Here is a 72089-nt window from a genome sequence, read left to right as displayed (position 1 = left end):
TCCATTTGCTTTAATCTTGTTTATCAACACGCTTACTGTCAGGCACATTTTAGTGGCCAGTCAGGTTCGAAAAAGTCTGACGTGCCAACGAAAGGGAGAAAATCACACCGATCCTGAGATGGAGAGCAGACGGAGATTTACAGTTTTGCTCTTCAGCATATCCGGCAGCTTTATCACTCTGTGGATAACGTATGTCATATATTTTTTGTATTACTGCATTACAGGAAGAAATCCCACAGATTACAATAGTCCACTGGACATCTCTGCTAGAGTCGGAGCCATGTTGCTGGATCTAAGTTGTTGCACAAACACATTTATTTATGGGGTGACTCAGTCGAAATTCAGAGAACAGTTCATGAATGCAGTTAAATATCTGTGCACATTAATTAGAAAAATAAGTAATGAACAAGTCAAGTTGCCTTAGCACAGGGACAAGATTTCCGTTGGAGAAACAGCTGAATCATTTTTAAGCCAACAGTTGCATCAGTGAATATGATCTGAAATCACTGGTCATTTTTGAATACAATCATTAGCGGTTAATGGCTATTCCATGCTGCTGTTTATTCCTTCCTCGTACTGTGCCTCTTATTTCTAAGTAGTTGATGCACCGATTAAACACCAGGGCACATTTTCTTCACCAAAAGGCAAGTAGATAATGTGGGGCTGTAGAATAGACAACTACACAATATTCTCCCTGCAACATCATGTTTTTTTCTTAAGTGCACAACAGCTATCAGGCCTACTATTTTCAGCGACGTCGGCCTTTCTTGATTTCCCCCTCTTTCTCCCTCTTGCATATACACACATCCAGTCAAACACACACACACTCTCTCACATACACAAACACACACACGCACATACACAGACACACGTCTCTTTCTCTCTCTCAGACGCACACACACACACACGTCTCTTTCTCTCTCATACACACGCACACACAAAAACACACAGACAATAATGAGCATATTGCCAAAGTCTCGGGCAGGCAAGAGACATATCTAATTATCTAAAAAAATCACATTATCTAAAAAATGTTTTCAAACTCTCTCAAATACAGGCCGAATAAATTCAGGACACATTGATTAAAGCAGAGCCTTCAGTAATCCAGCCACACGAAAGAATTCCACTGCATTTTAACGCAATGAGTATGCAATGAACGGGTGATTGTACATTTTGTGCTTCCGGGAATCTCTGAGCAGCTGGCGTTACAAAATGATTCTTTTACCGTGTACTATCAAACACTCACCGGGAAGATAGAGTGATGAAGTAAAACTCGCTTTACAGTGCAGTATTAAAAATTGCGAGGTCAAGTAAAGTCCAGAGAAAATACAACTCATTCTGCACTGACCCGTAATCGTAAACACACAGTTACAGCATGGATTTGGTGGAGAGTGCAGCTTCGGTCACAAAGCCCCTTTAGACAGTTGGGTTAAAGGAACAGTAACGTTCTTAATATCGATTTTTCCAAAAATTTTGTGAAGTTCTTACGGAATTCATTCGCAAAACTGTGTTAACCATGTTTCCAATACTCCAATAACAGACGAGGGCGAGAGAGCCCTAGTCAATCATGTTTGACGCCGAATAGCTTCCCCTAGGCAATAAGCTCCCACTCAGGCTGTACACAATGTCCCCAGGAAATGGTTAGCCATGGAAACAGGTGAACCTCTGCCTTGTGCAAAATGTTATCCACTTTCTTGAATGTTATTTAAACTGTACTTATTCAGGGCCGTGGCCAGAGTTAATCGATTTCTCTTGGTAGATAGTGAAAAGCTTTTGTGAGACAGGAGATGAGGTATGTTGCATTTTTTTCACTTTTTTTTTGTTTCCCGATTCATTCAGAGTTTAATTCCTCTTGGAAACCGTGAGTTTTGTCGCTTTGGATTAAGCTTAATCCATAGAGTTGGTTTATAACTCATGATTTTTAAAGAATCTTAAATTCTGAGGCATGATGCGTTTTTTCAGATAATGTGACTTAATGTGATGCCAAAAGGTATTTTCTGTGTAGGACAGTGGAAAGTTCTCAGCTCCGAGAGCGCATCAGAATGTTCAGTGTGAACCATGCAAACTCTGGTCAGCAGTGAGGCAAACGCGTGGATTTTTGAAGTCGATTTATTCTGCAATGATTTTGTGTGAATTTTTTCTTGCTGTCTCAGATGATATTTGCTGTAGAGATTTCTGCCGTCAGTTAAAGCCAGTTGTGTCATTTCCCTGTTGTCGAATTAATTGCGTTTTTGCAACGAGATAGATGTTACTCTAGTTGAACGCCCACTTATCAAATTTTAAGTGATATTTACCACGCTTATTTTAAGTGATATATATATACTGTCCTGTTAAGAGATATCTGCACACAAAATGTTAATTATATTTCCCATTGTCATTATGAGTTGTCTTTCCTGTCACTGGTTCTACCGATATTTTTTGCCCTGACCTCGTGAGATATTCGCTGCTTCCAGTTTAATTGAAAAATAAATACATTGCAGTCATGAATTTCCGTTCATGATGTTTGTTATGCCCATGAAAATGTGACATTATTTTTTTATTTCTCATTTTACGGGATGTGAGCGTCGCTGGCTGAGTCTGCATTTATTGCTGGCCTCTAACTCAGAAGAGATCTCAGAGGCAACCACATTGTTGTGGGTCTGGAGTAACATTAAGGGCCAGGACAGTAGATTTCCTCTCTTAAAGCGCTTGGTGAACTAGTGGTTCAGTGATAGTGTCACTGGACCGAATACCTAGAGCCAGATCTGACAGCCTCTTTCAAACCTGGCCGAGACAGCTGCTCAAGTGTAAATTTAATAAAAATCTGGAATTAAAAGTCTAATGATGACGATGCAATCATTTGCCATAAAAATATGCTTTTGTTGTCTATATCAAGTTACAATGTTATGTTAATTTTACATGTTGCCAGTTTATGTGGCAATTCATGTAAACAAGTAATATGCACCTGCAAATTGTCATTGCTGTTCCATTGAATCATAGGATCAGACAGTGCAGAAGAGGCCCTTCGGCCATCGAGTCCGCACTGACACGTTACAAACAAGTGATCACCCACTAACCCCATCCGCCAGCACTTGACGGATAGCCCTGAATGTTCTGTGTGCCAAGTGCTCATCCCGATACTCTTTAAACGTTATGGGATAACCCGCTTCAATCACCCTCCCAGGCAACCCATTCCAGACCGTCTGAGTGAAAATCTTTTGCCTCACATCCCCCCAAATGTCCTCTCCTCACCTTGGACCTATGCCCACTGGTGACTGACCATTTAACCAAGGAGAACAACTGTTCCTTATCCACTCTGTTTATATCCCCGGTAACCTTGTACACCTTGATCAGATCACTCCTAAGTCTTCCCTTCTCCAAGGAAAACAAACCAAACCTACCTAATCTCTCTTCATAACTTCAGTATTCCATCCCAGGCAGCATCCTGGTTAATCTCCTCTGCACCTCCTTCAGTGCAATCACACCCTTCCAACTAAAACATTACTTGCGCTGCGGCCTCACCAAAGTTCAATTCAAATCCAACATAACTGACCTGCTTTTGTAATCGAAGTCTCCATTGATAAAGAGACAATTGATCAAGATCCCGTTGCAATTGGAGATAACTTTCTTCACTGTACCCTATGCTACCAATCTTAGTGTCATCCACAAACTTACTAACCATGCCTCGTATATTCTCATCCAAATCATTAATATAAATGACAAATGACAGTGGACCCAGCACTGATCCCTAAGGCACATCGCTGGTCACAGGCCTCCAGTTTGAAAAACAACCCTCTACAATCACCCTCTGGCTTCTGTCAAGATGCCAAATAAGTAATGCTAATGGCGCAACCCTCGAGTCTTCCCGATAACGTTCGCAATCGCCAATCCTGAAGCTGGAAATGATGATAATTTTTCTGAGGATTTGCGCTGGTTAATGGAAGCATGAATCAAATGGTGAAAGTTTTGGCTGACGATTTCTTCAGCTGGACGGCGTTGCACACTCAGGGCAACTTTTGTGTCCCCTGCACAAATATTTAGCAGAATCGTGGGACTGTTACAGTGCAGAAAGAGGCCATTTGGCTGTAAGAGTTCGCTGAGTTAGCATTGCATGTAATGAAATTCCCCAGATTCCTCCTCATTGCCCGACATGTCGCTTCTTTACAGATGCCCATCAAATTCCCGCTTGACCCTTTCCATTCAAACTCCAGCACTCTCAGTCAATGCAATCCAGTCCGAATCGCTTGGTTTGAGAACCCTTTTTTTTATTACCGCTGTTTCTTTTTTAACAATTACCTTTAATTCCACCGCTCCTCCCACCCCTGTTCGTTTCTGGACCCTACCACCAAACTGTATTTCCACTCTGCGTAGGCCCAGCGTGATCTTGAATATTTCTATTCAATCTGCCCTCAGCCTCCTGTCTCTAAAGAATAGGTTCCCAACATTTCCAAACTATCTTCATTACTGAAATTTATCATCCATTGGGTCATTTTTGTAACCTCTACTGCACTCTCCCCAGCGTCTCCTAACCTTCTAAGAGGTGGGTTCCCAGAGCTTCGCCGGTACTGCAGATGAGGTCCAACAAATGTTGTCTACAAGCTCAACATAACCTTCACATTTCAACGTTATCCCCCCATATAGATACGATGTGCTTTATATTGATTGTAATTATAACCTGACCACCTTTAATGACGTAGAATAATGTACACGCCGTCGATCTGCTGTTTGACTACGATAAGATTTGTACTATTTACCTGAAACTACGCTGTTGCTACCGAAGCAGGCACATTTCACAATTGTCCGTTTTTAACTCATTTGGCATGTATATGCTCATCCCAAGAACATGGGCATGCCAGTTTGAAGCTTGCCCAACCCTTGACCAAACATCCAAAAACTGCTGCAATCTACCCACACCTTTCTGCAGGGGCAAATACCACTCTATGGCAGTGACAGCGATTAAAAAGTCATATTTATCGTTTTATCAAACCTTATGGGGTCAGAATTTGCTCATCGGCCTCTTGAGTGGGAAGAAAATGAAATATGCTCCCACCCTCCTCCAGTCCCCAAACACGAAGTTTGGACAAGCCTGCTCTGTTCAGTATTTCCATCTCACCAAAAGCTGCCAAGTCACATTTCGCCGCATTGACACGGATCTGCCGCCTGCCTGCCCGTTCTTGACACTTGTCTATGTTATTTTGATGTTCTAATCCGCCATCTTCAGTTGTCACTGCTTCCAATTATGTTACTGTGCTCCAATTTAGGGCGGCACAGTGGTTAGCACTGCTGCTTCACAGCTCGAGAGACCTGGGTTCTATTCCCGGCTCGGGTCACTGTCCGTGTGGAGTTTGCACATTCTCCACTGCGTGGGTTTTCTCCGGGTGCTCCGGTTTCCTCCCACAGTCCAAAGATGTGCGGGTTAGGTTGATGGGCCATGCTAAAAATGCCCTTTAGTGTCCTGAGATCTGTAGGTTAGAGGGATTAGTGGGTAATATGTGTAGGGATATGGCGGTAGGGCCTGGGTAGGATTGTGGTCGGTGCAGACTCGATGGGCCGAATGGCCTCTTTCTGTACTGTAGGGAATCTATGAACTTTGAAATGTTTCCAAATGCACACAAATCTCCATCATAACATATATCAGGAAAGATACGGGTTGTTACGATCTCAGTTAATGTTATAACAAAACGGGAATAATCTAGAATGCAACCGTGACTCAAAATACCGCAACTTCTCATGTGTTAATGCAGATAAAGCATGGAGAAATTTAGTCGCAGGACAGTGTATTTATTTTAACGCCAAAATAATAACATTTATTAATTAATACAATAGACCTAATCTCCCCTCATGCTAACAGTTACACGAAGCTTTTACAATAAACACAGATTATAAAGTGCACTTCATCCATAGCGATCTTATAAATACAAATTCCTTTTAAGCACACGCAATAACTGTGGGCAAATACACCCTTCACTCTGAATCCTAAGTAAATGTTTGTGGATGTATTTTCGGAATTCCAGCAGATCATTTCCAAACAGGCTTTCACATTTTCTCATGGTTATGCTCTCCCTCAGCAGTTTCCGTTCAGAAAATCAGATCAAGACTTTTTCAAATGACACCAAAAAACAACATTTCCACCCCACTCCTGGCAGCAAATCCAGTCCAGCCTCCTACATCGGCCCCTTTAGAATTTCTTTTTCTTGACTGCTATACAAACTGCTTATAATTGCATTAATTTTGGCGATCCGGACTGTATTAAAATGTCATTAAACATTTGTTTTACCTTTGAAGATTGCTGTTCCACTGTAAGTCTAGTTACTGCAGTTGTCTCTTAATTTTGAACAATGCTTGCCCTTCCCGGAATTCTTCTGAACAATGTCTTGGTCTCTGTTCATTTAACTCCAGGTTTACTGGACAATTCTGTTCATCTTCATAGTTTCCTTAATTATCTGAACTCCAAATTTCCAGGTTTTTTTTAACCATTATCCCATATGATGCCTATTTTCTATTACAATTAAACTAGGTAAATTAAAACTTAAACACTTCTCTAACTTAAAATACCACAATTGCTAATCAACCTCCAAATGCTTATGCCTTTTATTAATTATTCATGTTGTAGCCCTCTCTAAGCACAATAGAAACAAAGTTTGAACTTAACCAACCGCCACACATGCACATGTATTTCAATCCTGAAGCTAGCTATGGATTCTACCCATCCAGACACAGAAGCATTAAATTAAATCCACATAAAACAACACATTTCTTATCTAATGTTTACCAATGCAAGTATAATTCTCTTTAAACCACCGTTATTTTCCTGTTAAGGTGTATATAAAAGATGAGAGAGGAAGAGGCTGAGAATAAAGTTGAATGGAATTGAATGACTTTTCATTCAGGGAGCTGAGGCAAAGACCTTCAATGGTAGGGCTATTGAAATGGTAAAATGCTGGGATGAAAATGTTGAGATATCTTGTATGATTGTGAAGACTGAAGTAGATTCCAGATAGAGGGAGTGTTGCGGGTGCCAGCGTAGGTTGCAAAGACAGGAAATGTAGTCATGACTGGAGGAGGTTACACAAAAAAGGGAGAGCTGAAGGGGGAATTACAGATCCTGGGAAAGTTGCTGGCTTCGAATAAGGTGACAGAGAAATCGCATCAAAAAGATTGAAAAGTTAAGGAGGCCGCAATTTGCAGCAATGAGGGAGTTCCAGAGAATTCAGTAGTATGGAGATGTAGGGACTATTATTGATAATGGAGAATATTACAGATGTAGGTCGCATTATAGCTGTTTGAGGATGTGCAGAAATAGGGGTACTGGGTGAGCTGTACGACCTGAAGGTGCTTACATAGGTCGTTGGGGATGTATGGGCCAGAAGACCTTAAAAAAAATCAGTATTAAGAGAGCTCAAGAAGTAAAAATGATGGGAAGAATTTCGGATATTAAAAGCTTTGAGAAAAGGATAAGTGTATTGCTGGACTGAAGCAATCAGAGAACACACAAGATTATCATTTGAGTTAAGTTGCATATCTTGCTGACGTCCAGCTGCTGGACAGTACGGTACAAAGTGAGAATATGAACAGAATGGAATGAAGTGCTTAGGAATAACCGTTTCTGGAGGAAACAATGAAATAGATGAAAGTTTGAGCAGCTCCTGAGCTGACACGGGGAAGGGGGGGGGGGGGGTGCAGTCAGGCGACATTCTGGAGATGAATAAATGTCATGAGGTGAACAAGTGTTGAGATGTTGGGTCAAATATGAAAGTTCAGCACAGCATGGTAGTACAGTGGTTAGCACTGCTGCTTCACAGCTCCAGGGACCTGGGTTCGATTCCCGGCTCGGGTCACTCTCTGTGTGGAGTTTGCACCTTCTCCTCGTGTCTGCATGGGTTTCCTCCAGGTGCTCCAGTTTCCTCCCACAGTCCAAAGATGTGCGGGTTAAGTTGATTGGCCATACTAAAATTACCCCTTAGTGCCCTGAGATGCGGAGGTTAGAGGCATTAATAAGTAAATACATAAGGATAAGGGGGTAGGGCCTGGGTTGGATTGTGGTCAGTGCAGACTCGATGGGCCAACTGGCCTCTTTCTGCACTGTAGGGTTTCTATGATTCTGTCAGAATGCAATTGGAAAAAAAAAGGCTTGCAGGTGGCGCACAACCATAAACCAAGGGACCCCACTCCCTCTCAGAACTCGCCACGGTCAGCCCCCAACTCTCATGTCTAATATGAGCTTTGGCTCCAGACCAGATCACACAGATACCCAGCCACATTATTCATGGGAGAGGACTGACGTCGAGTGCAGGAGAGCTGGCTCTATTGCCAAACAGCTAAATGGTTTATATGAGTAGAAATGTGTTTAATTAGGAATAGATAGATAGACAGACATAGCGATAGACAGATTGAGAATCAAATAAATAATACATCGCCCAAAGAAGATCCGTATACATTAAGACTCGCTTTATTGTTCCGTTAAAACAATTTTCTGAAAGAATGTGAGGAACTAAGAATCGAATGAAACTCTGTGTAGGAGAGACTGTGCCTTCATGTTTGCCCTTTGTCTTTAATAACATGTTTTGACCCCTGACTCCTAAATGTCTGCCTCTCTGAATGTCTCAGAAGGTCTTTGTTCTTTGCTGTCTTTCTCGCTCAATATTTTAATTTACTTTCTGGAATCTGCATAACGCCTTTCAACATTGTTCCACTGACATTTGAAGTGTGACTCTATCTAAGTAGTTACTGAAGGCAAAATATTATCAAATATGTAAGAAGAGTAATCATCAAAATAATCATCAACGTCGAAAAAATACAACACATACACCAACCACAGCAGTATAAAACTGCTGGATATGGTAAAAAGTAAAATTACAGACTTCTTTCTACTCTCCATCTCTGGGTCACTATGTTTTTCCACCCTGTTCTGACCCTTCAGTGCCTCCTGCACTCAACTGGTCACTAAAATATGTTTGACTGTCAGTACATTAAGTAAAATAATTGAGCCAAATGGTATCAATGGTGTCAAGACCTTTTCAAAAATTCTAAACCCAATCCATCTAGGGTCACTGAAGTAGCTTCGCTTATTTTCACAGCTCCATGGTACATTGTTGATGATCCTTTCAGGTTCAAATCTGAAGTAGATGGGAATATTCTTTGCAAAGAGCAAAATGCCTATTGTTCCTAGGACCACAGATGCAGTTTTCTTTGTGCAATATTTTGTTTTCAGCTTCTGACAACAAATGGCGACAAATCGATCAAAAGTGAAAGTAACCGTGAACCAGACAGAACAGTCCAGCAATGCGCGAAGCAGGACAGCTTGAACACTACACACAGGGGTGATCGAAAGGAAATTCCTCTGAAAATAATAGGCATTGATATGCCTGAGAATGATCTCAAAAACAATAAACAGTAGATCCGCCATTGCCATTGCCAGCAGGTAGCAAGTTGTGCAGGTGGATAGGCCACAACGTCCACGGGACAGGATCACGATTGCAGCTACATTAACTGTAAGACAAAGGGGAGAGAATGTGGATGGTTGACAGTAACTTAGGCATGGCAATACATGGTCACTGGCGTCAGATGTTCTGCTCCAATTTGTCACCACATGGCAGATATTTCACTAACAATGTTCTTCTGATGAGTTCCCTAGTTTGAGACTTGATTCAATAGGGCACAACTTTAAGTCGCTTGCAGCAACTTTGCTACTAAGATTACCTCTGAGCTAGAAATAAACGATGCACCATAATATAACCAGAGAAATAAACCAATAAATTTAATGCATTTATAGTATTCTAATAATGATTATATAAACATGACAAGTCGATCCAATTTAACATTGTTATTTACATACTAACATCAAAAACAAGCTTACACACAAATTTGCTCAACCCAGTTGTTCTTATGTACTCACCAGGAACGCCAATGATGGCAAGGATCATATAGAATATATTCCTGACTCATTGAATTGGTCTATGCATTTGCTGTCTGAAGTGAAGCAGTTCCTTTCTGCTGCAGTCAACGTCTCTGGATCAGATTCTGAGGTGATACATTCCTTGTGCACCATCTTTATACATTCCAGGATCTCAATTGAGATACTGATGTTGTGAAAAAAAGTGTTCAAATTGTTTTTGTGTCTTAAATTTGAAAAAAAAAGGTGACGACACCTATGCCAATGCCCAGTGGAGGGAATATACAAGGAGCGGAAGCCTAATTGGAAATGTCTCTACCTTGTAGGTTGGACAATTACATACTGTGTTAAATAGCGATAGAAATGTTCCTATGCACATCATGATTCCTGTTTCTTGACCTCATGTTGGTTCAGAGATGAAATTCAGTCTCACTGACCATTCAGTCATTAAACCCTAATGTCAGAGTGTCCTTCCAGGTACTCTCTGTACCCTGGAATGTGACTTCAATTTAGTCAAGCGAATTCGTTTCAATAATTCATTTAATGAAAACAAATCACATAATGTTTACAGACCTGCAGTTTGTCATTTAATCTGTCTCCTCACTATCACCTCTCTTCTAGATCAGCTAAATTAATTTCACTTCCACATCTCCTCATTGATGTGCTGCAAATTTTATTTTCATTTATTCATTCAACTTGCTTCTCACTTAATCTGTCTTTGCCACATTTTCAGGTTGTAAATTTCATGACGTAACCAAAAGTCTTATAAAACTTCGTCTCTTACTTTTCATCATTGGTTCAATTGCAAATCAACGTAACCATGTGTGTTTTGGCTTTAGACATGCCTGCTTTGGTGTCCATACTGCTAACACCTGTCATTGTATTGAACACCTCAATCATATTTATCCCAACTTCTGTTCTCTCAGACGAGCAATCCCAGGGACTGTGATTCCTGCATGTTATAGGAGATCAGCTTCTCGGAAAATTTCTTTTAATCAATTTCTGCACTCTTTCTAAAACGTAAACATTGATCCTCAAGTGGCAGGATTTCCAATCTCTCGCTATCTCTCACTGGTTCAGAAAAAAACCCCAAAGAATCCATGTCGTACCTCATCATTCGATTGCAATTTTTTCAATTCCTTTCTTGATACTTAACACGGTAATTATTGTTGTATTGGAAATATATCGTCCCCTACATGCTCAATGGCAACCTGTGACCCTTCTGCTAATTGTCTACAATGCAGTGGACAAACTCTGCATCAATATTATATATTAGTCACCGATTCCCAAAGCTCCATTGACCTGACTTTCCCCTACTCAGCTTCCAACACTGAGTTTTCCGATCACCTTTGCGTTTGTTTCAACAATCTCAACTTCCACGCCAAACTTCGTCCAACACCTCCTGCACGATCGTCCTGAACACTGATGCTCTGCATGCCTGTGCGCTCAGCCCCTTCCTATCCTCCATATACACCTCGGACTGGTCAAATTTCCCTCCAACCCAATTTTCAAGTTTGATGATACAGCACCATTGTGGATCGGATCTCAAGCAATGACAAGACACAGTGCAGGAAAGAGATGGAGAACCTGGTGAGCTGATGCAACGACAATAATCTCTCCCTCAATGTCAACAAAACCAAGGGGATAATCATCGACTTCAGGCAGCCTAGTGAAGGGCATGCCCGTGTCTACGTTAATGGAGGCAAAGTAGAAAGGATGGCCCAATTTGATTGGTTATCGTCATTCACTGGGAACATCAATGATCACAATAACAAAACAGTATATTTTATTAATACTGGGACAGGAATGCTCGCCGATTTCCGCCTGTTTGAACTAATTACGGTACAGATCTGCCACCATCTCAGTGCAAACTGCTAAAAGCTCAAGAGTAACATTATTGTTACTAGAGAGGCAGTGCTCGAAAGACTGGAGGGACTGATTGTGGACAAGTCCCCAGGACCGGATGGAATGCATCCAAGGGATCTGAAAGAAATGGCGGAGGTGATAGTGGATGCCTTGATGATCATTTTCCAAACATCGCTGGATTCCAGGGAAGTGCCGGAAGATTGGAAAACGGCTAATGTTATGCCGTTGTTTAAGAAGGGTGGCAGGCAAAAGGCAGGGAATTATAGGCCGGTTAGTTTAACGTCTGTTGTAGGTAAAGTGTTAGAATCCCTGATGAAGGACAAAATAGCGAGGCATCTTGAGGAGAATTGTTTGATAGAGCAGACGCAGCACGGTTTCGTTAAGGGGAAGTCATGTCTGACGAATTTATTGGAATTCTATGAGGATGTGTCTAGGGCGGTGGATAGAGGAGAGCCGGTGGATGTGGTGTTTCTTGATTTTCAGAAGGCGTTTGATAAGGTGCCGCACAAGAGGTTATTGCAGAAGGTCAGGGGGCATGGAGTCAGGGGTAGGGTGTTAGCGTGGATAGGGATTGGCTGTCAAATAGGAGGCAGAGAGTGGGGGTCAATGGGTGCTATTCAGATTGGCTGTTGGTGACTAGTGGAGTGCCCCAGGGGTCGGTGCTGGGGCCTCAGCTATTTACCATTTATATAGATGATCTGGAGGAGGGAACCAAGTGTATGGTGTCGAAATTTGCTGATGACACCAAGATTGGTGGAATGGCAAATTCTGCGGAGTGTGTGGAAAGTCTGCAGAAGGATCTAGATAGGCTGGGTGAATGGGCCAGGAACTGGCAAATGGAATTTAATGTTGGCAAGTGTGAAGTTGTCCACTTTGGTAGGAATAATGGTAGGAAGGATTATTACTTACATGGCGAAAAACTGCAGCATGCAACGGTGCAGAGGGACCTCGGGGTCCTTGTGCATGAGTCACAAAAACCCAGCCTGCAGGTGCAGCAGGTGGTCAGGAAGGCAAAGGGGGTGCTGGCCTTCATAGCGAGGGGGATTGAATATAAAAGTAGGGAGGTCTTGCTGCAACTGTACAGGGCACTGGTGAGGCCGCAGCTGGAGTACTGTGTGCAGTTTTGGTCGCCACACTTACGCAAGGATATTTTGGTCTTGGAGGGAGTGCAGGGGAGGTTTACTAGGCTGATACCAGAGTTGAGGGGGTTGAACTATGAGGAGAGGCTGAATAAACTAGGCTTGTACTCGTTAGAGTTTAGAAGAATGAGGGGAGATCTCATTGAGACGTATAAGATGATGAATGGGATGGATAGGATAGTGGTGGAGAGGCTCTTCCCGCTCAGAAAGGACTAGAGGGCACAGCCTCAAGATAAAGGGGGGTGGGGGTGGTTTAGAACGGAGTTGAGGAGGAACTTCTTCACTCAAAGGGTGGTGAATCTCTGGAATTCTCTGCCCGTTGAAGTAGTGGAGGCTGCCTCGCTAAATATATTTAAGACACGAGTTGATAGGTTTTTAATAGGCAAGGGGATTAAGGGTTATGGGGAGAGGGCGGGAAGGTGGAACTGAGCCACGACAGATCAGCCATGATCTTATTGAATGGTGGGGCAGGCTCGAGGGGCTAAATGGCCTACTCCTGCTCCTATTTCTTATGTTCTTATGTTCTTATGGGGCTGGGTGTCCTCCTCTGATTTCTGAGTACAGGTTGGAGGGATTGTGCCAATTTGCTCCTTAGTTGGTCTGTAGCTCTGTCTAACGTTCTGATACTTTGTCCAACGGCCTTCAAGATACAAGACAGCACAGATTATCTGAGCAGAAATCGGAAGCTAAGTTCCGCACGCATGAGGGTGCACTCAACCAAGATCTTGGGTTCGTCTCACACTGCTTGCAACCCCCACCATACTGCCTGGGTTTTCAATATCCTGCTAACTGACCTGGCTTAAGACGATTCACATCTCCTTTGGGGATACAAGTGCTCCGTTCCTGAGCAGATCAAGTGACCTCTGATTTTGCAGCCTAAGTTTTATAATCTTTGGTTGTCCCAGTAAATAGGTCACATCTGAGAGAATGCTTCGTGAGACCCTTGTTACTTGTTGAAAAGAGGGGAGAGATTTTGTGATTAAATATTGAATAAACTCCGCTAAGTTATCCGCATCAGAATTCCCAGGGAAGGTTCTCCATATATATTTACATGCCGCTTCGCTGGCAAGTCTAGAATTTATTTTCGAGAACCAGTGGCACTCGAGAAGATGTTTGTGAGTTGCATTCTTCAGATGCTCTGTCCATGTGGTGTGATTGGAGCGACAGTCCTCCAGGTAAGGGGAAAGCACTCCATCCACCTCTGGCTTTTGCCTTGTAGATTTTGAGCAGGTTTTGGGCAGTCAGGATGTAATTTGTTGTCTAGCTCATTTCAGTATGTGGTCAGTGGTAACCCCCAGGATAGTTTTGGTGGGGATTCGGTGTTGGAATTTACATTGTATTTCAGGGGAGAATGTTTAGTTTTTCCCTTGTTGGAGATGGTCATTGTCTGGCACTCGTGTGGCGCCCATGCTACTTGCCTGCAGCTGCATCATCTGATCATACTAAACTGAGGATGGAAAATCACAAAATAGAAACACAGGCCTTTCTCTCTTACGTCTGGCTATAGTTCACTGAATCATAGAGGAGAAGGACGCCATTCAATCCATTGAGGCAGCACCGACCACAATCCCACCCAGGCTCCATCCCCACAACTGCATGCATTTACCCTAGTTAGCCCCCCTGACTCTACGGGGCAATTTAGCATGACAAATGCACCTAACCTGCACATACTTCGACATGGTATAATAATGATGGACGTGCGTGTACTCGAAGACTGGGGTAAGGGAGAAGAAGGTGTGCCTAAGAAAAATGTCAGATAGAGAGGGAGGAATGGAGCGAAGAGTTCCGGATATAAAGGGGAGGGGATAAGAAAGACAAGCAGGAAGAGATGCTGGTAGAGGAGAGATGTAGAGAAGAGGGATTGAGAGTGATGGGGGGAGAGATGGAGGAGGTAAAAGATAGGGGCTAGGAAGGTGTGGAGTGAAAATGTGGAATTGCGAGGGACGTGGAAGGAAAGTGAGAGTTACGCACCAGATGCAAAGTGAGAGAGAGCGGGAGTGGGAGTGATAGAGCGAGTTGGGGCGGCTTGGAGGACAGGAACAACGAGGGGTAGTTTCCAAGGATAGGAGAGAGAGATAACCGTGTACTTACTGTGACAAACATAGAAAGATGGATGAAAGAGAGAAAGAGAGTGATAGAATCAGGCAGGGAGAGAGAGAGAGAGGGATTCTCTGTGAGCTATTAGAAGAGATATAGAAACAACGTGAGAGTGCGTGAGAAGCGCCGACTGGGAGGGGAATAAATGAGAGAGTGCCGCAGAATGAGATAAATGATAAATGTTATATTTATTTAACTTATTCCATATTGTCGCAGAATGCAATTCATGCAAACTTTAGGAAGAAAATATTTTACACCAAGTGAAATAGCGTGTGCTATCTGAAAGGAAGGGGGGAATTGAACGTCTGGGCTACTTCAGGAGATAGATAGATTTCATCTTGCAATGGGGGAGTGATTAAAATTCCAGGAGATTACATTGAACTGGATATTTTAGGGGCTGGAGAAGTTTACAGAGAAAGGTGGGTGTGTAGGCGCTGAAGGTGAATACAGGAAAAGTTAGGGTTGTAGTGTCTGGGGAAGATAGAACAGAAAGGGAAGGTTATAGGAGCTGGAGAAGAAAACGGGATGGTTGTGAAAGGGATAATTGTGGGGAGGTGAATGATGTTTCGAGGTAGGGAGATTATAGAGAAAGTGAGGGTTGTCGGGGTTTTAGAGATTTTAATGATGGGGAGTGTTGTAGAGGCCTGAGAAGGTAACAGAGAGCGTGATGTGTAGGCCTGGAGGTGAACACAGAGAACATACGCGTTATAGTGCTGGAGAAGTAAACAGAGATAGGAAAGATTGTAGGACTGGAACAGCTAACAGAGAAGGGTAAGTTGTAGAGGCTATTGGAAATTATAGAGGGTGGAAGGGGAGCTGTTAGAGCAGATTACAAAAGTTGCTTGAGCAGATCAAAGTGATGGAGATGGTTGTTCATGCTGGCACATGTAAAAGAGAAAGTGAATGTCTTAAGGTTAAATGGGGAGAGATTTTGTAGGAGTTGGAGAATGGGGAGGATTGAAGCGGACGTAGTTTATTACAGAGATAGAGAAATTTGTAAGGTCTGGGAGATTTTAAATAGATAGGGAAAATTGCAGGGACTGGAGGTGATTACAGAGGCTGAGATTGTTCGAGGGCCAATATAAAGTTACCAGGTTTGCGACTGCTTAGTCTTCACCACCGTCCAGTTGTTTGTCATTTCAAATTTGCATCTCACTCTCAACTCCACATGTCTGCCATTGGCCTGCTCCTGTGCCCTAGTGAAGCTTAACGAAAACGGGAGGAACACCATCACATCTTCCGATTTGGCACTTCACAGCCTTGAAAACGCAACACTGACTGAGCCCAACAAATTCAGACTCTGAACTTTCTCCTCCATCTTTAACCACTTTTTGTTTTGTTGGTTTATCGCAGCGGGAACGCAGCCCAGCTTTCACAGCAGGAGGATGTGGAATGGGCAGACACGATTTGCAGCTCCGGGAACAATGTTTGACATTGGTTAATGTCAGAGTGGGAAGATGGCAGCAGCTGTCTGAAACATGTTAATGTAAATGCAGAAGTGGATATTCAGCTAAATTTGTAGAGACAGGAGAAGAAAATTAGGATTCTGACTTGTTTCAGTCTACTAAAAATACTTGGTTGACCAGAAGCGACCATATCGTCCATAGGTTTATTACTGTAGCACCCAATACATCTCGTACTGCAGATCACGACCAACAGTATCAACGTAATCATTGCTGAAAAAGTTCTACAGAAGTTCACTTAATTTTTAAGGGCTGTTCTGTTGCAATCCGGTTTGAGTGGCGACTGCTTTCGGTGTGTAAGTCGTAGAATCAATCATATAATTGATATATTGCAGTAGGAGGAAATGTGGCCTATCGCCCTGCACCAGCTCTACTATTGAGCATTCAGGGTTTAGTGCCATTCCCATGTCTGTTGTCCGCACACCCGCACATTTTATATATTCAAATAACTATCTAATGCCTTCGTCAATGATTCTATTGAACCTGCCTCCACCAGACTTGCAGGCAGTGCATCCCAAAGACGAACTCCCTTTAAGTGAAAATACTTTTTTCTCCTCACTTCACATTTGCTTCTTTTACAAGCCACATTCCAGACTTTCTAATTTAACAGACAACAGAAAGACTCCCAGCAGATTACCAATCTGACAAAGGTGCCAGGCACCATCTCCAATCTCCTTTAATAGTGCATGACATGAAAAATCATGGGGATCAGGCACGGATTGGCACTGGGTGGAAGGTTATTTCAGAGACTGCAGATTCGATTGGCCGAATGGCCCCAGACTGTACAAGATTAGAAAATAATGCACTAGAATCGAATAAAATCCTTACATTGCAGAAAGAGGCAATGTGGCCCCTCGAGTCTGCACTGACTCTACAACAGCTCCTCCCGTTGCCTTATACCCGGAACCCCACACATTCATCCCATGAGCCTACATATTCTTGAATACTTAGAGGCAATATAGAATGGCCAGTTCACCTAACACACACACAACTTCGGCCTGCAGGAGGAAACCGGAACACTTGGAGGAAATCCATGCAGCAACAATGAGAAGTGCAAAGTCTACACATTCACCCAAGACTGGAATTAAACCCATGTCTCTGGAATATGAGGCAGCAACGCTTACCACTGTTAGTCTTCCAATTTTCGTATCATCTGTGAACTTACTCATATAAATCCTCACATTCACATTTTGATGATAAATGTGCACACATTTCATTCATGTCCATATTACCAAACAGACTCTTGGTTCTGTTAGCTAATGTCCCTTTCCATTCATTTTTCACTGACCATCCTGTTCATTCTTTAAATGCCAAATGTTCCAAAAAAATCAAGATTTACAGTAGCACATTGGAAAATCACAATAATCCACAATCAACCAGGTGCAATTTTCCTTAATCTGAGGCATAATATCATTGTTTGATTTCTTCCCTCACAGTTAATCTCCTCAGTATTTTAATCCTGTTTCGGAACAAACATCGCCTTTCTGAAGGTGTCACTCATTTTCTGGTGGTGGTGGCAATGGCAGATCTAATGGTTATTATCCCTTGACTTGATATTTAGGCAAATTCCAATTGTTTATTCAGAAGTGTTCCTTTTTCTGAAGTCCATCCTGTGCACTCTATACACGCTGTCCTGCTATTTACTGTCACTGACTGCTCTGTCTGGTTCACCGTCACTTTCACCTTCGATTGATTTGTGGCCATATCCTGCCAGAAGCTGAAAAGTAAATATTTCAGAGAGAAAACAGCAGCTGCAGTTCTAGGGACAGTCACTGTGTTGAGCTGTTTAAAGAATATTTTCTGGTATTTTATGTTAACAGAGCGGCATGTATTGATGAATGACCCCTGGTTTTGTTGTTACACACAGGATGTTCAAGAGTCTCTGGCTTTGACAACAATTGAGTTCCTCCATCATATTTAAACACCCTGTGTTCCATTTGTCCTGATTTTGCTGCTCAATGTTTTCACTTCAACTATCTTTTAGTGAGCAGCAAATTCTGCAGGAGACTCTGGAATCAGAACAGTGGTGAGAGCCGCAGAGACACAGAGATGGAGAGTTAGCAGAAATCCATCATTTTACTGTTTTTTTAATCTTGGCCAATTTTATGCTGTTACGGTCAACGTTAATGATTTGTTCTAGTTGGAATCACATTATTATATGGGGTATAAATCTATATATCTAGATAATTTTGTGATGGATGTGAGCTTCATGCTGGAACTGGTGAGTTGCTGCACAAACACTGGCATTTATGTTGTGACACAAACTAAGTTCAGAGAACAGTTGAAGATTCTGTTGAAATGTCCCTTCGCCAAAATACTAAATATTGTTCAATGATGCAGAATCATAGAGCAATTACAAAATTTTCCAATATTAGTGAGAACTTTGCATTGTATCAAAGTGACGGGGTTTTCTTCAAAGGGAATAGAGTTCAACCTATTATTCTAATATGAGAGTGACACATCTATAATTGGAGCAGAACATTGAGTTTGGGAAATATAATATAATTGGAAAATGGGCTATTCCCCTCCCTCACCCATCCCCCTACCCTCCCACATCAACCCAATACTATTAGGTGATACTACTGTCCAAAATCTCGCTGTCTCGCCTGATTTCTACAACCAGTTTGAATCCTGAGCCCCGACTACAATTGAGCAACTGCAAGCCCGGGCAATATTTCATGGAGAAAATAATGCTCCTGTCAGGAATGGAGGTCAAAGAGTTTTGATGAGATCATAGAGTTCGAATGAGTCTAGAGAGACCTCACATGCTGGTGCAGTCATCAAGTTCCCACCAGCCTGCTTGAAGGCAAGGAGTAAAATAGTGGATGACATGTCCACATTATGTTTACAGGAGTAATTTGATTGTCAATTGCTTCTGAATACCTGTGGCTAAGAGCAATAGGGTCTGAACTGAAAATAAAGTGTGAAATGAAGGGAATGGTTGCACAACAATTGACATTTTTCCATACAAATAATTTCCATATGTTACTCAATCCCAGTTTCATTAAGTTACAGTGGCCTGCTGCATTCTGTGATTTGTACTGAAGCTCACAAATCATACGTTGTGAGTTGAACAATCTGAAACCTGTTTCCACCTCGTTTCTGAGCTTCATAAAGTAGTTGATTGGACACTCATGATCAGCTCCTCATAGATCTGTGTTTTGTAATAGCTCCTTTCCCCTTCATTCCATCACAAAATTCATTTTGTGTGTTGTGGCAATGAATAGTTGTAGAGCTGTAAATTTAAAAGGGCACATTGATGACTTCAGTTTGTTTTCAGTTCACTGCACAATGTTTATCTAAATCTGTTATTAACGTATTTTAAAAATCATCCGCAGGTTTTTCGATTGTGAGAGACATTGAAGAATGAAATTAAAATTTGAGATAATGGGCAAATATGCAATATCAGATTTTGTAAAGCAAAAGTAATCGAACTCGATTTGATCAAATATAACAACACATTTTATGAATTCACTTTGTTTTCCAATCCAAAACTAGCCATCCTGACAAAATCGACCTGTTGTTTTCCACGAGACATAATACTCACGCTGACAAATCCTTTCCCACCTATTGACTTACCTTGTACTCACACTGACAGGACCTTTATCAATCCATTTATACAGCTATTACTCACACTTGTGATGCTTATTCTGCATCTACCCATTTCAAGCTGTGACTTACACTGAAAATGATTTCCTCACCTGCCTGTGTGGCTGGTAGTCATATTGATAATATAATTTCCATTTTCCCGTTTGGCTGTTATTCAAATTGACAGAACCTTTCTCAAACTCTCTGTATTGCTATTACTCACGCTGAGATGCCCTTTCCGCATTTCCCATCGAGCTGGCACTCACACTGACGTGACCTTTCCTCAATATGTCAGTCTAGCTAATACCCATCCTGACAAGTCACCTCCGAAATTACCCATCTAGCTGGTACACACGTTGACAAGACAATTCCATCTGCCCTTTGAGCTGGTTCTCACACTGATAGGATATTTCCCCAATCTGTCAGTCACCCTGTCACCCACACTAACAAGACATTTCAGCATCTGCTTGTGTGTAAGTGTGTGTGTGTGTGTGTGTGAGAGAGAGAGAGAGAGGTTTTGTGAGTGAGTGAATATAGGTGTGGTTGTTTGTGTGGGCTTTTGAATGTGCAAGTCTGTTTGCGAGAGAGTGTTTTCCTGTGTGTGAGCGTGTATGTGCGTGCCATAAAGTGTATGCGGTGACTGTATGAGTGTGTTTGTGTGTGTGTTTGTGTACAGCACAGACAGGGACAGGCAGTGTCTGGAGTGTCCCGTACCATTACTCTGTCTTTATTTTGATTGGCGAAAATAAAAGATGCAATTGGTGTTTCTCGTCAATTCATTGGCTAGTTACCAAGGATATTTTGGAGCTGGTAACTATGCTAACGCAAAACGCTTGTTCAGAAGGCAATGTGAAGAATCCAGGGACCGAGATCCCAAGGAACGTCAACATCTGGAAGAAGAAGAAAACAGAAAACTAGTTCCACGTGACAAAATCCTGACCAGGTTTTAATTGCAAACGAATATCAAACTGAAGTTAAGTAAGTAACAGATAATGTCGATTTGGTTTACGCATTGCAAGTATTTCGGGTTGTTTAAGTAGCTGCCGAATGAAGGAAATTGTGTTGAAGTATTTAACATCGACTTTGTGTCTTTATTCGCTTCAGAAGTTAAAAGCTTGTACAACAGTTTGTTAATCATTAATCCAGTCCGACTCAAACTATATCAATTCTTCGGACATTTGCGATTAAGTTTAATATTTCCCGTTTGTAGATGACGCAAAATTCGTGAATTTTGAGTTCTGAAGAGAATGTAAAGATGCTTCAAGAGAATTTGGAGATGCTGAGTGAGTGGGGGAAATGTTGGAAGGTGGAACGCAACATATAGAAATGTGAACTCTTTGGTAGGTGAAACAGGAAGACAGAGAATGTTGAAAAGCTGGGAGCATTGAATGTCCAAAGGACCTAGGTGGCTTTGATGATGGCTCACTGAAAGCGAACATAGAGATTTAGCAGTAAAAAAAAGGCAAATGGCATGTTGGGCTTTATTATAAAAGATTTTAAAACGGGATGGAGATGTCGGAATATCGTTAGAATGGTGAAGCCACACCTGGAGTGTTGTGTGCGGTTTTGTTCGAATTGCCAAAGGAAAGATGGATTTGCCGTAGAGGTTCAACATATTAATTCCTAGTATGGAGGGATTTTTAAAATTACTATCAAGTAAATAAGACAAACGAGTTTGCGTGAACCTACCGGAAGCAAATGAGGACAATGGAGGGTTAGCTTTATGGACGAATACAAGGAAAGAGCAATAAGTATATAAAAAAAGGCTGGATGGGTTGACTGGCCCGTCCTACGTTTTTGGGATTCTATGATCTTTGACTGAACGCTGTCTTCTGTAATGTCGGGGCCTGCACATGAGGCCGAGATTGATTATCTGCTCAGTGCTTCTGACTGATGGTTGTAGCTGATTTTTTGGACATATTTGCAGGACGCTCTAATCATTGAGAGTAGGGATTTGTGAGCACATTGCTTCTCCTTTGAAATCTGCGGGTTGTTTATTTGTTTGGAATCGCATATCTTCGTCCATTACTTAATGCTTCAGGTGCGTGTATAATCTTGTGTTGTTGCTCCATCATTGTGTCTTCTTTTAATCTTAGGCTAGCCTTGCTCCTGATATGGCACCCTATATCCTTCGTTGAACCAGGGTTGCTTAATGTCTTGATGGTTATAATGCAGGGGAAAGTGTTACTATTGAATATAGCTGAGTACAATTCTGCTACTTCTGAAGGACGCCAGCGCCCAGTGACCGCCCGGAATCAACGTAAATTAACTGTCAAAAGGTATCCCAGTTAGCACTTCTGTCGCAGAACTTAACACGATGAAATATCCACATGGGGCAGTGTAATGTTCACTCTCATTGATACTGGCATGAATAGATAAATTTGCGGTAGGCGGATTGGAAAGCATGAGAATAAATATGCTTTTTTGTCCCTTTCTTTGTATTCCCTCAATACTTGTCAACCAGACAATCGATGAGATATACCATTTAGGGCTTGAGCAATTGTGCGAGTGGGGATGTGACAAAGCCACCTGTGGTGATGGACACTATAGTCCCACAAATAGCTGGGGTATATTAGGTGCACTTCCCACAGTCTTGTTGGTGTTCACATGGAATATTGATGCATTGCGTGGAAGGTGGGGTGTAGTGGTGGGCAGGACATGGCAATCGGGAAGTTTCCTTGTCCAGGAAATGGTCTGATTCCACGTGACATTATAGTCTGGTGTCGAAGTTGGGTACGCTAAAATCCATCCCTTCCCAACAACTTGGCATGGTGCTGACATCTCTGCTGGATCTATCTTTCCACTCATAAGAAGCATAGCTAACTCTGGTGGGTCATTGAAATGTATGAGCTCCTAATTTGACAATGTCAGGTTGTTGCTTTACTCGTCTGTGAGAAGGCATGCCAATTATTGCAAGCCCTCCGCCCTAGATGTGTGTCTGGGGCTCCTTGCTGTGTATGTCAGAACCCTTTCAGATTTTGCTGACGGTAAGTAGGAACGAGGCCTCCAAAGGATAATACAAACCGACCTACAACAGTTACCTGTGCAGCGCCATTCGAGAAGTGCTGGTAAAGGGGCGTAGATAAACAAGTTGCGGCTATGACCTCTTTACAGCCTAAAAATTTTACCAATCCACGATTTCCCCACTTGCTTGCTATTAAAATATATCTTGTATGATTAGTACATATGATCTACATGTAATAAAACAATGGAAATGTTATTTGTTGTAATGCTTGCATGACGAGGGTTGGGATGTGTTACTCAATCATAAGGCATGACTAATATTCTCAAGCTGATTACTGAAACTCACATCAATTGTGAAATAGATCTCTCGAGATTTCCCTCCAGTGTATAAGAAGACGTGTTCTGTAGACAACTCTGGCTGCGATCTTCACCCACCACTTGCAAAGTTCTTCCAAGAAAATGGCACGTCCACTACTTACACAGATAGAGTCAATCTACTACCCAATTCTTGCAATAGTTGGTGTTCCTGGTAAGTGCATTCTATTCGTTTTATTTACTTATTTCAATATTTGAATTTCGCAGTTAACCTTCTTAGTATGTAATAATTATATTTTACCATTATAATGCATTTGACCTGTCAGTTGATGAAAATAACTCAAAGATTCAACATGTAATGTTAAGTGAATGGTATCATTGATGGCAGTCTTCTCTCAACTTTGGGAAAATAAGCAAGATTGGCATTTTTCCTGTAACATTGGTGTATTTGGCATGATACACCGAGCAGGAAGCAGTCTAAGTTCTCTCCAGGATTGATATTATTGATGCAATACTTGTAGACGACATTAACGCTCATTATTGGGTTAAAAATGTGGACGTGAAAACATGGAAGCTCAGTGTGAGGGGACATATCTACGTTCGCTGCATAAGAAACGATATTCTGTGAAGGAGGTCCTTTCTGCATAAAGAATGGATTGTGTCCAGAAAGGCAACAGTATACTTGAGGCAGCTGCTCACGGATGGCTATATGACACGATTTTTGGATAGATCTAATTTAGCTACTGCTGGCTATGTGCTAATGTGAAAGGTGCGACTAGGTCACTTATCCTCATTTACAATAGCAGAAATTGAATGTCACATTGTGGATTGTTGATTGCAGACTTTTTTTTGGATATTCTTTGCGTTACTTCAAGAGTTTTATTATTATTTTTGGATGTGGAAGAAATATGTGTTTATTCCTTTGCCTCCCAATAATCATGAATGGGAATCAATTAATATTCCGTCTGTATTTTGATGCGCAGTAGATAGATACAGAACCCTTATCCTTCCCATCATAAGTTAATTACCATTAGCCAGAGTTTATTTTCAAAATTTGGATGGAGTGTTGGGACGGATGAAGCTGACCAGCGATGTGGAAAATTCACTGCACCTGTGAATATTCAAATATTGTCTATTTTCATAGATAGTGAACGACATTGACTGGCCAGTATTTATTGCCCATCCCTAGTTTGGAGATTAAGATACATTGCTGTGGCTCTGGAGTCACATATAGGCAAGACCAGCTGTGGAGGACAGATTTCCTTTCTTAATGGATGTTGCAGAACCAGAAGGGGTTTCCGACGATCGCTAATTGTTGACATCGGTCATTAGTAGATTTTTAATTCCAAATTTGTTTTTATTTCACTCAACATAGCAGGATTCGAACCAAGATGACCAGAACATTATCTGAGTCTTTGGATGTTTAGCCGACCGATGATACCACCCGTCAATCGCTTTTCTTTACATGACTACCTCATAGCGTCAGGGATCCTCTTTCCATACTCCAGCTTGGGTTGTTGTCTGTGCGGAGTCTGCACGGTCTTCCGGTGATTGCGTCTGTTTCCTCCGGGTGCTCAGTTCCCTTTCCACAGTCCTAATGTCGTGCTGATTTTGTTCATGACAAAATTATCCTTCTGTGTTTCCGAGCAGGCGCCGGAATGTGGCGATTAGTGTTTTTTTTCCACAGTGAGTCATTAATGTGTTCATGTAAGCCTACATGTGTCACCAATAAAACAAAACGTAATTGTACTGTTGTACATAATATTGCCGACAAAGCCTGAATGCCTTACACAGAGAAATTGCATTTTGTTTTCACCAGTGGGATATATGTTCCTTCCCTGCACTCGAGTTTGCATTGTTTAGCTGTTATTGTAAACCACAGCATATTTTTAAATGGACAGCTTATTATAGGGACCACATATCAGAAATCTGCACTGGCCATCTGACTATCTTTCCGTAAAATGTAAAAAGGGATATTAAGAGACCTTTTTCGATCAGCAGATGAGTGTTGCTCATCGGGGAGGCATTTTGCCAAATATTATTATATTACTTTCATTAGCTTAGTTAATTGAACGTCAAACTTAAAACTTACACCACAATTGATATCAAAGAACAAAAAAACAACGCCGACCGTTTGCCGCATCGTGGCTAGTAAGTCGAGACCGTGCCGAGAAAGAAAAGGATAAGGAACGATGGTCTCACTAAGGTCCAGGGTAATTAAAACAGTTACAAGAGCTGAATACATCATCCTCATTACAAGGTGTGGTTCATGCGTATAAAGGGATGAAATTTCTACTAGCAAGCGATAAAAGGCCTCATTACGAGCTCAAATCCTTACCCTTAATTAGCTTTTCGTGCACATGTCAGACCACTCGTGATTCCTCTGCAAGAGCAGCCGAACTGCGTAAATTTCATAAAACGTTATGGTTTGGGTTTCTCAGGGACGGGTAGGTGCATTCAACCGAACAGGCGCCAGAGTATAGTGACTAGGGGAATTTCACAATAACTTCATTGGAGTGTCAGAATAATCCTTACTTGTGACTCATAAATACACTTTTAAACTTCTAAGTAAATTTTAGTAACATTAGAATGGGATTCACCCTGCTTATCTGATGAACGTAAATGTTGGTCATTTAACTCGGTGACTTTTAAGATCTCGGCTTTGCATAATTTATCTTTCAGGCTAAATCCTACTGCAGTTTGTGTCTTAAGTTTGTAGATCTAATAAGACGGTCGTCAGGGTCAGTGTTGCTACAACCAAACAGATAGGTGCGAGTGAGTTTTCACAAACTTTACAGAATTTTTAAGTATTTCAAATTAAGCACAGCAATACGATGCATTGAAAAAGCCACTGGTCACCGTCTGTGCTCACAAAGGAACACAACTCAGTAAAATTCTGTTGATTGAGTTTTCTGTCTCCCGATTGAAGTTTTTCTTCTACATTATCTGTTTCGTGTAAATGATATAGGATTACTAATATGGAAAACCTTCATTTATACGGCGTGACAAAATTGCCTGCATATTGTGAAGTTGGAAAAACCATTTCTATGCATATGATTTGTCACTGATTTCCTTTCTATGATAGTTCTTATAGATCGTTTAAGATCATTGCCAGTCAATGGGATCAGATTTGTTCTCCATTGCTGTTTATTTGCCATGAGTGACGGTTTACTGATGTTGATATGTGTTTACCCAGTTTCATCGCTCTGTAATTAGTTGTGTTTGCCATCATTAAACAAAGAAACATAGGGGAAGACAAGATCATTCGGCACTCAAGGCTGGTAGACCATTCTAATTGTATTCGCTCAGGGGCTGGACTTGCATTCTTTATACTTCCCTGTTTGACTGGGCATGTCAGGGAATATTTGAGAGTCAACAACTTTGATGCGGGTCTGCAGTCACACGTAGGCCTGAATAGGTAAGGGCAGCAGAGTTAGCTTCTTGCCTCAAGAACATTACTGGACTAGAATGTTTTACACATTTTTGATGATATCGGTAAACTTTTAAACTAGAATTTCACGACTGCCCGGTCCCAAAAGTATTAACCTGGGTCTCTGGATTAATAATCCAGTGGCAACACCATTACAACACCACGTCCCATTCGATATGATTTTGGCCGAATCATTCTTCCTTCCCTCCGTTGTTCATTTACACTGTTCGAGTATGGAAGTCTATCTACTTCCCGCTTAAATATATCTAGTGACTTCGCCTCAGCAACTTTCTTTCGGAGGTAATTCCACAGGCCCACCATCCGCAGAATGAAGATGTTGCTCTTCGTCAATACCCTAAATAGAGTGCCCCGCAAAGTAAGCCTCTGACTCCTGATAGAACCACCAACCGAGGGAAAGGTCATCTCCGCATTCAGCCTGTTCATTCCTCTCAGTCTTTTTTTAAAAAAAATCAATTTGATACCTTCTCTTTCATTTAATTTCCAATCAACACAGGCCCAGTCGACCCAATTCTTCATCACACAAAAATCCCGAAATTTCAGGAGTCAGTCCGATGAACGCTCGCTGTACTTTGTCTCTGACAATTATTAGTTTTTGTTGATGGTACAATGATATAAGACACAAGATCATACAATGATTAATGAAGAAAAATAACCACGTAGAAGTATTTTTACTTTGCATTATCAATATAGTTCAACAACGGAAAACTATTGCTTTGAATGTTATATACCCAGATAACGGCTGCAAAATGTAATAGCTAACCAATATCCTGGTAGCTTCTAATTAGGAATCAGTATGAACTGGGTTAATTAATAATTATGCATCCAAAGATTACTTTTGTTCAATTCATGGACCATTTGCAGAATAAAGTGCATGTCAGAATTATGAACATTAACATATTTATGTGCAATTATTTCAGGGGTACAATCCTCATTATTTGTGATACTCATTTACAGCCAACTTGTTAACCATCATTATTCTATACAACGGCAAGTGTGGCCTTTCTAAATGCATCACTATTTACTTGATCTCCATGGCAGCCGCCGATATTCTGGTCATGATCGTGGAAGTCATCCTATATCAGATCAAAGAATTCTACTTCCCAGTTTCATTTCTGGACCACACTGTCGCCTGCAGTCTGAATGTTTTCCTGCTTTCTGCTTCCATTGACTGTTCTGTCTGGTTAACTGTCGCATTGACACTTGATCGCTTTGTTGCAATTTGTTGTCAGAAAATAAGAACACAATACTGCACAGAGAAAACTGCAGCTCAAATTGTAGCAATAATATGGGGGCTTAGCTTGCTTCAAAATCTACCGATTTACTTCACCATTGAGCCTGGAGAAATAATTAAAAAGATGTCATGGTACTGTGTTTTGAAATCAAGCATTTACAGTTCCCTTACTTGGGTTGTATTCTCATGGTTTGACACGGTTTTGATGCCTTTTATTCCATTTCTTTTTATTGTTCTATTGAATAGCCTGACCATCAGATACATTCTGCTCAGAAGCAAGATTAGGAGGGCTTTGCACACCCACAACAGTGATCCAGAAATGGGAAACCGAAGAAAGTCCATCATTTTACTTTTGGTCATATCTGGCAGCTTTATACTTTTATGGATGCTAACATTTATTCATTACGTATGTGTTCTGATTGGAGAAGTTCGGTATTTGCAGACCGACCTCAGTGATGCATTCACCGTTCTGCAGCGAATTGGGTATATGCTGCAGGATTTAAGTTCCTGCTCCAATCCAGTTATGTATGCAGTTTCCCAGACACAATTCAGGGAGGAGTTAAAACATCTGTTCAAATATCCGTTCGTTCTTATAATTAAATTAGGAAAATGGCTAAAAAGGTATAATCAAGGGTAGAGTTTCATTCAATGTTAATTATGTGGTATCAGTAACAACTAATCGTCCCCATGTCAGCATTGGAAACGTTGTACTTTATCTAGAGTTTCATAATGAGAACGTTTTGCCTTAGTCTTTCATGAATGAACAATCTATCTGCATGTGTTTCTACAGCTAAAATTGAATTGTGCCCTCATTTGCGTGGAAATTTCAGTTGGTTCTGGAGGAAAATTAATGGAAATAGAAATTTTCCGGATATTTAACATGGTCTGCTCCAGGCTGAAATACAATGCTGTGTGGTCTGATGCTGATTTTGTCAATTATCTAAAACTTATATCTTTTGGTTTGTACGACACATTATTGTTATCATTTTGCAGCACAGCCGACAACCAGGGAGCATTGTCCTCTGTCCGTCATCCATCTTTCAGACTCTCCTTCTCACCGTCCATCCATCCATCCATCCTTTCCCCAGCACTAATGTTAATCCATCCATTTCTCTCTTTCTCTCTCCCTCTCTCCCCCTTTCTCGCTCTCTCTCTCTCTATCTTTCTATCCATTCTTCTAGTTTTAATGGGATTTAGTAGAACTCACCGAACAACGGAGTTTTCTGGGAATAATATTCAGTTGAAAATTGTTCAGGACATGATATTCTAACATTTTTTTTGTTGGGGAGTGTCAGGCAATAGAAGTCTCCGTGATCAAAAAATAAAGAATTGTTCTGATGGCGTTTACTTTTCAATGAACAACTTTAAATTTAAGATATCGAGTGCAGGATTCATTTGCAAGCAGAGTCTGTCCCTCGCTTCATTCTTATCGGTCATCAGACCATCTGGACAATCTCGATGGTTCACAATGTTTTAAATTCCAAGCACCCCAGTTATATTTTTTTCTCAACTCTGCCCAAAACAGACATTTTTTCCTTTTTGTCACTATTTCCGCAAGCCGACTCCATGCATTTTCCTATATGTTCACAAAGATAGGCTATAGTTGACCTCAATACTCCAAACTAAACCGAAACCATAGATATTCACGACAAATTAGAAAGGACTTAAAGTTAAGTTTATTAAAGTGCATTTATTAGTCGCAAGTAGGCTGACATTAACACTGCAATGAAGTTTCTGTGAAAATCTCGTACTCGCTACACTCCAGCGCCAGTTCTGTTCACTGATGGAGAATTGAACATGATCAATTCACCTAACCTGCACATCGTTGGGCTGTGGGAGGGAACCAGAGCACCCAAAGGAAACACACGCAGACACAGGGAGAATGTGCACACTCCACACAGATAGTGACCCAAGTTTGGAATTGTACCCGGGTCCCTGGCGCTGTGAGGCAGCAGTGCTAACCACCATGCCACGATTCCACCCCAGACATGGAAATGCATATCGACTGGTAGACATGTAAGACAAAAAATTAGAAGGCTGAAATAGATGAATGCTATCGAGAAAACCTCTAAAAACGCAAGTCAGTGGATGGATAATGAAGTGAACTATCAACTTAATAGAATTCAATTCGTGGGCCAAAAATTAGTGTAAATTTCAATAAAAAATCTTTGAACATGATACAAAACTACCATGGAATATATGTAAAAATAGTGGGAGTGTTTAGAAAAATGTAGAAAAACAACCTGAGTAAATGAGGATCGTTCCTCCGCAGTGTCACATTTCAAATTAATAATAGTAATGAAGGAAATAATCAATACTCTTAACATTTGATATGTTCCTGCACAGAAAACAAAAACATCAACATTAGAAAGGCATGAGGCAAAAGAGAGAAACTTAGAACAATGCTGATTAACGGAGAAGACACGAAAAATATTTTGGACAACTAATGGAAATAAAAGTAGGCAATCCTTCTCACCCATGTCATGAATGGTAGGGTGTTTTAAGATGCAGAGATAGGGATGGTGCAATACTGGCTATATTTTCTCGAATTTCCCTGGAAACTGGAATGAATCTGAGCAATCGGGAGCGTCCAAATGAAATAACATTTCAAGAGATGAGGGAGAAAAAAAACAAGAAAATTTAACTTCATCCATCTGAACTTTGTTGCTGTGGGGAAAAATCACTAGTGAATTTGGAATGTAACATTTAGAACATGGCAAAACAACCATGTATACCTAGCACAGCATTATGAAAGATAACCAGTTTGACATATCTACTAGAGTCATTATGAACTAACAGCCACGTGGTAAGTGCCAAAGCTCCTTTTTCGAATTGGATACGGGAAATTTGACTTTATCTAATGTTGAATTCTAAACATTCCGACTAGTATGCATCTGACTGTTACAAATGTGCTTTATGACGATGACAGTCATTGTGATATCGGAATTCCAGTTCTCCTTGTAACTCGTTACAACATTCTACTGACAAACGGCTTTCGAGGATGGAAACAGACATACAGGACTTGAAAGATTGTAATGTCTTTTGGCCAGTTGCGGTCTAACGCGAAATTTCGCAAATTGACCCAAACGTTTCAAAAGGAGAAAGAATCCCGCTCCCTCCACCTCCCCCGCAAATCTGAGACTAATAAATGGATGTGTGACCTGTTGCACTTTTTGTACAGGAAATTGTCTACAATGTTATCGTGTTGTACATTTGAAAATCTGCTTAAAAACTTTGCAAACCTCGACCCCCTTCAATTCATTTTGATGGAAACGTTAAAAGTTTTGTTTAAGTGGGAGCGAAGTTTATTTCATTTTCTCAGATTCATTCGCAGTTTCGCAGTCTGAAATTCACGCTCAGCTCCATGTGTCTCCATATGACCTTCCTCTCCAGAAGTCCTCAAAACTCTGTCAAAGGTGTCATTTTCCCCACTTCTATTTTAAACTTTGTCTGATGCGACGCATTGAGGAGAAATTTGCGTATCTCAAGGATTATGGAACGCAAGATCCAATAATGAACCGATACCGCTGACCTTCAATCCGTGCACGCAGCTGGTCCTCCTGACACCATTACTTCTTCTTATCCTATCCATTGCTGTGGATTCACTAATCTCCCGCCGATTTTCCCTTCTCTGTTGGTTAACATTCCTTCTGCAGCAAAGGCCCATCTTTCATTCCCTTACGTCCTCGCCTCGATGGAAAATACTCTCAAAGTACTCTCTCAAAACACATTTTTTGGAGTGATACTTAACTTTTCAGTTTCAACTTCACTTATAGAGTCATAGTGTCATAGAGGTTTACTGCATGGAAACAGGGCCTTCGGCCCAACTTGTCCATGCCACCCTTCTTTTTTGTAAAACCCCAAAGCTAATCCCAGTTGCCGCATTTGGCCCATATCCCTCTATACCCATCGTACCTATGTGACTACCTAAATTCTTTTTAAAAGACAAAATTGTACCCGCCTCTATTACTACCTCTGGCAGCTTGTTCCATACACTCACCACCCTCTGTGTGAAACAATTGTCCCTCTGGACACTTTTATATCTCCTCTCTCACCTTAAACCTATGCCTCCTAATTTTAGACGCCCTTACCTTTGGGAGATATATTGACTATCTAGCTTACCTGTGCCCCTCATTATTTTATAGACCTCCATAAGATCACCATTCAGCCTCCTAAGCTCCAGACAAAAAAAGTCCCAGTCTATCCAGCCTCTCCTTTTAACTCAGTCCATCAGGTCCCAGTAGCACCCTAGTAAATATTTTGGGCACTCTTTCTAGTTTAATACTATCCTTTCTATAACAGGGTGACCAGATCTGCACACAGTATTCCAAGTGTAGCCTTACTATTGTCTTGTATAACTTCAACAAGACATTCAAACTCCTGTATTCAATGTTCTGACTGATGAAACCACGCACGCCAAATACCTTCTTCAGCAATCTGTCTACCTGTGACTCCGCTTTGAAGGTGTTATGAACATGTACCCCTAGATCTCTTTGTTCTGTAACTCTGCCCAACGCCCTACCATTAGCTGAGTAAGTCCTGCCCTGGCTCAATCTACCAAAATGTATCATCTCGCATTTGTGTACATTAATCTCCATTTGCCATTCGTCAGCCCGCTGGCCCAATTGATCAAGATCCCGTTGCAATTGGAGATAACTTTCTTCACTGTCCACTATATCGCCAATCTTAGTGTCACCTGTAAATGTATTAACCATGCCTCCTATATTCTCATCCAAATCATTAATATAAATGACAAATAACAGTGGAACCAGCACTGATCCCTGAGGCACACCGCTGGTCACAGGCCTCCAGTCTGAATAACAACTTCTACAACCACCCTCTGGCTTCTGTTAAGATCTGAAAAGAATAATTCCACCTTCCCATGTCGGTGAAATCATTAATCGTGGACGCTATTGCCATATAATCCCTCTGCGCGACATCCATGGCCCGCACATCGTTGTCAGATAGGCAATTTTCGGAATTTGACGTTATACCTCAGTGGAGGACTTAGCAGTGACAAAGTTTTTTCATAAAGCTACTGCTTCTGAAGTCGCTCCATTGATTCAGAAGGCCAGACTTTGCTGCAAATTGCGAAACACTTCCGAAGTTTTTTTTGCGATTTCCTGCATCAAGGCATTTATAGAAGATAAACAATCTACAAAGGGGACGCCAATTTATACTGTATGAGAAGAGAGTTCTGTTTGGTGGCATTGTGGACTCCGATTGCTGATATTCTTTGGTTGACCGCAGGTTTCCCAGGACACGGATATTTATTCTCCGAAAAATCAACAACATTCCCTACTATGCCATAGCACCATGCCTTGTATTCACCACATGCAGATGTCATTAAGTCAAAGCAGCCCTTTTGCCTATTACAAAAATATGCAAGGGTACATGTGAATTTCAGTTCCTGGGTTGGGGCAAAAAGCATGTGGTACGTTTCAATGAGTGGTGGATTCTATAAAAGAGCACGTCGTCAGAATTTTGCAGCGGTCAGAAGCCGCAGTAAGTTAAGCACTGAGGGCAATCAAACAGCTCATGTCGACATAACTCAAATCAAGGCAGTGGTTATCCGGAATGACCAGCTGTTTGTATCATCTGGTCTTTGGAGACCTCTCACTTGATACTTTCTCAAATTCAACATTGACAACCGGCAGCAGAGCAGTTTGCTACGATTAACTGCTAATTTCATGCAAAGGGCATTAATTTCTGCCAGGGATGCAAGCTGGATGAAGTATTTAGTTCAGAGTTTGGTACGGTGGCTGCTGCGAAGAAGCTGGCTCCATGGAAATGAGGATGCAGCACACAGTTTCATAAGATATGGAAACAGGTAAATCATGAAGTCTGACTCCTAAACACAGTATTTGGCACATTCCTTCCTTTCACTCCCTTTCATTTTTCCCGATCCTCTTTCAGTCTGTAAGAGACACACATCATATTCCCTCCCCATCCGTTGTTCATCGATTCACCATCCAGCACACTATCCCTCACAGTGACAAAGACACACTTGCCTCTGTAACTCTGATCTGTACAGCCTCAAGCTAGAGATTGAACTGAAAAAGACCAATAGGTGAGCACTGAATCTTTATATGTGTCAGCCGATTACATTTCCTTAATTGAAAGAAGTATTCAGATCGTCAGAGTTACGGAGAGGGTGGCAGTGAGAAAATGTTCGCCCTCAAGACCTAAAGACAATGGACATTAAATACTTCGCAAAATCAGTAATAGTGATGTGAGAGGCAAGAATCGAGAATAGAGCATCTGAAGACTAGAGATTCTACTTCAGGTCAGCCAAAGTTATCGGAAGTGGAAACATGATAACAAATATCGGATTTGCTTCCATCAACATCTGATTTCTCCATGACAGATCTTACATTGTGTTTGTCCAATTATTAGCAGTCGGTTCCATATGTGAGAGCTGATTCCCGCTCAAAAAACAACACATGATGTCTGTAGAATGAAATTCGAACTTTAGATCAAGGAAATAATTAGAAATATACGAATTAATCAGGTTCCACTTCATATCGCTCCTACTGACCAATTTAGTGGTTTCATCAGAATGCCCAACTGGAATTCAAATGAAAAGCATAGTTACATTTGAAATATGTTGCGGTACAAATATAGTTGGACTGAAAAGTTTTAATACTGTCATTCAGTGACTGGGACTAATGTTCAGCCTCAATCCAGATATCTCGTAATCCATATAGTCAGGAGAAGAAGCAGATTTAGAAATGTTGATTTTTTTTCCAGTTAAGTTCAATCAAAGAATGTACCATCACAAAATCCACAAATGAATTGTGAAATCAACAAAGCAATCCCCACCAATTGCGTTATCATTTTCACTCACTGTATGAAGTAAGAGGTGTGAGCGTCTCCGGGAATTTAATGCTTATTTTTTAACACTGACATGCAGGCTCTGTTATGGGGATATCCCCTGTTACTGGGGATATTCCACATGATCTTGTGTCGGACAGGGTCATCTCATAGTCAGAATATTGAAAACAATCGCAATTTGTGATGGATACTCATTTGTGCAGTGAACATTTTTCTCCCACTTGACATTGACAGCAATCATCCAACAAATTTAATTCACTTAATTTACTCTGGCATTGCACACATAAAGAAGAAATTGTGTACAAGTATTTCACTAAAATTCTGAAGTATCTAAACAGTGTTTTGCAAAGAGCTAAATGAATATTGCACAATGTATCTGAACGAAATGTTGTACGGTGAAACCTAATAAGTGAGTAAATATTTTAAACGTTAGATATTAAGGCATTGACAGAGGCACAAGCATTAAGTTAAAAGATTTTTTTAAAGCTTCTAATCTGACACAAGAAAAGTTTACACCGATGTGAGTGCAATAAGATCTTCCACTGTTTACTGCAAAGCATCATGTTAAAAGGCAATTGGGCGAAGTTATTTTCCAAGAGAATATTTAAACATTGGGAATAAGGAAGATATATCAATAAGGTTTTGGATGGAGTGAACACTCAGAACACTTAATCAGATTTCATGAATAGAGTTTATTCACTGTCGAATCACGATGGATGCATGTCCAGAGGTGGGGTCGTGTGTTAATTTGGTTCAGCAGCGACCTTTAAGATAACCAATTGGGATGTTTATTTGATCTTTGGGCTAACATCTGAATGTCCTAGGCAACACAGGAAGTGGGACCAGCTAAGATAGTGGTCAGCTTCTGAATATTACAGACTAATAAAGTGCATTATGACAGAGAGGGTAAGGTGCAGTTGGCGAAGATTTATGACAGGCATTATTGCTGATGTATATTTGCGAGAGATAAATGATTTAAAGCTCATGAAAGGTAGGGTAAATTGATAGAAAATATATCTGATCTGTTTTGAATTGTATACACCAGATTCCACTGGAGAGACCAAGCTGCTCTATCTGGGAGCTGTACTAAGCCTGTGATACTCTCCTAGCAGCTGCTGGTTAAATGAAGTTTTGTACCTATACAGAGATACTGGCTTCATTAGTATTGTATTGTCTGAACTTTAAGCAGTACCGATCACCTCACACATCCCGCCAACAGATGTAATGGAAGACTTGCATGCGGATAGCACGATTGGAATATAACAATTCAAGCGAAGCTGACCAGGCAACATTAAAAGGACAGTGTTAGAGGGAAACATGATTCATACAGAAGGTACATTGTACTGGAACCTGGCATTTTGGGATGGCAATGCAGACAAAAGCTCTGCACTTTACCCCGTGCAATCCCTATCCTTGGAAATATTAAAATGAATCCCAATTTAGAATGTCCCCATGTGATATGCAGAAGAAAGATTCAGGTTGAGGATCAATGCAGAGGAAACACCTTTTACAGTGAACTACATAATGTCGCTTTGCAGAGTTTGCATTAGTTGGCATGCAACCCCGTGCTTTACCTCCCCTGTGGGTGTTTGAAAGGGACAGTATCGGGACAATATGTCTGTCCTTGACCTGTGTGTCACTCATGAGCGAATGTTTCATGGCAATGTACAGGGAGTTCAGAACCGTATTTAATGTTGTGATACACATGCACTAGAGTTCCTGAAGGGCCAGTCGAGAGGAGAACCCCTGTTAATCTCACTCTGTGCTACATCATTGCTTGAAGTCTTGAAGGGCCAGTTAGAAGGACATTTTCCGTACATCTCTCCTTGTGCCACCTCTGTACTGGAATTCTTGATGGGGTAGTCTAGAGAAAATTCCCTGTGTATCTCACCCTGTGCTGCATCTGTACTGGAGATCTTAATGGGAAAGTATAGAGCGGTATACATGTGCATCTCACTTTGTTTTATACCTTCAGTGGGCTTTTTCATGGGATAGCGTAGATGGTGATTTCCTGTGTATCTCAACCTGTGGTATACCTGCACTGGAGTTTATTGATGGGATAGTGCAGAGGAATATTTACTCTGCACATCTCCCTGTGGTACACCTGCTCTGGAGTTTACTGATGAGACAGTGCAGAGGAATATTTACTCTGCACCTCTCCCTGTGGTACACCTACTCTGGAGTTTACTGATGAGACAGTGCAGAGGAATATTTACTCTGCACCTCACCCTGTGGTACACCTGCACTGGAGTTTATTGATGAGACAGTGTAGAGGAGCATTTTCCATGTATCTCAGCCTGTGCTAGACCTGCACTCGGGAAATTTAATGGGACACTGTAGAGGGAACTTAACCTTATAAATGATAGTGCATTGTGCTTAAAGATGGAATGTTTGATGGTGACTGGACTGCGGGAGATCCAGCCTGAAATTAGATTTCGAGATCAAGAATAATTATTTGTATTGAACTTTCTGTTTCGCCAGCCACTGGACTGCTTGATCTTAAAGTTCAGTAGGGGTGGGTGTGGGGGCGGGGGAGGGCGGAAGGGGAGGGGGGGGGTGCTTTCATCCGACTATGTACTTCTGTAGCTAACACTAGAGCGTTTGTGTTGATGGCGCCTCTGAGTTTTCTCTTTGTTTAACCGTGCTGCCTCTACCCTCCTCACTTTAAATTGAATAATAAAGAGACAAATTTATCTTGCATCTCAACACTACTGCAAATATCTTGGGTGTGTTTGCTCTAAGGTGAAATAACTCCCTGTTATCTGTGGTCTGCACATTTTGTGCTTGAGGGGATATTGGTGGTTAAAACCAAACTCTCATCCACATCTTCTGTGTGCCTTGCATAAAAGAGTTAGAACGTGATGAAGAGTGTCTTTTCCAGGTTCTTTCAGAACATTTCGATGGTGTCCTCTGTGCTTCAAGGGCGGACACTTCAACAGCTGCTGAAGGACCAGCAACTCAGAGAAAGGGACCATTCAGCCTCCCCTCATCCTATTTGTCTTACAGTGCATCGAGCTGACCAGGACCCAGTTTTGCAGCTTGACACAATCCAATGTCCAGCACTAATTGCTGAAAGACACACAAAAGTTGGGACTTTGCAACAAAAACAGATATTGGTTTGTTGTAACGCAGCATTTTTTAATTCTCCCAGTCACTGTTGAGAAGCGAGCGTACAGTATCCAGGAAAGGTGCTTCACTTCATTCATTCCATGGTGGACAAACACATTGAACATTGTGCACCAATTCAAATTACAATCTCAAATTGACATCTTGGGTAAGCATTCTGCCAGGCGGCGTCCGAGACACACGACAAAGCTGAATCATCCAGCAGAAACTCGGTTTCACGCACAAGGACGGCTACAACCGGGCCTTGGGTTCATGTGACTCTATTTGTAACCCCCACCATTTGGCCTGTGCTTGTAGAATCCTGCTAACTGTCTTGAGACAACTCACACCTCCTAAACCTTTGATTATCTCTCTCTTTCTCTACTCGCATTGTCTGAATCTGTAAATAGTTGATTACTTGTAAAGATTCGCATTCTAACCAATATCTTGCAATTGAGTCTTTGTCTATATAGGTCCTGTTTGTGAACGCAACTCTTAACTCTCACGATGAAGAAACAGCGCCCCAAAAGCTCGTGATGCGACATAAACTCTGTTGAACTCTACTCCGTTTTTCTGAGACTTTTTACTGTGCCCACCCCAGTAAAATGCCAACATCTCCACATCATCTCAGACAAACGCCCAACTCTGGCCGTTGTGGCTTCTTGTCTACCTACATGTTATGGTGCAATGAATAAAACATTATCCATCGTACTAACAGGCCGATTGTTACAAGGGTTTATGTGAAGTCTGGATCTGTCAAAACTCTCCAACATCTTTCTGGGCGCGGGGGTGGGTGGGGGGGAGGTGGTGTGGCAGACAGACAGAGAGAGAGAGACAGAAAGAGATCTGGCGATTCGTATTACTTAAGGATTACCGTTAAAATTGTCACAGCACAACATTATAAAAGAACAAAGAACGAAGAAGAATCCAGCACGGGAAACAGGCCCTTCGGCCCAACGAGCCCGCGCCGCCATCTTAAAGCATTTTCCTACACCTACCTTGACTCATGTGTATGCGTATGGTAACCCCATTGGAAACCAGATTCAGGAAAGGATAATTTAGGGACAATTTGTTACAATTGTTTATGAAAAACTTCGGTTTCTAATTCAATGGTAGATCCCCCTATTGATGAAAAAAATATCCTTAAGATCTCTCTGAAAACAGGAATACGAAATATTTGAAAGTACAATATTTCAGCAATGCTGGGTTATAATCTCATGTGCCACATCTCGCTATTCTTATTAAAATTAAACTGACCCAAAAATGTATGTTGATACTTTGCACATTCTCAGATAGACTACTCAATCGAAACTCAATTTTTGGAGCATTGCTCATTAATTTGCTGGGTCTTTTAGAGTCAGTTTTTGTTATTTCAAGCCCTGCCAGCATCAGTGATTTCAGCTATTTCAGTTTAATGTTGCATTCATGCTGAATAAGAGGTGTTCATTCATTATACCAGCTAAACCTTTTGTTTGTCTCCCACATGTTTCATCGGCTCATCCGTCAGTCTCCTTTCTGAAACAGAGAGAGAAACGTTATCAACTTTCATATGTGCACAAAATCAATAGAAACAACTCGAATTCTTGAAAATAGTTGTTTGCCTCGATTACAAGATATTTGTATAGACGCCATGCTGTTCAAGAATTGGAAATAAATGTCTAACTGTGAAGTACTGCGTCCTAAATCTGATCTTTCATTCCAAATATCACAAGTTTGAGTTGTTTAAATTACTTTCATGAGCATACAACAAATTAACCAAAATGTATTTGATTTGAGAGTTATAGCAGAATGTGAACTGCTAATTCAATATTGGTTATTGAAGAGTGTAAAATAAGATTTTTATTTATATATTTTTCAAGACTATGACAGACAGGCAAGAAAGACGAAGCTGAAAATCATAAATTGCGCTGTCTATCTTGGACTCCAAAAATCTCCAGGGGAATTAAAGAATTATGAGAGGTGCCAGCAGTTCCACAAACGATTTGTTCAAATAACTGAAACTAATAATGATCCTGGGGAAGCTTAATCAAAACAACGCGATTCCATGAGGTATGCTGCTTTAGAATATTCAGAAAGCCACGTTTAAAGCCTTTATTCCCAACAGGAATCAGACACTGAATTTCATAGACAGCACAACAGTGTCAACCATTGAGAGGATAACGATATTTTATACAACTCAATCTATTTTCTATCGCATTATAACGTTCACTGGAATTCTTGATATGTCAATATAAGTTTGTTATTCAATCTACGTCGGTTTTAAGGTTTTAACATTGTGGCTGTTGGACAGCTAACGATGCATTCTCCATGTTATTTGCTATTGTTGATCTTTCTCTCAAGTGAAAATATTTTTTCAGAGTATATTGTATTCTATTGAAATTGATTTTGTACATAATTCACTGAATGAAATTGCATTTCAGAGCTCCCCGAACAATATTTCGGCTTTGAAGGTGGATACTAGAGTGACTGGGAGAAAAACACCCTGCAATCTGATGTCCAAGGTTACTTCCGGCAAGTAATTAAAACTAAACTCAGTAAAACATATTAGAGGGAATGAGAAATGTTCTGTTTACTACAAGAAGAAGTCTCCATTATCAAACTTTGCACTCTATACATCAATGAATCACCAGAATTATAACGAAGTTCTGAATGAAATAGGTTTTAGAACGAGGTGGATCTGTTGGGAAAAATATGCTTACTTATCAGATACACGATAACGAAGACACGAAAACTAGAGCTGTACGTAATTTATATTTAATATTGAGTAACGTGATTGATGCTGGACCTGTCTTTAGCACGGCTCGTCGGATTGACAGTTATCCACATGTGGCTATTTGTTTTAAAATTGGCGATTCCAGTTGATTAGGAGCGGGGCATGTCATGACCTTTCACACTTGATTAAATGATTGAAAAATCAGAATCCGCCATATAATTCGAGATAACAACATAATGCTCATCCTTCATGCCACTGATTTTCCAAGATCATTGGATGGGCTGTCAGACTGTCAGTCCAGTAATGTCAGACTAAGGCAGGGGATCAATTAACTTAGCCTGAAATTGTAATGCTGAGTAAGATCGCACATTGAAACACATTACAATCGGATTTGAAAGAATCCATTAAGGAAACAAAGACTGATTAATAATTTAAAATGGTTACTCATCTATTTCACCACAATTGGCCTTTTAATCTAGAAAACTCAGAATGTAACATCAAAGAGCTGCGTCGGTCAAGAAACATTGTAATTTTCGTAGTTTTTGCAATGTTTTCAGACCGTATTACTGAGTAAAGCTTTAGGTTTACCCCACACTTGATCCTTATTACTTTTGGCCATTTTTCTGAACTTATTAACGTTGGGTTGCGGATCCAATAAGGGATGGACTATGCAGTCACTGCTCAGTATTGCCGCTGGGGACTGGGATTCAAACGCTGTTCTGACTCTTCATTCAGGAGTGGAGCAACTTCGAAACGAATGGGTGATGGGAGGACCACGACGATCAGATAACCTCTCAACTCCTTCACCAATTGAACCGAATATAAATTCTGGTTAACTCTAAAATATTCAGAAGAAAAATCTATGCTTCAATTTCTTTGTATTTTTCCCCCAAAAGGTAAATTATTGATGATTATCATTCTTTGCCGAGCAAGATGTCGACTCACTAAATGCATCACCAGCTATCTAATAGCGATGGCAGCAGCAGATCTACTGGTCATCTTCTTCAGTGTAGTGATAAGCTTCATCTTTAGTACAATTTACAGCCACATGACTCACACTGTCCCCTGTATACTTCAGGAAGTGATGATATTTATAAGCCTTGATTGTTCGGTGTGGCTAACAGTTGTTTTCATTCATGTTCGTTTCGTTTCCATTTGTTGGCAAACGTTTAAAATCAAATACTCCACATTGAAAACTGCAAGGATGGTGATAGGAAGCGTGTATATGTTGAGTTTATTAACTAATATCCCCTACTACTTCACATATGAATCTTAGGAAATAGGTGGGCCCATTGGTTGTATGAAAAAGGTAGATGCTCATATTCTTCCTGGATGGCTGGCATTCTCCTGGTTCCACAATGTCTCAATCCCACTGCTGCCTTTCTTTCTGATCTTGTTTAATTTTCTGACCGTCAGATATGTTTTAGCGTCGAGTAAAGCCCGGAGGAAGCTCTGCCGTCAGGGCATTGCTGAGAAACGTGAAGATCCAGGAATGGAGAGTCGGAGGAAATCTATGATTTTACTTCTCTGTTTTATTTTATTGTGGTTGACAGAAGTGATCATGGTTTTCTACGCAAATATTTCCAAGTCCGATAATGTCCCGAATTGGGCACACCCTCTGAATATGGCTTATAGCGCAGGGAATATGTTAAAACTTCTCAGATCGTGTACAACCACATGGCTTTGTGGCCTACCATAAAGATGTATTCGAGCGTGGCTGTCGCTTTTACTGTCCGCATTATCAAATTGGATGGTAAGCTGGAAGGCATTTTGTTGGAATTGGCATTTGATGATGAGATATGGCAACAGCCTATCAACCTGAGAAACAAAGGAGAGTCAGATGAAGATACCATTTATGTGTTGCAATTTGTGAAAAAAGTACTGGATGGAATTTTGGCCCCGATTTTACCAAACATTCGCGCCCTTTTTCGGGCCCGAAATGCGGTAAATTTGGGTGTCGGGCCTTTAACGCGATCTGCACCCGAATCCAAGGAGTTCGCGACTTTACCGACACTTGATTTGGGCCCTCTCCTCCCTCACCCACGCAGAGATCCATCTGAGCACGCCACCCTCCTCCCCCTAGTCCACAGATCCATCAGAGCCCCCTCCTCCCCCCAGAGGCTGATGTGACGAGAGCTGCTCTCTCCGCTTTCTGTTTTTTTTCCTGCAACTAGTTGTAATGAAGCATCACACAAACAACTAAATATACGCAAGTCAAATCCACACAAATGTAATCAGGAACAGGGGGCACAGAATTAATGTGAATGTGTACTGTTTAATTAACATTCAAAGCATTTTCTCCTTGCATTTAAGTCATATAATAATAGAAATAAAAACAGGAATCAGTTATTTTCATTCCCTGTATCCTTCCTGCAGAAACATATAAGAACAAAATAAATGGAGTCGATCATAAGTTAAAAAAAACACAACTTATTAATGACAGCACAATAATATGTGCATTTGTCAAAGTTCCACTGATATCAACACCAACTAAGCAATCCAGTGATGGTTGTTTCTAAAACCCAAACTTTTGAAGACTACTTCTTCCTCCAGAATTTGCTATAATTGTCAATTTTAAATTCATATTCAAATTTCTCCCTTTTCGTTCTAGTTCTTTTGGAAACACATTTGCACAATCTTGGTTTCCTTTCAGCTTCTGGCAGAAGGGAAACGTCGACTGGCATCATATTAATTTTTTTAGGCTCCTTGTATCGGATATTGATAATGGACCCATCAGGTCGTACCACCAAAACAAGATACAGCCTGGCATAGAGCTGCCTTCCAAAGGGAACTACTGTATGTTCTGCCTGGGGACTCTGACACAGGATACACAGCAGGGAGCAAGCTTCCAGAAGGCACGACCCACCGCAGCTGCGCACTTCAACCCATCGCTCGGGCGCGCTGCTGCCGACTTTTTGAACTGCGCACGCGCAGTTCAGAGATCCGAACGGTCCGGCAGCGCTAAGCCCCGCCCACAGCGCGGACCGGATCGGAGCGGGTAGAAGCGCAGAGACGCGCTGGAATGAGGATTCCGGGCTCGGATCCATATTACGCCTGGATCCGGTCCTTAGGCTCCGATTGGTAAAATCGGGCCCTAAGTCTCGTTGGTTAGTGTTCTCCCCGCTCCCCCAGAGGCCAAAACAGCTAGTTGGATACGGTGCACTGCCTCTGCCCACCCAATCAAATGTTCATTCGAAGCACATTTATATGTTTAGAAACTGCTCCAACATTCATTTCATTTGCATTTCAAGTTCGACATGATCACCTAGCCTCCTCCACACTCCGATCATGACGTTTCTTTCCCTTCTGGAACAAGAATCTAACTCTCTCCGCATTAAAAAATATCGGTAACCTCCGTCCCCCACCCTTTCAATCCAATGGTTCAAAACTCTCTGAGAAAAAAATATCCTCAGCTTTGTTCAAAAAGAACCATTTATTCTTTTTAGAACAGTACCCTTGAATTTGAACTCAATTCCATATTGTCAAGAACATTAAGGAAATTATTAACTTCAACCAAGCACTCCCCAGCCCCTCCACCCCTCACTCTTCTAATCTCCAATGGATGCACGCCAAGTCTTCCCAGCCTTTCCCCATACCTCATGTATTTTACTTAGTTTACAAGTACACTCGATAATATGGCAATGAAAAGATTGCCTCACAAGGCTTGCTCACAACTTTGGAACATCAGCAGCGAGGGAGGGTGAGACGTCCACAAGGAATTTTGTTTTATATCTGGATAACTGTTACACATATGAGATAACAAAGCTGTTTATTTGTCACGTGATCAAATATAAAGCCTCCGAAAGGTAGGCACATGATTAGTATTTTAGATCATGAGGCCATGTGTATTACACACAGGTTTATTCACACTAACATATTAACGAAGCAAAATGTAAGGACACAGGGGCGATAGAAAGGGTAACGGAATGGGCAGGAAGTGTCACACTGCATATAGTCTGGGACACTTAGGGGTCATAAACTCTTCAGTGGGAAGAGCAGGAGCTTTGGTCGTCTCATTACATTTTAAATGCAATGGGACGACAGAAGTTTGGAGGAGAAGAAGTCGCAGTTTGCATACATGTCCATGTGGCAAACCGGTCTCACATCCATTGACTCCATCTACACTTCCCGCTGCCTCGACAAAGCGGCCAACATAATTCAGGACCCCACGCAACCCGCTCATACTCTCATCCATCTTCTGCGGTCGCGAAAAAGATATTAAAACGTCTGAGTTCACGTATCAAACGACTCAGGGACAGCTTATTCCCTTCTGACATCAGATTTCCGAATGGGCTTACCTTGTATTAAGCTGACATTCCTCTACAGCCTTACTCTGACTGTAACAGTACATTATGCACTCCCGCCTTTCCTTCTCTATGTACAGTATGCTTTATCTGTTTAAGGCTCAAGAAGCGATATTTTTCACTGTATACTAATGCATGTGACAATAAATCAAATCAAAGTTAAAAAATACCTTGCATGTGCATCAAGAAATAGAATGTTGACCTTTAGTAAAAGAGAACATCGAGAGGATACCAGCTAGAATTGCCATTGGCATTGGTAAGACAGCATCCTGAGTTACTACATGCGGTTTCTCATATTTACGGTGTGTTTACTTTGCATTAGAGACAATTCATAGAATATTTTGTCTACTAATTGTATAATTAAATACGTTCTCGTTTAAGTATAGGTATGAAACATCTGGGCCTGTAGAAATTGGAGTTCAGAGGAAAGTGCTGATCTTATTGAAACACGTAAAATTCGAAGAGCGATTGACAGGAGGGTATTTATCGGATACTGATGTTGTGGGAAGCGGAAACTAAAGAAAACTTTTGGAATAAGATGAGAAAACACGCAATCATGTGTTGATAAACTATACAGGTAAGTAAGACTGTGAATTTACGATTGCTGGAAAATAACAAGTCCCATGTGTCAGTCAGGGAATGAACATTAAGTAGATCATCGCACTCAGATGTGGAACAAGCTGAACGACCCTGTTGAAAGGTATGGTGACTGAGAGAATTCATTGCAATATTGATGCAACTGCAGATGTGGCCGATGTTGTTTGGTTGATGTTGACCATCTTTGAGTGAATCAACCTCAAATTCGTTTTCTTTCCAACTTAGAAACAGAGCTAAAATAGTCCAGACCTACAGGTATTTAACATAGTTGGCGTCATCTGTTTATTCAAAACCTACGACATTAAATGTTGTAACTTCAATACCCAGGGGACATTCTACAGAGTATAAATTAAAGACTTTGTGAAAACATCTCAAAGTTTAAGTCAGACAGGTTTCCTCCAGTACAGAGAGATAATTCACTTAATAGGAATAAAAATGCATACGCCAATAGAAATGGTCAGGAAAATATTCTATACGGCCCTTACCACCATTGGGGTTCCTGGTAAGTCTCAAAACCATTGGAATTGTGTTAGTCTGTGCCTGGTTTTAAGATGTTTAATGTGCTACGTGCTGTTGAATGAGTTTTATGCTGATCTGCTGCTGACCATTGTACAAATATCTCTGTTATTTTCCTGTCCATTTGCAAGTCTTAATTACGGTACTTGCACGGAAAATAAACGTATGACCAGAAAACCAATTTGGTTTCATAGCGCACAGGCATCAGTGCAGGTAACTAAGGAAGGTAATAATGCTGAGGTCTGTATCTGCATGATACATTGTCACAGCTGGAGAGGAACTTCTGATCTCAGTGACCATATACAACTTGTGTTGTCAGTCATTGTGAATATTCGAAAATATAGCATTGGAACAAGGCTAGACCATTCGCACCTGCTCCAGCATTCGATACGTCGATGAATCATCCGCATGTTGACTCAGTTCGAATTTCCTCTCCTCCTGCACTCATAAGTCATTATTTTAATTACCAAACACCTATTTAAATTAGAAATGAATATGTTGAATGCCACGACTTTCACTGCTTTTTGGGCCACAAAATCCACACTTTTTTTGTGATTAAAAATCTCACCTTATCCCGAATGAAAAAGAGAGTTCTCTTTTTTATTTTTAAAATTGTGCTCTGCAGTTTCTGGCTACCAGCCGTTCAATTGCCCTGAAGATATGAAAAACAATAACATGAAGTATCGCAGATGCTGAAAAAAAGTGGCAGCATCTGTGAAGAAAGAAAAGAAGTGTGCATTTCCAGTTCAATCAGATGCTTCTTCATCAGTCGAGAGAGAAAGGCATGTGACCGGTTAGATTCTGTTGGGTAAAGGGGTGTGGTACCGTGGTGTCATGTGCAGTTAGAGTAGATCAGGGATAGATTGGGGAGGGGTGGGGGGAGGGTACAACAGTTTATCTCACAACTGTATCGGAACAGAAGACAAGGTTTGTAATTATTATTGCACCAGTGGCTAAAATTTGATCTAAGTAGCATATTGTGTTTTCAAATATTAGCAAAGGAGGCAACATTGTCTGGAAAACAAATCCTAAAAAAGGCACAGAATGGCACTTCAGCGGAATAAATCCCATTGAAGGAGCAAATGAATGGTCTGAAATGTTCAATTCAGTGTTGTGTCCAGCAACCTGCAAAGTGTCTCATCGGAAGATGAGTAATGTTCCTGTAGTTTTCTTTCAGCTTCACTGGAACATTGTAACAGGCCGAAGGCAGCACTGTGACCTTGATAGCAAATGGAGTTTTTTCCCCACACCTAGATCTTAAATATTTCAGAATAAGCACCACTCATTCTGGTAAATTCCTCTCGGGATGGCCAGGACCCAATCAACTCTTCCCAGGTACATGGTTTCAAGAGACTGCTCTCTCCAGTTCATGTTCTGTTGTTTTATGATGACAAGAGAATGTTATGTAATGTGCGTGAGAAGTGAAATTGATTGACCGTATTCAGTTTTGAACCGCATTGAATCAACACCGAGGACTTTTAACATTCAACTGAATGGTGATCCACCTCTCGACTTCTAATTTTACCTAAATTTTCTGCATCTGTACTAATCTTTCGCTCAGTTTATTTATTGTGAAGGTTACCTGGTGCTGATTAATTCCTTGCTCACAGAACAATATCGACAGCCTGGGTGTCCTGAACGCTGAGTTTAATAACTTGTGGTTACCAAGAATGCTCTGGGCGACACATATCCCATTTCTGTCAGGGAAGAATTGGTAAACTATTACCTATCTGATTCAGAGTGTCTGCACTTGACATTTGCAGCTAACTCGCTGAGCTGCCTGCTTGCCAAAAGATACATGTGAACTGACGAACATATGTGTTGCTCTGTTAACTGACAGAGATTTATCCAGAGAAGAAAACAATAACAACAAAAATATCATCCATATTAAATTTCTTCAATAAATTACGTGTTTAAAGTCTCTTGCCCTATCATCGCATTTGATGATGACTCCTGCGCTCCACTTGATCACAGATTGAAAATTTTATTTTTCCTTCTCCTGTACAGGACTGTTCACAGCTCATTTGTGTCTTAGAACTAGAAAGTTTAACACGTTGAGCAGGGATGTCAGGGTAACGTCCTAGTGCAGATGATTCTCCAAAGTTTGAGCAGGGATATCAGTATACAATCCTAGTGCCATTACTGATAGACTAGTGCGTGTCTGGAGGTTTCCTTTCTCAGATCGGATCATAAAGGAAGGTTTCATTTACCGCCCGAGACTCCATCAGCATTGTACCGAGGAGGCAGCTGCACCTGTACCGATCTGTCACTGCTCCCCTCTCCCACTCTTTCACTCGCCTCCCAATCGCTGGCCTCGGATCATGGGAAGCTCCTCATACTCCTGACAGCCAGCCTTCCAGAGCAGCCCACCCCTTCCCCTTCCGATTTCTGGCCTATGGGACACCTTCTGAGTAGCCTCAATAGACCCCACCCCCACTAGGTTCGGCCACCATCTGGCCCCGTCTCCTGGACCTCTCCGCTCCCAAGTGGGCAGTGAGAAGGTGTCCGTTTGACACTTGAACAGTGCCAGTGTGCCAGACTAGCACTGCCATATAGGCCCCTTGCCCCCGACCGCACGAGTTGGGTGGGGGGTGGGGGGAAGGGGAGCTCAAGGTGTTGTACACCACAAGCGAGGTGGGGATACCTGTTCCCCGTTAGTGAGGAGCAGTCCTAAACACCGCTGCAGGGAACCACTCTCCCCACGCCTGGAGATTCTAGGAAGTTCGGAGAATACAGTTTGGGCCCACTAATTATATCGACATTGTTATTTCCATACCATAAGCAGTTGCGCACAGGTTTCCTTCCAACTGAGCTGAATATAATGCTTGTGGGTCTCGCGCCTAGTATGAAACCTCGCTAAAACCTTATTGTTTTCACCCGGCGGGTGTCTTAACGAGGTAATGGGGGCATTTGCATTTTCAGGTGGATGAAAAATGCTCGGAATTTAATCAAGTGGTACTACCTGTAGCGTGTAGTTGCAGATAGCGTGTGAGGAATCAATGGGAGACGATTTGTTGGGAGTAAGTAAAACTCCAGTTAATATAAAAAATAACATTTTTATTGGCCGTGTCTGCATAAGGATGCGGTTGAATTTTTGCCGATCATGTTTCACACGTCAGGGAACAGGGAAATCGTAGGTGATGCGCAAACAAATACAAATCCTATCCATTCCAGCATTGAGGAACCTTTAAGACGAATCTCAATTGAGTGCATCGGACCCCTGCATAAAAGGGGAAAATGAGATCTATATCTATTGATAATAATGGATGGATTTCTAGAGGATAACCCATTAAGCAATGTTACAGTTGAAAGCATTGTAGAGGAATTGCTTAAATATTTTACTAGTTGTGGACTATCCGCAGTATTGCAATCAAATTAAAGATCAAGTTATTCGTTAAAATTATTCAAGATTGTTATGGATAGATTAGGAGTAAAACGATTTAAAACAATTGTGTAACATCCAAAATAGCAGGCAGCATCAGAGCGGTGGCATGAAGCTTTAAGGACAATTCCGAGTGGGTATTGCCAAGTTTATCTGGACAATTGGGATGAATGAATTCCATTTGTTCTCTTTGCAATTAGGGATGCGCCGAATAAATCAACAAATTCTATCGATTTGAATTAATATTTGATCATGAGGTAAGAGGGCCACTTACATTGATTACATTGATTGAGGAGGAACTGGTGAGTCAGCGTTCTGAGACAATATTATTGAGAATGTTTCAAAGGCTGCGGAAGGTTTGAACAGCGCAGATGAATTGGGCAGGCAAAATTTAAAATTAGCGCGTCATGTGATTAAACAAGCAGCGATTATAAATCCAACATCTGGCGTTTGCTTTTGAGTTTAAAGCCTGACTGTTGCAACCAGTGGGAGGTGAACCTTGAAAAGTAGGGTTTTCAATTGGAAGAACATTAAGGAAGTTGAATTATCTGATAAAAACGCCAGATAGAAGGAAAGCTCACAGAGTGTGTCATGTGAATGTGCCGGAACGTGTTTTTAATGGGGAAAGAAAATAGAACGAGGCTGCGTTCCTGGTTACTAACAAAGCCAGATAGTTCTGAATATGACATTCTTCAAATGAAATCGGATAACTGGGAATTCATCAGACATTGGAATACATTATTGAGTTGCCTTCCAGAGCCAAATTCCCTGAAAGAGTTATTGACATCATTTGGACAGATATGTGTGACAAAGCTATGTCGTACTAAAGTAGTTATGCAAAAGTTGGTTGTAGAAAATGTTGTTCTAGCTCAGCAGTATCATTGTAGACATGGTCCTCTCAAATTGGCACAGGTTTGGAAAGAAAAGCGGATGTTTACTCGATCTGAGGTGCAGTAGCCGAAAGGTCGATAGGTCATGTAAAACTGGTGAAGGTGGAGAGGAGAACCAGTTTCGGGACAATAACGGGCGAGACAGTAGCACAGATGGGCGGCACGGTAGCACAGTGGTTAGCACTGCTGCGTCACAGCTCCAGGGTCCTGGGTTCGCTTCCCGGCCCACTGTCTGTGTGGAGTCTGCACGTTCTCCTTGTGTCTGCGTGGGTTTCCTCCGGGTACTCCGGTTTCCTCAAACAGTCCAAAGATGTGTGGGTTAGATTGATTGGCCACACTAAGAAATTGGCCCTTAATGTCCAGGGACGAGTAGGTTAGAGGGATTAGTGGGTATGATATGTAGCGATATGGGTGTAGGGCCTGGGTGGGATTGTGTTCCGTGCAGACTTGATGGGCCGAAGGGCGTGTTTCTGCACTGTAGGATTCCATGATTCTAACATGAATAAAGAAAGGTCTGGAGACAGATACAAGACAAGTTGACTTTGTGCAACCCTCCTCCTGTGTTGTTGAACTTAATTGACTAGAGCTGTCACAAACAGCTCACCATCACTGCAAAGTAAAGTGAAGATGAATCGACAGGCGTGTGTCATGTTAAAAAGGACATTGAGAAGCAGATGTGTCGTACTAGTGCAGATCAAAGTACATGACAACAACTAGAAATTTCATTGTTTGCTGAAATTCTCTAATAATTCGAAATGCCCTGATTGAAAAATTAATCTGCACAGTCTCTATAGCTCAGTGAAACACAGATGTTCATTGAAGATGATGCGGTGTTTCTTTGCAGCAATGTAAGTGCCACACTAACTTTTGAAACCTTGGCTGCAGTGGGTTCTGATACCCAGAAAGACAATGCACTGAGTTTCTTTCCCAAAGAGGGTGCGCATGGTAAATACCGAGAGCAAACCGATGAGTTTTGCCGTCAGACAGAAGAGATATAGTCGATGAACAAGGGGGGCCGAGCTAAAATGAGCTTTCAGAATGGCGCTGACTACACACATGCAATATTTTATTATTCTTATCCTACCTTGCTTCCTAAGGACATTGACAGAGCTAATTTAACATTTTTACGACAAAATTGAGGTCGGATTCACAATCAAAGCAGGATTAACATCTGATGAAGCATTTTGGAGAGGAACGACGATGCAGCTGAACCACACCAACAAGTCACGGATTTGATGACAAGAGGAGGAATGTTCGATGGTGGAAGACAAGGGCTGAAATGGACTATACTCCTATTATGTTTGCAAGTTTTGATTTTATGAAGTGTTTGTATATCAATTGTAGTGTACCAGCAGTGTGCAAATTAAGATTGAAAATTGAGGCCATCTTTGAATATTGATGGTTCATTTTTTTGGAAGGAGGAGCTGTGGCTTTACTGTATCTTTAAAAAGTGTATTTTAATCATGCTCCTTTTCAAGACCTTGTTGGTACAATAATGTCTGTAACCGGTATCCTATGTGTGTTACTGAAGCTGCATAATTGATATAATGTTAATTTTAAGCTGGACTAATGCAAGGTCCTATGTGTTTTAATGCTCCCTTGGGATTGTTCAATGGAAATTCACTGGCTATTTATGTCATGTGATAAAAGCAGAAAAGTCCATTTTTTTAGTTTTGCTTTTTAGCAGTTGCCTGAACTGGAGAGCATCAACTGTGACTTTCCCCACTCTCTGAAGTTGTTGTCTTTAGTTTGATTTTCTCAGACGCTATTTGGATTTGAGAGAAGAAGCAGCGTCATCTGTTTTCCCCTCTCCGGAGTTGAAAAAAAAATGTCAGTTATATACTGGTGAAATTCAGAAATTTGTTTCTGTTTCTTATTCTCTCTCCAGAGGCGTTTTAGAAGGTTCCAGAACTCGGAAGTCTCAGAGAAATGATCCAACATCCAAAGCATTATTCCGTAGCGGGTGTAACAAAGCTGAAAACCCAATGTCACTTGAGCATGCTTGCTTTTTTCACCAAGTCTAGAAAAGAGTTCATGTTTGTGTGATGGTGATTGACTTGGAACAACAGATAGGTTTATATGCGTTGTGTTTGAATATAGTAAGTGGTAAAATTGATGCTAATTTTTTAAAGTTAACTTTTCACTGTGTTCTTAAGACTTTGTTTGATAGAATTTTCCTTGTGGTGTCCTTGAATCATGACTGAGTGATAAACCTTATTCTCGCCCACGCCAAACTCAGGTGTTAACATACAGTGTATGCTAACTTTATGAAGCACATTATAATTCCCGGCTTGGATCTGAACACACTCTTATTTTCGGAGGTGACGCCTCTGGAGAGAGAACAAGAAACAGAAACAAACTTCTGAATTTCACCAGTATCAACTTTGTACATTTATAAGAGCACAAGACCATAAGACAAAGGAGCACAATTAGGCCACTCAGCCCATCGAGTCTGCTCCGTCATTCAATCATATCTCTTGTTTTTTTCATCCCCATTTTCCTGCTTTTTCCCCATAACAGCGGATCCCTATATTAATCAATAACATAACTATCTCTGTCTTAAAGATACTCAATGACCTGGTTTCCATGGCCTTCTGCGGTGAAGGGGTCCCCGGATTGACCATTCTCTGGTTGAAGAAATTCCTCCTTATCTCTATTTTAAAGGATCATCCTTTTGACCTGGGGTCCTCTGGTTCTGGTTTTTCCTACTAGAGGAATCATCCTCTCCCCGTCCATTCTACCCAGACCTCGCAATATCCTGTAAGTTTTAATAAGAACTCCCTTCATTCTTCTAAACTCCAACGAGTACAGACTCAGAGTCCTCAACCGTTCCTCATATGACAAGCTCTTCGTTCTAGGGATCATTCTTATGAACATCCTCAGAACCCACTCCAAGGCAGACACATCCTTCCTGAGATACGGGGCCCAAAACTGATCACAATACTCCAAATGAAGCCTGATTAGAACCTTATACAATCTCAGAAGTACATCCCTTCTGTTGTGCTCTAGCTCTCTCGACATGAAGGCATTTGCCTCCCTAAATTCCAACTGAACCTATACATTGACTTTAAGAGAATCTTATACAAGGACTCCGAAGTCCCTTTGTGCTTCTGATTCCTAAGTATGTCCCCATTCAGAAAATAACCTATATCTCCATTCCTCCATCTAAAGTGCACACTCTTCCATGTGGCACTTGTTTGCTCTCCTAGCCTGTCCAAACCCTTCTGCAGCCCCCTACCGCCTCTTTCTCTTCCTCAATGATACCTGCCCCTCTACATGTCTTTGTACCATCTGAAAACTTAGCAACTTCCCTCTTCCAAAGTGGTGAAGTATATTGTGAAAAGTTGTGTTCCCAGCACCGACCCCTGAGGCACATCACTAATCAACCACTGCCATCGTGACAGAAGCCTTTCATCCCTACTCTCTGCCTTCTGGCAGTCAGCTAATTCTCTAATCATGACAGGATCTTAAAGTTAACACCATGAGCGCTTAACTTATTTAATGGTCTTCTATTTTGCACTTTGTCAAATGCCTTCTGAAGATATAAATAAATCACATCCGCTGGTTCTCCTTTAGCTAACTTCCTTCTTACTTCCTCAAAAACCTCTAACAGATTTGTCAGACATGACTTCCCCTTCACGAAGCCGTGCTGAATCAGTCCTATTTTATCATGCATTTCGATGTACTTGCCATCCAATCTTTAATAATGGACTCTAAAATCTTGCCAATGAACGAATTCAGGCAAACCAACCTATAATTGCCCGTCTGCGGCTTTCCTCCCTTCTTAACTAGCAGTGTTACATTAAATATTTTCCAGTCGTCTGGACCCTTCCTGCCTCGAGTAATTCCCGAAGATCACCACCAATGCCTCCATGACATCCACAATATCTTTTATAGAACCACAGGATGTGGTGCATCCTTCACCAGTCTGAAGATTTGAAACCTTCAGACTTTTCAGTTTCCCCAGGATCTTCACCCTGGCGATGGCCACTGCACTCATCTGTGTCCCCAAGTCTCCTGGAGCCTGCAACCCTCTGGTGTCATCCACCGTGAAGACTGACACAAAATAACTGTCCAGATCCTCTGTCATTTCTTTGTTTCCTATTAGTACTTCTCCAGCGTCATTTTCCAGGGGTCCATTATCTAATTTTGCCTATCCTACCTTTTGTATATCAAAAAAAACTGTTCCTATTTTCTTTTATATTACTAGCTAGCTTACACCCATGTTTCAACTTCTTCCTGCTTCTTGCTCTTTTTAGTTGTTCTCTGCTCTTTAAAGATCATCCTAATCCGCTGGTTTCCCACTAATCCTCGCCACTTTGTAGGCTTTTTATTTTGCTTTTAAGTTGTCCTTGACTTCCCTCGCCAGAAATGGATGCCTCAGCCGTCCCTTGCATTTTTCCGCCTCCTTGAGATGAACTCCGGTTGTGCCCCCCGATTGACGTCCCCCTCCCAAAAAGAAATACAGCCATTGCTGTTCTACTGTACCCCTTGTTAGGCTCCCATTCCAAACAGGAGCCTACAAAGCCAGCTTCTCCCTTTGTAGTTACCTTTGTTTAAATGTAATACAGTTACATCTGATTCCAGCTTCTCCTTCTCAAACTGCCGGGCACATTCTATCATATCGTGGTCACTGCTCACTTTCATGACCACTATGATCTTGCTTTTTAGTGCTTCCCATTGGTTTTCCACTGATGCATTCCCAAGAAGCGTTGTCCAGTTCACCTCAAACAAGTGCATCCTCATTCAGATTGCCTACCCTCAGTTCAAAACTGTCATTCCAGTTTTATCTCTGCCCTCTTCCATGGCAATGCTAAATCTAATGGAATTGTGATCAGCATCCCAGATATTGTCACTCACACAGCAATCAACTCATCGATTTCCCCTTCTTCGTTTCCCAAGATAAGGTCTAGAATTGTCCCTCCTCTTTTTAGATTTGTCAATAAGTAGTTGAAAAATAAATTCCTGGGCACGCTCCATGAATTTTTCTCACTCAGTGCCCTTTAAATAGTTTTGAATACCAGTTGATCTTGGGATAGTTAAGTCATCTATCATTATTAACCCTCCTTTTCTGACAAGCAGGAAGCTTTCTAAATAATTGTTCTTTTATTGCTCTTTCATCATTGGGGGTCAATATTATACCTTGTGTCGTGTGACTGCCCCTTTTTATTTCAACCTACGAAGCTTCGTTCGTTCATCCAAACAATATGTCATCCCGTCTTCGAACTGGAATTTAATTTCTAATCACTAAATACTGCTCCCTCTCCTTTTTATCTCCCATTCTATACCCACAGATATTGAGCTGCCTGGTTTCCACCTCTTTTAGTCATGTTTTTAGTACAGCAGTGACATTAAAATAGCATATATCTACCTGCCCTTACCACATCGAAGTTGCTTGTAATACTACTTGCATTGAAATATAAACAGTTTAACCCCATCAATTTTGCTTGCTAGGCACTTTTAAAACTTTCCTTCTCCTGCATTCCCAGGTCTATTATCACGACATCATCAATATTACTAGCCAATGATTTACCTTCATTTAACTGACCTGAATCAGAACAATCTGATCCTACTCCGGGCATTGAATTCCAAAACCCCACTAGCCTCTAAATAGACCCAAGCAAACTAGCGAAAAGATCCCAAGGACATTGGTTCCAACCCGGGGCGGTCTATGTGCTTGTTACTCGTCCCACCTTGCCAAAACTGCTCCTTGTGCCTCAAGAATCTGAATCCCTCCCGGCTACACGATCTCTCCAGCAACGTCGTCATTTTGTCTATCCTTGTGCTACTGTAACGGAATGTTACAGTCTTAGTTTGACACACAAGTGTAAGAAGACGAATGGCACGTATTAGGTAGAACATGCTGACTCTTGGGGATATAGGTAAACGTCATAATCAAATGGATATTTACCATTCACTTTTAGCATGGAAGAAAGTGGTTCTAAACTAACCAAAGCTTACCGATCAATCTGCCTTCGACTCTCCTAGTCCTCAGTTTGAAGTCTTATGTCTAAATCATCCTTTCTCTCTCTCTCTCACCTCCTCGCTTTCAATTCAAAAAGGGCACTCACCATTACCTTCTCAAGGACAAGTCGACATTCACAGTAAGGGCTGACCTGATAAGGGACATCCAAACGCGATGATATAACATGTAAATGAAAGTTGATGTGTCATTTCCATGCTCTGTTCCCTTCTCTCTACAGTTAATTTAATGGCGATTCTGATCCTACTCCGGGGAAAGTGTGACCTCTCCAGCTGCACCATTCGTTACCTGGTGGCCATGGCAGCCGGAGACCTGATGGTTATTATCACTGATATCATGCTGAAACGGTTCCGGTTCTATTATTACCCAGTTGGTTTCCTGGACTTGACCCCTGTGTGCAGTGTTGTCAATGTCCTTCTCCAAATAGCCGTAGACTGCTCTGTCTGGTTCACTGTCATGTTTACCTTTGATCGATTTGTCGCCATTGGGTCCCAGAAGCTGAAAGCTAAATATTGTACCAATAAAACTGCGGGTGTAGTTCTTGCAACAATAACCATTCTGTTCTGTCTGAAAAATGTGCCTCATTACTTCAGATTTGAACCTTGGAAAGTAATCAACAATGTATCGTGGTACTGTCATAATAAGGAAACCTTCTATACTGATCCGAGATGGGATGTATTCACAATGTTTTCAATGGTGTTAACACCATTGATCCCATTTGCTGTAATTCTTTCCCTTAACGGGCTGATTTTCAGACGCATTTTAATGGTCAGCCGAGCTCGCAAATCATTGAAGGATCAGAACAAGGCAGAAAAAAACAGTGATCCAGAGATTGAGAGTAGAAAGAAGTCTATTATTTTACTCTTTGCCATATCCATCAACTTCATACTTCTGTGGTTTCTGTATGTGTTATACATGCCTGGAGCGCTAAATTCATTTTTAGATCTTAATGGTTATGAAATATTTGTGTCAGTCACCATTATGATGCGGAATTTTAGCTGCTGCACAAACACCTTTATTTATGTGGTGACACAGCCCAATTTCAGAGCTGAGATAATGAGGATGTTAAAATATCCATTTGTATGGATTGCTCAGTACATTGATTAAGGCAACAGTTTTAAACAGCCCAACTATCCAGCCTGTGAGTGATGGGAATAATGTGTCCCTGTCAGCAGCAACGTGGCAAATTTCTAGCTAAAAGTAAGCAAGATGTGACGGTGGTAGGAGGTAATGGAAAGTACTTGTAACAATAAACTGCCTTAGAAAGTGAGTGAGGGAGAGAACCAGAGATATTATGGTCAAAAGAAGTCAGCCATGACGAGAATAAGTCAGTGAATGACAAGAGATGAACTTGATGGAGCCAGGACTAAAGAGACCTGAAATGGATTCACAGCATCCAAACAGGTTTGGAAGTGTAAATAGCTGGAAACATTTGTCCTGCACATCGACTAAGTCCACTCTCAGCACCTCATAGCCGCACAGAGAAATAAAATGGCAAGCCAAAATATTGCTTTGATGTCAGCCATGTGATGTTAATTGTTGATCATATCCATGATTACCTACATTATATAATTGACGAGATTAGCATTTGGAATTATTGGTCGATTATTCTTTCCCATTTCTTTCTGCTAGTTGTTATTGCCTCTCCGAATAAGCATTATGACTGTCATTCACATGTTTATTTCTTCCCCTACTGGTTGTTTCTATTAAAATAAACTTTCAACGGCCTGTTGAATGGCCCGTTTGATTTCTCCCAAAGAACAGGTAAAGGGCAGGGTAAGAGAGATTACATCCAGAGTGAGCCAACTGTTTCTGGAGCTAAAATAAAACAGCAGAAATGCCGATTGTCTCAAATAGTTTCACACATGTTGGTGTCAAAATTTACTTTCACACCATCAGGGAGATCTCCTGTTTCAAAATTATGAACCTCGGCTAATGTAATGTTGAGAGTTCCTCCCTCGGTTACAGACGTCTCTCTGAAAATCTTTGCTGCTTTGAGTCCCTGGATCACAATAAGTCAAATTGATGATCAACCAAGACCTTACTGAACTGTGAAGGATTGCAATCCAGCAAACCTTTCCTACAAAATACACATAATTGCTTTATTGACTTATTGCATCCTATCTCGCTTCGATTAACAACCCCTGAAACACTCATTAAATCATTAGAATCCTTCAGCCCATGTAGCACCTTGTAGACACTCTCATCAATAAAACACTCATTTTCTCTTCCAGCAATGTTTTTCCTCACAAGTCTCCCAACTTCTATGGCCTGTCAGCACTGTGTAGGTCTTCACACCGCTGTAACCCTCTCCAACCTCTACAATTTTCGCTACTTATGGCATAAAATCACAGAATCCTACAGTGCAGGAGGAGGCAATTCTGCCTTTGCGTCTGCAAGACCACAACTCTACTCAAGCCCTATGCCCATGCATTTACCATAGCTAGTCCATTGACATTAAGGGGCAATTTAGCATGCCAATCCACCTAACCCACATTCGTTTGGACTGTGGGAGGAAATCGGAGCACCCGGAGGAAACCCACATGGACACAGGGTGAATGTGCAAACACCAGGCAGACAGTGAACCACGCCGGAAATCTTACCCGGGTCCTTGGCGCTAACAGGCAACCGTGCTAACCGCTGTGCCTCTGTGGCACACACTGTAATATCCATTCAGCTTTCTCCGGAATTACAACTCTCATTAACTCTGTCGCTTAAACTGCTCCATTCGCCTTTTTCTAAACATAACAGATGCTGCTAATATTTCCCAGCTTTTTGGGGCGAATGGAATCAAAGGTTATGTGTAAAAAAGAAGGATTAGGCTGTTGGGTTGGATGACTGGGGGGTAATCTCAAAGGGTCAAATAACCTCCTCATGCTCCTATCTGCTATGTTTCTATATGTTAACACCTCAATGTGGAAATACTCTCTTCATTTGAGTAACCTCAATCCTTCCAGAGAACACATATCCCTACCCGCTTTTAAAGTCTTTATAATTACATTATATTTTTATTCTCCCCCTACGCACCATGCCACCAAAAGTGCAATGTCTTTGATTGCTCATGAAATCATCAAAAATATAATTTCCGTAATCCTCTAGAGCACTACAAACTTTTCTCCCTCCTTAAGAACATAAGAACATAAGAAATAGGAGCAGGAGTAGGCCATCTAGCCCTTCGAGTCTGCCCCGCCATTCAATAAGATCATGGCTGATCTGAAGTGGGTCAGTTCCACTTTCCCGCTTTCTCCCCATAACCTTTAATTCCCTTGTCTATCAGAAACCTATCTACCCGTGACTTAAATATATTCAGTGAGGTAGCTTCCACCACTTCAATGGGCAGAGAATTCCAGAGACTCACCACCCTTTGAGTGAAGAAGTTCCTCCTCAACTCCGATCTAAACTGCCCTCCTCCTTATTTTGAGGCTGTGCCCTCTAGTTCTGCTATCCTTTCTAAGCGGGAAGAATCTCTCTACCTCGACCCTATCTATCCCTCTCATTATCTTATATGTCTCTATAAGATCCCCCCTCAGCCTTCTAAACTCCAAGAAGTACAGACCCAGTCTATTCAATCGCTCCTCATAGGCTAACCCCCTCATCTCTAGTATCAGCCTAGTGAACCTCCTCTGCACTCCCTCCAAGGCCAATATATCCTTTCGCAAATGCGGTGACCAAAACTGCACACAGTACTCCAGCTGCGGACTCACCAGTACCCTGTACAGTTGCAGCAAGACCTCCCTGCTTTTATATTCTATTCCCCTCGCTATAAAGGCCAACATTCCATTTGCCTTCTTGATCATCTGCTGCACCTGCAGGCTGGGTTTTTGTGACTCATGCACAAGGAAACCCAGGTCCCTCTGCACCGTAGCATGCTGCAGCTTTTCGCCCTTTAAATAATAATCCCTCCTACTATTATTTCTACCAAAGTGGATAACATCACATTTGCTAACATTATACTCCATCTGCCTTCTTTATATACTATATCCTGTGAGAAACACAGCTCACAGTTAAACAATTTAGTCAAGTCAAGTTCTGAAGGAGCAAGATTTTATTTGTCGTTCTTGCAAGACCGGGTGTCTAGTCAAAATAGGCACACCTTACATAGATTTGCAGCACATTTTATACTGTTTTTCAAACATTGTGATGGCTTGTATTGTGTTATTCCCCCTTATTTGGCTGTTAACCTTGTTAACTTTAAACACTGTAAATGGCTTGTATTGTGTCATTCCTTCAATTAACACTCTCTCAACTCCCATTTTGCGCTTAATCTCATCACTGCGGTTATCTGTTTCGTGTAACCTAGTTAACTGTCTGTCATGTGCCTCCCCCTTTCTGTATGCTGCTGAACTCGTCCATCACTGCTGATTGTACTGTTAGCTCTTGCAGCCTTAAAAATTACACTACTTCTCACAATCCTACTCAACTGTAACCCCTGCGTCTGAAACAACGTTCCCTAGACCTAGAACTCCTGCATCAACGACAGATCGCCGTACCTCTTTAAGTCTGTTACATATAACTCCCTAAATAGTGACAAAATATTCCAAAGAAAGCATAACGTCCACCGATTTCTAAGTTACTACAATTCAGCTATTCAGCATTCCTGTATTTCTCACACTACACCATTAGCAACAGCACCTTCAGCTTCATAGGATAGAATTCTTTATTATTCCCATAATAAATCCCTCCATCTGATGACATCTGATTTCGGTTAAAAGGTCATAAGAATAAACAAGGCGAGCTGTGTTTACAAATGTTGGCCTCTTGACATCTTATTTGAAGTCTCCCTCTTTCTAAATTGGATCAAGTTATATCATATCTATTCCATCTTCACTCTTATTTTCTCATTGCATTTTTCTTGCTCACTCTGCTTCACCCCTTTTTGTCTATTGCCAATGCTAGCCTGTTGCACTCATTCCTTTGTACTATGTTCTTTTTAATTACCTCTCCATCCTTTGGCCATCTCTCCCCTCCTTTCCCATCCTCAGATCCTCCATCCCACAGATCCTCCCTCCCTCACTTCCTTCCTCCGTCCATCAATCTGTCATTCAATCTATCCCTCTATCCTGCACTTGAGGCCTCTATTCCTCGCTCCATCCACCCATCCACCCAACTATCCATCCATCCAATGATCCATCCATCCATCCACCCACATTTCCATCCATCCATCCATCCATCCATCCACATTTCCATCCATCCATGAAATATGTGAAAATATGAGGATCAATAAGGAAAGTAGTAACCAACTATAGGAAGACATGGACAGATGTGCAGAAGCCAGTTAATATTTATTATGTGGCAGCACAGAACAACAACCTGAAAAAGGCAACAAAACCCAAATGCTTCAAAATTGAATTGGTGTATCAGATAAAAATGCAATATTGAGCTATGAAATATGTGAATTAGGTACACAAGTAGGAAAATTCAGGCTTTTGAGGCAGCTCCGCCATTCAATAAGATCGTGGCTGATATTCCATTGGTTTCAAATCCACCTTCACCCCTGTTCCCCATATGCCTTCATCCCTTTTTAATTGGAAGTATGTTTATCTCCTCGTCAAAGGCCTTACTGAAGTCCATTAGACAACATCCATTGCCTTCCCTTCATCCACTTTCCTGGTAACCTCCTTGAAAAATTCTAATAGATTGGTTAAACATGATCTACCACGCACGAAGCCATGTTGACTCTCCCTAATAAGTCCCTATCTATCCAATTATTTATAGCTCCTATCCCTTATACTCCTTCCAATAATTTACCTACTACTGACGTCAAATTTACGGGCCTATAGTTCTCCAGATTATTTTTTAGGCCTTTTTTAAACAATAGAACAACGTGAGCTATCCTCCAATCATCCGGCACCTCACCCTGGATACTGGCATTTTAAATATATCTGCCAGGGCTTCTGCAATTTCAACACTAGTCTCCTTCAAGGTCCGAGGGAATACCCTGTCCGGTCCTGGGGATTTATCTACTGTGATTTGCCTCAAGGCAGCAAGCAGCTCCCCTCCTTTAAACTGAAAATGTTCCATGATCTCCCTACTTGTTTGCCTTATTTCCATAGACTTTATGCCAGCTTCCTTAGTAAATACGGATGCAAAAAAAACACATTTAATATCTCCCCCATTTCTTTTGCTTCCATACATAGCTGACCAGTCTGATCTTCAAGAGGACCAATTTTATCCCTTTTGCTCTTAATCGTGGGGAATGATCTGCAAATATCAACGAATATCCACACTTGAGGAACATTGACAGAACCCGGTGGTAGAATAATAAAATACGGTGGGAAATAGAGGACACTGGAATACAACTACAGTTAAGTGAAGCCAGAAAACAGGAACGTAATTTGGAAAGGAATGTTGATGGATGCTATGCTTGACTGGTCCATGTATGTATCACTTTGTGTGGTCAAGTAGGTATTTGACAACAATCCAAGTCCACAGTTTATGTGCAACTAAGAGCTCATGAAGTAAGCATGCTTTGTGCGTGTGTGTGTTTGAGGGGGTGGGGGTGGGTGATGATTAAGTTGGGCGGGCAACATATTGCATGCATCGAGGATTTTCCGGCTGAAATTTAGAAAAAAAGCTCGGAAATCAGTACTTTCTTACGGTGGGATGCAATGATTCTAGCCTGGCAGGAGTGTGAGGGTGGGTGGGTGGTGGCTGTGCATTGTCCTCAGTTTTTTTTATCAATAAATTATTTTTTTATGAGCGCCACAGCATAGAGACCAAGTTATTAATTCATGTGCTATCAGACAAACGATCAATGCTGGGAATCAATTTGGTGAATTTTGGTTTCACTCCCTTTGTTGCAATTAGTGTAATGAAGAGGGATTAGTTCATAGCCTTATTGTTAAAGATCCACTTGGAAGGGGTGAAATTCAGATTGGAAGTGAGATGACTTAAGCATTGGGTAATCATACAGGCCTAATGGAAGAGCGGGCCAAGGAAGACTGGGCAAGAGTTTCAAAGGGGAGAACGGTGAAAGGACGTTGACAGATGTTTAGAGAAGTATTGAAGTCATGAGGACTCAGGTACATTGCTGAGAGGAAAAGGGATTGCAAAAGGTTTAAAATATATCATTTAGTAAGGATATAATGCTAATGTGGCGCCTTAATTCAAGAAAAGAGAGGGAAAATGTGGGAAACTATAGATCAGTCAGCTTTACATCTGTGACAGGGAAGCGGGAGGGGACGGAGCATCTGGAAAATCAAAGCTCAATTCAGAAATGTCACATGGCTTTTGAAGGGCAAGTCTTGTTTGAAAAATCTGCTAGAGTTATTTGAGGATGGAACCAGCCAGATAGATAATGTGGATATAATCTGTCCGGACTTCCAGAAGGCATTTTATAAAGTGCCATACAAAATATCGATCCAGAAGGTTAGGTCTCAAGGGGTTGAGCTGCGGGTGTTTTGGACTGGATTGAAGATTTACTGACTGATTGAAAACAGTGGATTGGGGTAAATGGATCATTCTCCAGTTGTCAATCTGTAACTAGCGGCTTCCGGCAGAGTTCATTTCTTGGACCACAACTATTTTCAATCCGTATCAATGAATCAAGCTAAATGTATAGTTTTCAACACTTCTTTCGTTCTGTTTAAGGCATGTCATAACATCCAGAGTGTCAGATTTCTACACATCTAAGGGACTGTTAATCTTCATAAATTAACACCCGCCGTGTTTACCTGAGTATTCTGCCATCTCACAAACAGTACTGTGTCTCATTATACTTACACATATACTTGTGCAATGAAGAAGAGGGTTAGACCGTTAATAAGTAAAATCAGACAGTAATGCAATATATGACAATAATGCACACTTGTTCTCACCAATACCTTACATTTATCTAAACATATGTCCAAATTGAAGTTGGATCATTATTGTAGAATCGTTGTTGTGAAAATATATTGCTTGGGATTACCAATTAAAGTGATATTTTCTCTCTTTGTACTTTGGGAATAGGAAATCATGATATTGTACCCGTATTATCAACAGTGATCAAGGCTTCATCTGTTTGTTCAACGATTTGACACTAATGCCAGCCATGGGACCATATTAAAATGCCGCTAAAGATTTGCTCTGGTATAAATACGACACTTATTTTGAAAGCAGAGTATTTGTATTTTTCTGAGGAACAGCGTCACGTCAATCTGAATATGGGGCTACCAATAATCATACAGATAGAAAACATCTATTACCCAATTCTTGCAATAGTTGGAGTGCCTGGTAAGATGCATTAATCTGTGGAAATCAAAATACATCGTAGATTTTTTTTCTTTCCCTCTTCCTGATATAGAAGGAAATGTAATATCTCCTTATTTCGATGTATTCTATTCGCAGCTAGGGCATGAGGCGTTGAAGTACCACTGAGTAAATGGCAGCATGTTAGTCTTATGTGGTTACATTAATTAACTGAGATTAATTGCAATTTGTTCTGACTATTGATCTTTGGCGACAAAGTTACACCGGTCAGCCTTTATGAGCATTCGTATTGTTTTTCTCCCTCTGTAGCAAGCATTAAAATCGGAACTTACATTTTAAAGTAGTCGTCTTTTTCATTGTAAGCCAATGATTGAGAAGTGAAATTCGAACAAATATGCACACTTGGTTCAATGCAGCCACCCTGAAATAACATCCTGAATGAAGCTGCAATTGGAAGCCAGATGAGCATTCGAGTCAAATATTTCCTCATTCCTACCAAAAGTCTTGCTGGCGCTTCCAGCCGACAAACAGCAACTAAACAAGACTTACAGTTGCTGGAACTCCGCAACTGTAATCACTCTTTAACGGCAGTACAGTAAAGGGTAGAGCTAATGGGCAGCTTATTTTAGAGTACAGGCGAGTTGTCATTTATTTGAATAGAAAGTGATTGAATGCTTTTTACCCTGACCAATCGCATTATCATGTAGCAGTTGCTGAGTTTCGCATTTCCAGAACAATTTGAAGTTATTTCATGATATGTATATATCGTGTTTCCGGCTACCCGACCATTTAGAGCCATCTATTTTCCGATGCCGCCTTAAGTAACTACACGACAACGGCCGCTTATGTTTTGATTTGGGTAATAGTTACTTTTATTTTGTCATTGTTGCCATCGGAAATCTTGAGGCGCACTTGCCAGTATGTGCCAGCTGGCAGGCGATGTAATTGGACATATTTTATTGCTTAGCACTTCTCGATGAGTTGTGCAACATCAAATGTGTGATTGTCCATTTCTGTCATAAGCCTCTTCCCAGTGGAGCCTGTGAGATACATGAATAATATATTCACATTAACATGAAAATTAATTCAGCTACTATTAGCCAGCTGCAAGTCTAAATCCAAGTCATGGCATATCTGGCAAGCATTGGGCAAATCTCAGTCTTTATATCTTAGGTGTTTTGTGTTTCTTGGACTGAGAAGGCACAGTAAAATTTCACATGGAGTATATCCGAAAACTAGCAGATTCCTGCTGTAAAATTCAATGCAGGAAGTATGCAATAACTTCTGTTTGCAAGTGTCAATAAAGCAGCTATACTTTAATTTGTCCCGACATACGAGGGAGAAAGGGATGCCTTTACAGCCAAATGCACCCTGCCACTTCTTGTCTGTTGTTCAGCTTCTTCCGAATGAAAAAGAACTGAATCTCAAAAAGACCTGAAAGAGATAACATGCGATCATATTCTATTGAGGATTCCTGGCCAGAAAAAGGAAAGTCAATCTCATCCCGTCTGTCAAGTTGAATTCTCCGGTGATAACAATTGCAATCTATTCAAGGGATTAAATTCACCAATTGCAATAGAGCAACTTGAGTAGAAATCTAGTCTATATTTTCCGTTGTCTTCCCACATCTTACTGAGAAAGAAAATCTGAATCTGGGACGCACGGTTACAGAGAGAATTGGCCACGCGTACTCAGCACTTGTTCTCACGGTGTTGTGATGGATTGCACGTCAGAGTCATGATGCTCCTTTATTCTTTCAAGAATGGAATGTAACTTTGAAAGGCGTTCAAATAGGCGGGGCCGTCATTTAGACCCGAAATGATGAGTTGGCCATGCTAAACTGCCCCTCAGTGCCTAAATGTGTGTGGATGGATTTGACCTGGTAAACGCGTGAGTCAGGGATGGAATGGAGGGGATGGCTGGCGTGGGATTGTGTTTCGATGCTTTCGTGCAGGCGCGATGGACTAAACGGTCGGGATTGTATTATTCTATGAAATATTAACTCTTCTCCTCGTCGCTCCCAAACAAAAACGCATAAGGGTGGTGAATCTCTGGAATTCTCTGCCCGTTGAAGTGGTGGAGGCTACCTCGCTAAATATTTTTAAGACGCGGGTTGATGGGTTTTTGATAAGAGAGGGGATTATGGATTATGGGGAGAGGGCGGGAATGTGGAACTGAGCCACGACAGATCAGCCATGATCTTATTGAATGGCGGGGCAGGCTCGAAGGGCCAGATGGCCTACTCCTGCTCCTATTTCTTATGTTATGTTAATATATTTATTTCTGTCCATTCATCTGGCAGTCCTGCTGTGTTTTTGCAGACATTTTTGTATTATTCTATTTGACATGGGCAGATGAAAACAAAAATGAATTAACACTTCGTTTTTGCGATACATTTAAACTCATCTGTCCAATTTCGTTCGTTGCATGTTTGCAATTAGCTAAAGGAAAGAGGTCACCACAGAAAAAGGAATCAATAAATTCTAAAACTCCAATTATATTTAATCTCCAAAAGTCAGACAGCTTTGTTTCTACAAACTATGTTTCCATGTGCTTCAAATTTAAACAATGGTTTCATTAAAATCATACGGTTCAGTGCCGGGATTATATCACATTGTTTGTTACTATTTTCATGAGTTAGGCATATCGAAGTGATTAACAAATGAATGCAGAATTACAGTTGCTGTTGTTACGTTCCGAATCTCGATCCCTGATGGTACATAGTCATTTTATTGCTAAATGCAATTGTTTTTGCAATGATCTTTGTCCGTGTTCCTTGGACAACGGCAAACTGAACTCAATCATTGGCAAAAAAACTGTTTTTTGTTTTTTGCTGACCAAAGAATACAACTTAAAGTGGTACTTCATATGGGGAAAAAAAATTCCTTCACATTTGCATTCAGCATGTTAAACTGACAAAGAATGGAACTGACACATCGGGATTATCAATAGCCATTAAGAAATTCACTGTTTCAATGAGGTTAGGTGACCTCGCGGTTCCCCGCCCACAGGGGCCATCCCCACCTCCATCGCTCCCAAACCGCACGCATACCATATTTATTTCTGTCCATTCATCTATGCCAGAGAAATATATTTTTACAAATTGCCTTTTTTGATCCATGGAGCATCCAATTTTTGACGGGCTCCCCAAATGGTAAACCGTTTATTTCTTAGCCGATGTTCCGTGTGTTTGCAATACGGTATAACCCTTAATACCAATCCGACAATACACAATTCTAACGAATCATTCAGAATGAAATGAGACTTTTTTTAAGGAATTCCTTAGGATTTCTATACAATTGTCTGATTTTGAAAGAGACTACTGAATGAATAAAATAATATCCATTATGTTTTAGCGGTTAGATATTAATTGTACATATCTTTGATACCAGAAAATTTGAGATATGTTTGTACGTTTTTCTGCAGCAAATTTGGTGACAATCGTGATACTCTCCCGTGGAAAGTGTGGTCTCTCCAAATGCATCACACATTACCTGGTGGCCATGGCAGTGGCTGATCTAATGGTCATGATCTTCGACGTAATATTGTATGAGATTCAAGATGCATATTTCTCAAATACATTCTTGAATGTAACTTCTATTTGTCGTCTGAATCTAGCCTTGCTCTTCCTTTCGATTGATTGGTCTGTCTGGCTAACTGTAGCTTTCACTTTTGATCGATTTGTTTCGATTTGTTTCCAAAACGTAAGGACTAAATATTGCACTGAGAAAACAGCTTATGTGGTAATTGCAGTGGTGTGCTGTTTAAGCTTTTTAGAAAATCTTCCAGTCTACTTCATTTATGAACCTCGGGAAGTAATTGACAACGTACCATGGTCGTGTAATACAAAAACAAACTTCTACACCTTGCCCATATGGATAGCATTTTTCTGGATGGACACTATTTTGACACCTTTCACACCGTTTGTATTGATAATGTTGCTGAATGCACTAACAATCCGGCACATTATATTGGCCAATAGAATACGGAAGGACATCATAGGACAAAAGAGATCTGACAATCACACAGATCCCGAGCTGGACAACAGAAGGAAATCCATCGTTTTGCTGCTTGTCATATCGGGCACCTTTCTATTGTTATGGATGGTTATTTTTATCTGTTTCATAAGTGTTAATTTCACAGATGAACAATTTTTAAACACAGATTACAATGATTCTTTCACCATTGCGGAACTATCAGGGTATATGCTTAGGTGTTTGAGTTCTTGCACAAACACTTTCATTTATGCAGTTTCCCAAAGAAAGTTTAGGGCCGAATTGAAAAATATAATGATGCGCCCCCTGGCTCTCATCCCTGGTTTTATTAAATAAGTTAGTTGGCTTTGCACAAGTAAAACTCAATCAAGTCAAAGCAGCTCCAAAATATCTATTCAGCTAAGCTATACAGAAGCAATCAGTTATTGAATGTACACATCTCAGATGCCGAAGAATTTGAAAGTTGTTTTTTTCTCTTATTTCTGCAGCTGATGTGGTGACCATCACGATTACCTCACATGAGAAGTGTGGCTTAGTAATGCGTTTTCCATTAGTTGGTGGACAACTACATCACGTAGAGCAAAGGAATAACAATATTCCTGAAACTAGTCTTGGCAGAAATTGTGTCCATTAGACGCAATGGCGACATATTATACAGCGTTAAAGGAATATTTTTTCGCAACAGACAAACTGTTGTGCTAATGTAGGGGTTTGACCGTCACTCAATGCCCCGAGTAACCTAACAATAAGCTGATCAAACAAAATTGGAGCTGTACATTATAATGAGAAGCTGAGTCAGTGAATTTCCGATTTTCTTATCTTTTGGCCACCTGACATTGATGAAGTTATTACTTGAGTCACTGACTTTACCACATCATCTATACTATGTTGAGGTGGTTTGAAATAATTTGAGGTGGCCAATATTATCTTTAGCTACAGACAATATAAGACTCACGAGGCAGATACCTCAGTATGAAGATATAACATTTATTTAAAACAAAAATAAAGCGACAAACCGTTCCTCGAGATCACAAAACGCAGAACTGGAATAGAGTGGCAGAACTTCTCCAATGAATCCACTGTGTCCTGTCAAATACAGATTAATTATAGATTTTCTTATTGATAGTTCCCGCTTCATATTAATTTAAAACCAACTACATTGAGTAAACGGACATCAATAATAATTCTTGACCAATTACTCAGCAAATTGCATTTTGCCATCGGGCAGAATAATTTCTCATTCGTCCATTTCATTTGGATGCTGACTCCTATCTTGGCTGAACTCCCTTCCTTTTGCTATGCAAATAAGACTGCTCGTCATTGAGGTCAATATGGACATCTCCAGCGGCTCATTGCCAAAACTAAATAGGCATGAGATCCTACTTTCAGAAAGGTATCTATTCTATGCCTGGACAATGAAATTCCCTATTCATTGCAAAAACATACTTTGCAAAAACCTGCTTTTGGCTGAAATGAATAACAATTCATTCAATAATTAAAATGTGTTTGAAATATCAGAATATGTGTTTTAAAATCATAATTTCTTTTTTAATTCCCTCATTGTACGTACAGATGCTTAAATTATTTGTTTCATTACATTATAATCTTTAATTCAAAAATCATTTAACGCTTTGCTGGTAGTGCCTTATGTCTTCTGTCTAAAACCGTATTAGCTGCTTAATAGTTTCTCCATCCCTATGATGACTGCAATGCGTCGCTTTTAGCATCAACAATTAAAATAGACTGTCAAGATGTTTTGTATAGCAAAATAATTTTAAAGGAAATAATATGATATTGACCTGGCATAAGCCTTTATTGGTTTGCAATAATGGATGCCATAATGGATTGAAAGATGGAACTAAACGTGGAATTAAAAAAAACAGTGAAAGGCTCATCCATAGTTTTTATAACAACCTGGAATGGGATAGGCTAATGCATTTTTTAAAAAATCCACCCGTCGCATTACAGCGCCTCCGAACCCCTCGCTTCCCCCTCCGCTCACTGTTTGCTACGCCACTTTTCTCTGGCAAGTCCCATTCTCCTTGAAGGCCTATCTTTCCTATCGACTTTTCTCCAAATTTCACGTGCACTTTCCTGTTCTATTCGCAATGCTATCGTGTTTCTTTCTACCACTGTTCCTGGGTAATCACAATGTTCACATTTGCCTTTATCCCCTCTCCTTCCACATGCCCGGGCTTATCTCCGCTCGTCCATGCCACTCGATCCCTACTGACACGAGCATCTGTCTTCCATTCCTGAAACATAAGAACATAAGAACATAAGAAATAGGAGCAGGAGTAGGCCATCTAGCCCTTCGAGCCTGCCCCGCCATTCAATAAGATCATGGCTGATCTGTCGCTGCTCAGTTCCACTTTCCCGCCCTCTCCCCATAACCCTTAATCCCCTCTCTTATCAAAAACCCATCAACCCGCGTCTTAAAAATACTTAGCGAGGCAGCCTCCACCACTTCAACGGGCAGAGAATTCCAGAGATTCACCACCCTTTGAGTGAAGAAGTTCCTCCTCAACTCCGTTCTAACATAACTTATTTGGATACATAGCTCCACTTTCCCTCCATAATAGTTCAAAGTTTCAGGAGATGTGTTTAATTTGAGAAATAGGCATGACGAATGGCCACGCTTTGAACGCCTGGCAATGGATGAAAACATGCCACATTTCAATTATCGCCCCTAGATAGTTAGACTCTGAAAATGCGATTATAATCATCTAGTTACATTTCTAGACAACACAAGCACACCTAAGATTCCAAGTGCCTCATTCAACAGTAAGTACAAGTTATCTATGAACATTCAATAATCACGTTCAGTAACTGAACTATAAATTTCAATCTAAACATGGAAAACATTAGCAACTCATTGGAATTGTATCCAAAGGATAACTTCAGCCAAACAATTCGACTTTACATGATAATGATGGATCATGCCAATCAGCATTGCAAACCTTCCTTGTTGTGGGTTTCCTCTTTGTTCCTTTGTTTTATTCTTTCGGGCCCACACCAATCCTTAGAATATTGGGGAATGTTGAGAGAGGAGCACAGTTAAGGTTAAAATTTAAAGATGGATAACAATTTGGGATTCTGTTAGGACATAACCGTGATCGATTTCAGCAAGTCTGCTTAGGTTCCCTTCCTATGTATTGTGGTAATAGCAGTGGATAGTTACTTATGTGTATATATTGTTTAAATATGAAGATTTGGTACCTTCTTTCACCACAAAATCTATTTGGAAGCTTCACGTTAGTCTATAATCATTTTAACAAGCATACAACTCTCACCAACTTTTACAGTTGGCCGTAGAAAACATTCTTCCTGGTTGTATCACAGCTTGGTATAGCTCATGATCTGCCCAAGACCTCAAGGAACTACAAAAGATCGTGAAAGTAGCCTGATCCATCACGCAAACCCGCTCCCCATCCTTTGATTCTGTCAACACTTCCCGCTGCCTCGGCAAAGCAGCCAACATAATTAAGGACTCCACACACCACAGACATTCTCTCTTACACCTTCTTTCTTAGGGAAAAAGATACAAAAGTCTGAGGTGACGTATCAACCGACTCAAGGACAGTTTCTTCCCTGC

The sequence above is a fragment of the Carcharhinus amblyrhynchos genome, chromosome 7 (assembly GCF_965287045.1).
Source record: "Carcharhinus amblyrhynchos chromosome 7, sCarAmb.v2.hapA, whole genome shotgun sequence".
Classification (NCBI taxonomy): domain Eukaryota; kingdom Metazoa; phylum Chordata; class Chondrichthyes; order Carcharhiniformes; family Carcharhinidae; genus Carcharhinus; species Carcharhinus amblyrhynchos.
The sequence above is the reverse complement of the archived record's forward strand: the minus strand, read 5'-3'. Positions refer to the sequence as shown.